This window comes from Rhyacophila brunnea, unplaced genomic scaffold, assembly GCF_057557595.1.
Source record: "Rhyacophila brunnea isolate RB1 unplaced genomic scaffold, BYU_Rbru_1.0 scaffold_1, whole genome shotgun sequence".
NCBI classification, from domain to species: Eukaryota; Metazoa; Arthropoda; class Insecta; order Trichoptera; family Rhyacophilidae; genus Rhyacophila; species Rhyacophila brunnea.
The window spans coordinates 62,084,125-62,156,213 of record NW_028232751.1 but is presented as its reverse complement, the minus strand read 5'-3'; the positions used below and the strand labels follow the sequence as shown (position 1 = coordinate 62,156,213).

Below are 72,089 nucleotides of genomic sequence, written 5' to 3'. Positions count from 1 at the left end.
TCTGCTTCGCGAGGAACTCTAAAATTCAATGAGAGATAATAATGACAATAAAAACGCTAAATCCATTGACATAATACTAATATTCTCCCTTGATTATTTCACTTTTTAATTTGCAGCGATTCAATTATAAAAATATATACTTCCCAATACATTTATCGATTTCACGACAAAAAATATTTTAAATTAAACAAACGTTTTCACAAAATATGTTTAATTACATATAATAAATTAAAAATAATATTACCAGTCCGTTCCTGCAAGCAAGTTCCTAAAGTAAGGTGCAAACAATACTACCGTGTTTGAAAAATCTGAACGAATATATATCTTACCAACTGTCATTACAATACGGACCAATTTTATAAATCACCGTTTCTTGTGCGTTGAGCCCTTATAGGAACGGAGAAATCATCGCAGCGATGCGTAAAAAAGTTCGACCATTTCTGTCCAATTGTTCTGTCATTTAATTGCATCGAATAAACATTCATCAATATCTTAAAACGGCATTTTATCACTAATAAATAATACTTACACATGAAAAGTTATCCCATCTTTCTTGGAGTGTTAAGTAGAATTTTTTTTACAATTTTTAACTAGGAACATTGGCATTTTGTAACACAATAATAACGGCGGAGTCAAAACGTGTCGGGCGCAAACGGCAACTAGTCCGATATTTTCTATGGGCAGACCCAGCGGTGTCGCCAGACCGCTTGCAAGCGGAATGTTCATTTGAGCGAAGGATACCGATATTAAAATATGAATTTCCTCATCCGGCAGACCCGACACAAAGTGAGTGTCATCTTATTTTCCAGATGATTCGTCCATATTAATGTCATTGGCTGAAGGCATAGAACCGGTTAACACATATTTTTCAATATATAATACACTTATAGTCATTATATATTTCAGTCAGTGTAAAAGATATTTTTAACCTGAATATTTTTTTTTTTGATATGGACACATGAGATATGACTATATTATGGCAAATGATTTTTTTATGAAAAATAACTAGGTAATAAAATAAATTTATAAAATAATTGTTTTTACGATATACATTACATGGCAGCTGGTATTAAAAATAAAAAGAATTACGAAAATAATATACGCTTTAAACTAATGGCACATTATAACACCACTCACATTTGGTTTTTGTAAGAAAATAAAAAAAAAGTTTTACATTTAAATGTTTTATGTTTTGTAAGCAATACTTACATAGCTTTGTTAAATCACTTAAGCTTCTTAATACTACATAGTTGCGTACTATCATGATAATATATATTAATTATACTTTTAAATTAAATAAAATTCAATATAAAATTAACAATAAACAAATATTTATATAATATGTATTTAGTACTAAAAAGTTAAGTGTACATATGGATTATAATAATATATTTTAAAATATTATATTACGATTTAAAACGTTCTTCATATAAAACTAATATTCTTAAGATAATATTATTTTAATTTTATGTAGGTATCCGAGAAGTTTCTACTTTTCCAAAGAAAGAATGCAGGCATATATTACAATATTGTGTTTCTTTAATTAAACGTCATAATAACTCGGCAAATGCAATTGTATACCTACATGCATTACGTCTTATAAGTAGTACTGGAATTTCAAATTATTATTCGAATAAAACTTGTGATGGTGGAATTGGATTGACATGACATGACAATAGCATGTGTGTATGAACGTAGGTACATTTCGGTTGGCAGAATTATTGTGCCTGTATTTAAATATTTTTATAATTATCTACATACTTATGTTGCTATATTATTATTATTAGCAATAATAAAATTGCAAGTCTCAAATATAAAAAATTCGAACATTTATTATATAAGTATAATTAAAATAAATAATCATCGCTGACCACCCCTGAAAGGTGATACAATATTAAAACAAAATGTTTCATTTCATTTTTTGATAACCTTTGGAGAAACGCTTCATCTTAAGTCATGTCGAAAGTAATTATAAATTACTAACAGAGCCAGCTGGCGGTCGCCAGTTTGTCTCGCTAGGTCTTGCAGACGGCTTGGCTGTGTTGGATATTAATATAATTGTGAAGTATGCATAGACGGCGCCATAGTTTTCCCTTCGGGATGGATTTACATTTACCTCAGAACGTTTGACATTTCGCTGATTTGTCAGTTTTACGATTTGCAAGTCGTCACTGCCAATCTAAATTTTGGGTCATGTGCGAAGTCTATTCAGGATGGCCTTCACAATATCGTCTGACACCACTTCAGATTGATAGCCCTAGCAGAACAGCTGGCAATCGCCGATTGCTACCACTGACATTTTAATAGAATATAATATGTTTATATATTGCACTTTTTCATTCATACTTATTTGTTTTCATTGAACTAAGAATACATATTACACATGTTGTTGGTTAGTTTTGTATAATTCATTAAACCCTGCCTAAACCAAATAATAGTAGTTAAAAATATTATTCTCTCTATTAAATATCTAAAATGATGTATGATTTAATGGCATAATTTTAAATATTTTATAGACAGATGCACATTATGGCTTGGGTTCCCAGGGTTTAATTGAATTTTAAAAACTAACCAACATCTGTAAATTGTAGTCTTAGTTCAGTGTAAACAAATACGTATAACCATGGCCCCCACAAGGGGGGGGGGGGGGGCTGATGGAGCTCTAGCCTGGGGGCCCGGTGTGGCGACCAGCTAAATGAGATGAACAGAAAAAGAGACTTTATAAAATATATTGACCTTAATTTAGTCATGCAACTAAAATTAATTATTTTATTAGGCACAACACAATTATTCCTTCCATCATACCGACTTATTTCGGCTCTTGTGATTTACAATATTTATCGCTGTCTATAAGCAGTACGCTGTACGCACTCTTGATTTTTAAAGCTCAAATTGCAAAAAACAATAAAAATACGTAGCGACAAAAAGCGATTACTTTGCCTGTGGTATTTATGAATTTATGATATTAGGTTTTGGGTGTTTGTTTTGATAATTAAGAGCATTTGAGTTAATGCATGCCGGACAGTGTTGCCAACCGTACTATAATTTTCGTCTGCGTACTATTTACGATATGAAACAGGTAAAGTACGCCCAAAATACTATAATTTTGAGAAATCGGAAAAAAAATTGCCAATAGAAGCAAAACAACGCCAAACTAATCCATGAGAAGAAAGAAAAAATAATCCACATGTCTAAAAAAAGGTGACGTTAATTACTTAAAACAGCGATTTCCAAACTGGGAGGAGCAGAGTGTTGCAAAGAGAGGCGCGAAAAGTTTAACACAATTAATGTACCACAGGTTTGCAGTTTGCAAATGCATAGTTCATAAAACGGCCGCTAGATATAAACTACACAAAAAAACAGTCCTATAAAAGGTTGTTTGCAAACCTTTCTGCAAATATGGAGACTAATTTTATAATCCCTCACTTCTATACTAATGTGAAGCGCAATGGCTATCTCGTAAAAAATGAAATAAAAGGGTCAAATTAATCATTATGTTGAAATTTGAGGCAAATTTGTTTAGGAACAATAATTTTGTTGTTAAACTTGTCTATTTGGTTGAAATTAAAAAAAAAAATGAGTGAGTAAATCAATCCAAGGACCACTAATGCATTCACTGATTTAAAACGACAAAGTGAAGGCATTCATAACAAAATGGAGCTTCGGAAATCAAATGACAAAAAAAAAAGTTCGTCATGTCTCCACTTTTAAATGATTTCTACGCCAGATATATTGAAGCAAACAAAAATCTATATACTGAGTTCTTGGTTAGTTTGCTAATGTACTTTTCACATTATTTTATTAAAAGTAAATAAAGTCGCCTATGGCGCTGCTTTGTTTCGGAACTATTAAATATTTTAAATATGTGGTTGAAAAATCCTGACCGGGGGGTCTGCTTCAGGATGTGGGGTCCATGATAGAATCCATTTGTCAATGAATAAGATGAATTTGGATTGACTACTATTGAAATTGATTGTGCAAATAAACAAGCGCATTCGTCAAAAAATAATGTAATATTATTAGTAAAACCTTGTTTATTTTTTTTTCATTTTTGTATTTGCAAGTAGGTACATTGTTGACTATTTAAAATGTGTCTGTATTATTTAATGAAATAAGGGGGGGGGGGGCGCCTAGATTGATTTTTTTAAAAGGGAAGCGGAGTAACATAAAGTTTGGAAACCACTGACTTAACATTTTAATTTTGTCTAAAAAACGAGACGTTAATAAATTACCCTTCATGGATATTTTGTCTAAAAAAAACAAAAACAAGACGTTAATTACCCCACGTTTAATTTTTTGAAAATGCAGAAAATTATTGGTCACTTAACGCGTACTATATTTTTTGCCGAAATACTATAATTTTGAAGTCACTGTACTATAACTCCACTTTCAAAATATGGCAACACTGCTGTGCAACAAAGTGAAGTTCATTCGTTGTACTGTTGTAGTGCGAGTGCATTCCCCCTGCCCTGCCTCATAGTGCAATAGTGAATAGTCATGTGTAGCGGTCAGCGGAGCAGGTTGCTTGTGTATGTGACGTGTTAAGTTGATCTATCCTGCACAGTCTACTACAATAGGTATATATAATTCGTGTGATATTTGACATTGTGTTATGTGTACTTAATGTTGGCAATCTTTAAACAATTCGGCTTCTAATTAATTGAACATACACAATTTTGAAAACACTTCTGAGAAAATATATTATAACCAACAGAAAAAATCTTTTTGAAAAAAATAAGACCCCGCAGGAATCCAAGCTGCATCTCTCGGGTTTCGCGCCCACGCATATAGACCACTATGCTAATGACGCACACTTAATTTTCCGCCCCTGTGGGGGGCGCTCCCATAAGGAGTAGTGCCTCCCAACCGCTCGGTCTGATCCTGGTAGTCAATGCGCCACCGGTTAGATAATTACGACCCTCGACAAAGCAGAACAATTTTAATACATGTAGAAGTCCCGCAGTTTGCTCTGGCAAGTCCCACCACTTCTCAGAGTGAACTGTGGAAGAGATAAGTCGGTCGCAGACCATGTAAATATAAGGTAATAGGATTAAATTTAGATTAAATACATGTTTAGTTAAAGGGTTAATTAAGTTAGATTAAATGTAAGATATGATTTGATTTGTAATTGTAATGTGTAATGTAAATTGTAATATAATAGGTAAATTTAATATAGATATGCAATGGGTTAGTCAAATAATAAAGCGAGATGTATAGATGGGCGTTAGTGGTATATAGTAATTAAGGAATTAATGTAATTAAAGTAATATTAATATTAATCATATTATGTACATCGATATCGCTATATGTTTGGTTGATAGACTGACATCCGTCAACCTTATATAAATGTGTAGCATATGGCGGTATCGGTGATCGGTGTGAATTGGTAAGAAATACGACCACCCCTAACGGATAAAAAGGCCAAGATCAGTCTGTTTTGTGGGTTCCGGGAGTCGCCTCTGCAACGCTTTGTTGCCCCGGGACCCTCTCGATCTCGTCTGCATAACTAATTAGAAATAATTAAGTTTATGTTAAATAATTAGTTAATAATAATTAAGTTGATTTTAAATTAATTAATTAATAATAAATGGATTAATTTTAATAATTAAACCGACAACAAACCATCAAATTCAAGTGAATGTATTAATAAATACAAAAAATCGCAAAACATACAATAAATACCATTTGAAAAAACGCTATTTCAGAGTATCAGACTGTCTTTGAGCTTAGCGATAGGTAGGGGGGGCACCAAAGATCCTGGTCTGGGGTCACCCTTCAGGGTGTGGGGTTCATGTTTTGGTGTATAAATTGTTTTACGTGTGGTGCGCCGCGGAATTCTGGGAAGACCTTTGGTGCGCCGTGGGTGAGAAAAGGTTGCAGAGCACTGCTATAAACCACAGGTTCTCAAACTTATTTTGACCACCACCCACATTGAGATTTAAAAAAATCTAGTGCCCCCTAGATGTATCTATAGTCTAAGAGTGCCCCTCAACATATATTTTTCAACTTACCTTTTTACATTACCATCTGTTGCGTATCTTAAAAACAGTTATTGCAAATATAATTTTTAAACATGCATTATTATATGGATAGGATAGATAGGGTGTGACTCATATCCTATTTCTGAGATCAAAAAATGTTTCAATGAGAGGAAATAAAACTCATACTTAATCATATTTAGAAGTATTTTTAAAAAGAAGGCTTTGAATATAAAACTTATCTAACGTGAAGGATGAATCTTCGGATAGGGATGGGATCGCCGCGACGACCGAAAATTTTTGTATGAAAAACCATGGACTACGTACCTACATGAAATATAAAGCTGCATCCACATTATTACATGCGTAAGCAACACTAATTTATCGCATCTCAAGTGGTGTCGTTTAGATTCCGTCGGATTTTTATACATAAAATTTTTCTGCCGTCGCCTCTCTAGATTTCCTTAACGCCCCCTAATTTTCATTAAACCTTCTACTGCTCCCCTGAAAGCCTCCAGCGCCCAAAAGGGGGCGTTATCTCCCACTTTGAGAAAGACTGCTTTTGACAGAATAATCTTACCACACAATACACATATACAAGCCTTTGCTGACGATACAGAAAAAGACACCGAGGAACTGGAATCAAAAACTAACAGTGTGCTCCAAAAAGTAAACTCGTACGGAGAAGATGCAAAACTAACTTTCTCAGATATGAAGCGCTTACTTTCAAAAGCGGCTAAAACGGTTTATGCAATTTTGAGATAAATTGAAATAACTTAATAAATGTTATTTCAATTTATAAGACGAATATAATGTTTATCAATAAAAGGAAAATACGGCCACCACAAATGGAGAGGTGTCGGCGCGTGATCGTCCAGGATGGAGGAAGTTTTTGAAGGAGGCCAAAACCCGCCAAAGGTTGAGTGATGATACTTACCCTGCAACTAAGATTCCTCGACAGCCAAATCTTCTGGAACATGACTCTCAGTCATGAGACCTGACGAAGAAGAAAAATTCACCAACATTTTTTGTAGTCTTTTGTTCCAGACTCTAGGAAACTGTGTGTGCATGCCTGCCAGTATTCGATATTTTGTTATTTAGTATCGTGAGGTTTATGAAAGGCTCTAAGAGCCCTTTTTAATATCGGGCAATCGTTAATGACATGCCACCCTAATTAAGAAGTGTTCACACATGGAGAGCAGTCATCATCTCAGTTTGAATCTTTTTAAATAGGCTCTCAAGGCTGGTTCAGACTGGTCGAGTAATTTAGTCGAGTGGCTAGTGATTCAGTTACCACTAAATTATTTACTAACTGAAAAGTGTCCGAACACAAAACATCAGTGAGTGACGTGTCAAAATGAACAAAGCAAAAATAAATAATGAATTCAACGAATAACTCACAAAGTATTCTTATTATTGAAATTGGTATAATTAAAAAAAAAAATAGTTAATAACTTCATATATTAGAAGAATGGGAGGAAGAAATTCTACGACAATTAATGAACTTGACTAAAGATAACGTGTTCAGGCTTGTCTCATATTCGCTACTCGACCGAAAAAATGGATCGACTCGACTAAATGATTTTACTAAATTTAGTTTAGTTACTAAATTACTTGACCAGTTTGAACCGGCCTTCAGTGCTCTGTGGATTCTTGTCATGTAATGATGTATTTGTGTAGATTTTGGTGAATATTGTATACTTAGTAATTAAAATAAATCACAATAATATTATGTGATACTGATTTCCCATAATTTAATAATCATGATGACCGGTCTCGTTTATGTTAAATTGTATGGTTTGAATATTGTGTTTTATTTCAATTACTACAATGTTTTTTCATCAAGAAATCAGGCGTCTAATAACAAAAACTGATAAATCACACGTCATATCGATTAAAACCTAACAAAACATGTGCAAACTCACATTATGAAAAAAATATTTAAAAACGATTTATAGAAACCAATTATTTAAAATGATATAAATAATCTTGTCATGTATTTATTGCAGAAAGACCTTCATCAGTTAATAGAAATGGACATACTGTCCTAGTTTGAAAATAAAAGAAAAAACTAATGTTAAAACCAATCAGTTACACTTGACGCAAAAAAACATCATTTTCGTCCTCCTTCTTTTGCCGACGTTTTGGGCTCGTTGCAGAGCCTATTCTCAATAGAGGAAGAACACACAGCGGAGACCCAAAAATTCATTACGATAACAAAGAATCGTGAATATCTGTTATTGAATTATCGGTTTTTATAATCAGACGCCACAATTGACAGTCGATATTTAAAGAATATGTATATCAAAAGGGAAATGGAATGTGAAATAAAAAGGCAGAAAATAATTGCAAAAGTTTATTAAATTTTTTAATACAACAACAATATCAATGTCTACTAAAACGAGACATTCGATCACAGCAAATAAGTTTCATACTATATATTTATCTACTATCCACAGTCAAGATTTTATCACATATTAAATGGCAAGGTAATTCAAAATTGACTATAAAACTATATTAATATCACGTGAATAGTAAGTACCCAGTAGTAAATTGTAAGTTTTTAAATATTATATCTTAAATTATGACAAGAATAGTATTGCTAATCAAAAAACTCCTAAAATTACAAATTCAAGTGTTTGATAACTTTTTAAACATTAACAATATAATAATAACTAAGTAGTCTTGTAAATTCTTTAAAGTCTTCATTCTCGTCTTACATATTAGCGTAGTACGGTATGGTATTGGCAGGTTCAGGACAATTTAGTCCGAGTCGGAGGAGATAATTATTACCTCCGCCCGATTATACTTTACCCACCCACGGGTTTCATATACCTGAAAAAAAAAAGAAATAGAAACATTAGACTTTTTGCTTTAAAACTCTAAAGAATGTATACAACAGCACAACGCACAATTAATTATTGATTCCTAATTATTGATGACTAATCTCGACAACAGATGACATTAGGAGTATGGTAGTTTAAATCATTAATATCTCAAAATTAAGAATAAGGATAATGCTATTTTTCCAGAGAAGGGTTCAATTATTACTCGTGTGCCACTATATTTGACAAGATAATCAGAAATGTCGGCAGAAACATCTCCGCAAGACAATGCTGATCGAAGATTTATACTCGTAAATTGGCTAGGTATCAAATATTTTTGTTAGTCATTACAACCATGCACTCAATGATTATCAAAAACAATTAAAATAATAACTTACTCCCGTGAACTCCGGCGCTAGCCGAACCCGTCTTCTCCTAGGCCTCCTCGGCTCGCCATTTGGCACTAGCCGCGGCCGTCCCCTTCTCTGTAACAAAGAAAAGCATGTTGTAAGTGATATTATCAAATAATTAAGAGTCAGTTTTTTAGTATTGACCGACACACACCTGCCTGTAAACAAATGCACACTGTTTAAATGCTGTTTTAATTAAATTGAGCAAAATACTGTCCAGATTATATTTAAGTCGATAGCAATGCTTACAGTGTTTCTGCGAGTGCACTCGTATAGAGGTAAAAGTATACAGACAATTGTACAATTTATTTACACGAATGTGTACATCGGCCTGTGCTAGAGTTATTAAAAAATGTGGCAATATATAATAGAAAAGTATTGCAAACTACACATACGATAATAATATGGCGATGGGGCTTTAATAATTAAATAATGTTATTCAGAGACAAAACCACATTCTAAAATCTAATCAAAATATAGATATTAAATACCCGGCTATCGTGTGATAGATAATTTTTATCGATACCATTTTCATTCAGATTTAACTTTCAAGACGGCAGCTCAATATTTTATTTTGAATAAAAATAACGTTAGGAAAGTCAACAAAAACAAATTTGAATCCGCCTAATACAACGATAAATATTTCAAAGTATTACGCAACCCGAATGCAATATAAATTATCATACAAACAAAATAAATTATGTGTTACGTCGGCGTGTCACACGCCAAAAATACACTCTGATCTGTTTTCCCAAACACGCCTAAAGAAGTATAACTTCAAAAAAACTACTTAAATATATTTAATTTTAAAAAATTGCTTACCCTCGCCACCAATGGCTGCGGCTCTTCGGGTTGTATTTGGACATTATTATACCGCGGGGGGGGCAATACTTCCCCTTGAGCCATCTCTGGCAATGCCGGTTGGTGTCGCCTCATCAGCGCCACCACCTCGCTGGCCCCTAATCCTTCCCAAAAACGGATTATATCTGCCACAGGGCTCTGAAAATAAAGAAAAATACATTTTTAGCTGTGAAAAAATTATAGTACTACAATAATACGGTTTAAGTTTGAATGATATTATACAGAAACAAAATCACAAGCACCGTCACAAAATATAGATATTAAATCGTGCCAAAAATGGAGCAGAAAATGTTTAATAAACAACAATCCTAATGTTGTTAAAAAACCTACTTAAATATATTAGAAAACATATACAAAATAGCTGTGTACCGATGGCGACTCTGGGAGGTGCTGGTCTGCGAGGGGCTCGTCTGCGAGGGGCTCGTCTGCGTGGGGCTGGTCATTCACCAACACAGCCGGCACCACCACGTCTCTGGACGGCGCTCTTCCCCGTCCTTGCACTTCATCGGCAATGCTCTGAAAATAAGGAAAAATACAAATTTAGTTATGCGTGGTATTTTTTACTTAACGGGAGACCAATTTCAAATATGAATTTCATATTTCAAATATTTACGCTAACTAAGTTACGGAACACTGTTATGCTACAGAAGATGACATTCTAAATAATTTTACTAATTTACTTCGAAATGTCTTTTACAATCTTAGAAAAATACAAAATCGTCAAAAAAATACTTGTGTATTAATGTAAGAATCAAAATAAATGTATGCAATTAATTATTAGAAAAGTTTTTTCGCTTACCCGTTCCAATTCAGGGAAATCTCTGCTTCTCGGCATTGTTTAATGATTTAGATCTTAAAGCGCACCGCACAATGACAAATATCGATCGACCTCAACGATATCAATTGTCAGACTGAATTCTGACAGTTCTTTGTTTTCTTTTTTCAAACAATAGATAAAAGATAGAGTATTGTGGTAATAAACAAAAATATTTGCGAGACTCTGAATATCTATGATCTATGAATGATTATTAATAAATTATAATTTACCCACTATTATCACTAGTCAAACTCTCTATTTAAAATATGTTTTCTTCTTCCGATAGATTTTTTTTTACCTCCTACCTAAAAATATTGTAAACTTTCAGAAAACCATAGACTAATATAGTTTTGGAAAATTATATCCACCGCTTGGTAGGTAAGAGTGAACGCAAATGAAAGTGAACTATTGTGTTACGCCGCCTTAGAACTAATACAAGGGGGGAGGGGGGGGGGGGGGGGGGAAACTGCATTTTTGATTTAACTTAAATAAAATAATAATTACTATTTATATTAGTTTTCATATTTAAAAAAAAATCGCTAAAAGTAAGTATGGCGATATTACATATTATTACACATCAAATTAATAGGCATTTCCATGTAGGTATCAAGTCATAGCTAACTTTGTGAATCAATGACCGCGACAATAATCTTTGTATATCTGTTCTCACTTAGTTAGTTAATAGCCTAATTATTACATAATTATAAGTTGATAATATAATAATCAGTACATCATGATTGATAAAAAGAGAATTATTCGATTGTAAGTTTTCGACCGAAGCACATCGCTCTGTGCTGTGATTCACATTATTGTAACAATTGTACATCTGTACTTATGCAATTGAAATAAACTCACACCCTTCATAATCACGACAACGACTTCTCATCTCTCCTCGTCACAACTCCATCGGCCCTCACATCGACGACCCCCTACAGAGGTGAACCCGACGTTCCACGCAACCGCAAATTCAACATATTCAAGACAATGCCGAGAGGATATGACGACACCCACAGCCCCGCCGCAACCAGTAACAGCGAACTTATGGAAGAACTGATTGAGACCAGGATGCGGAAACTCGCATTGTCATTGCAGGAGCAAATGACAATGATCCGAGATGAGACGGGCAAAGAACCACGGCCGGCGATTCCACAGCCGCTCACGAAGCCGTACAAGTGGACGTTTATCCAGCCGCAACAGAGAAGATACCCAAGGCAAATGCTGGTACCACCATATGTTCGGAGCAGCCGCACAGAAGTGCAGACAACCCTGCAGCCATCAAGAGGGAAACGCTCCGGGCAACCACTGATAGCGGCCAGTGAATACAGCCCAATGCCAAGCCGCCTATTTGTCACCTACCGCAACACGAAAATACAGTTTCTAGTCGACACAGGCGCCGATCTCTGTGTGTACCCACGTTCTAAGGTTCCGGGACGTCTAACAAAAACAACATACGAGCTGTCAGCGGCGAACGGTACGGTAATCGCTACATACGAGAACCTTCCGTTGACATTAAACTTGGGCCTACGACGAGACTTCACATGGAGGTTCGTCATTGCCGTTGTTAATAAGCCCATAATTGGAATTGATTTTTTAATCCATTTTGGATTGTCAGTCGACGCCAAGAATAGACGTCTGTTGGACCAAACCACTCATCTCACCACTTCCGGAAACCGCAGTACGGGAGAGGTCCTGTCGATCAAAACCGTTTCAGGCAGGTCTGCGTATCATGACCTGTTGCAACAGTTTCCAGATATCACACGTCCCGATGGCACAGTCAAAACGCCGCATCACACAACGAAACATCATATCAATACAACACTGGGACCACCAGTGGCTGCGCGCCCAAGGCGACTCGCTCCGGACAAACTACAGATTGCGAAGAGGGAGTTTCAAGATATGATGAGACTTGGGATCGCTCGATCATCAGGTAGCAGTTGGGCATCGCCGTTACACCTGGTCGCCAAATCGAATGAACAATGGCGTCCGTGTGGTGACTACCGAGGTCTGAATGCCAGATCCATACCAGATCGATATCCGGTACGTCACATCCAAGATTTTGCCCAAGCTCTCCGCGGGAGGAAGGTATTCTCCACCATCGACCTGGACCTGGACCTACGAGTTCTTAAAATTTGTCGATAGATGGACAGCATACCAGTCTAGAGAACCGAGGTTTTGATATGATTTAAAATTTTGTCGAACAAACTTCATTTTTCCATAATATCGAATTTACGAGGTCTTAATCATAATTGGAAATAGACTTAATTCAGTTATCTATTAATTTAATTCAATGAAGAAGAGTAGCATGACTTGATTTCTAAATCTAATGACAATTAATGCAGGTTCGATCCTGCTGGGTGTCTTACTTTTTTCAAAAAGATTTTTTCTATTGGTTATAATATATTTTCTCAGAAGTGTTTTCAAAATTATGTATGTTCAATAATTAGAATGTTACATTCTTAAATCTAGTGAATTATTTGTTGAATAAAATAAATAGTTAATTAAACATTAAATTTTGTTTTATGTACACATACCTCAGTGTAACAACTAATTTTTCTTCAGAACACAATCTCGCATTCGAGTATCAGTTCCCATGATTGATACTCGAACAGTATCCATCAGCTCGTTAAACGACTGCACTGAGATTCTTGCATAGCTAACAAAGATTTCAAGTGTTTTTTTTAAATTATTAATGTAACTTTGAAATACACCTTTTGAGTGCCGTTCGAGAAGCGGGGGGTGAATCCAATAATGTCTCTTTTTTTTCCTTTGGGTTTGAGAGGTAAATAATAACTGCATCTTCTACATCCATCTCGAGGCAGCGACCAGTGCGAACTGGCTGTAAGAATTTCCTGCTCCTTATTATGGTTGCCTAGTGCGCGGCCAGCCTTACGATACTAGACGTACCTAGTTATTTCTAAAATATTAATTCGATGCTACAATTGATGAATGTACAATAATGACAATGACATACGCCCTTAACCATTTTTGTATCATAAATTATTTTTATTATACCTACTGTAAAAGAAACTATGACTAAAATAAATTGTGAAATTATTCTGTTTCCGAGTAATACACGACTGCTGCCAGTTTACACGTTTCATAAATTTCAAAGTTTTCCAAAGTTAGGTTTTTTTAAATATATATAATCACAGCTCAAAATGGACCAGGACGCACCGAAGCCTGGAGCAGGTTACACAATTATTAATATATTTTTTAGTAAATTGTCGAGTGCTCTGGTTCGTAAAATTTTCTAATTCGAGCGCTGATTATAATAATACACGTTATGTGTTTTTACATGAATAATCTGGTTTGTGTCATTTCACTGTTGAATAAACGTGTCATGCGCTTGCAGTAATGAAATGATAGTTCAAAATTAGTTTGAAAGTTATTACTTAGTTCTGCGTAATGTACGTCCTCGTGCAGCTTTATTTTGTTTTTTAATTTTCCTTGCCCCGAAAACAATGGCGAGATGAATTTATGTACTTCAATTCCAACACATGTTGTCAAAGTCTTTTTTAAATGAGAGTGGGGAAAACGGAGAGGGGCTTAACCATATTCGAAAAAAAGAACACAGTTATATTGCTTCTTCAAACTATCGATCTCAATATAACAAAAACTTGCCTACTGATACCTATATAAATTGTGATACTATTTTACTGAACTAAACAAAGGTTATTTCAGTTAAATTATTCTCAATCATAATAATACTTATAACGTTAATAAACTATTTATTTAATTCAACGAATATTAACACAATTTGATAAGCATGTCATTTAAAAACTACTAATTAATTTCATCGTAGTTAAGTAGGAGGCCCGCAGCTTAATTGGTAAAGCACATTGGCGTGAATCTAGTGCTTATAGGTTCAAGTCCCATTGGGCGTCGAATTTTTTCTAAAAAACACTTCACTTATAACATTGTTATATTTTCCAGAGGTCATCCACTGTTCGGCGATTAGAGAAGAAAAATAATATTCTTCAAAAGCAAATGGATGTAGTGGACATGGAGAGAGTTTCGGCCTCGATATATATTGCTTCCGTTAATGGTGATGTTACAGATGCGATGAGATGCCTTGACAGAGAGCACCACTTTATTGAAACATATTTGACAATACATAAGCAATTGGGTAAGGTCATCAGAATCCCCGGAGTGGACATTGTGACATATGGGTTCATCTGCTTGAATGAAGATGGAAAATTGTCATATGAAATGTTCGATAAATGTCTTCAACAATTTGCTGACCTGTCTATAATGGATTATTATTTTTACGTAGGTATGAGAATTATTCTATCGCCTACTGATAGTCTCATGATGAAGAAAATTGAAAACCTTGTTCGTTATTCAAATACCTCACATTCACTTAATATTGAGTTTTGGGAATGTTTAAAGCAAATTGAAAATATTGATGTAATTAATTCTTAAAAGTGTTGACAACCAACCATTTGCAAATTTATATCCTCGTGTTAATTTAAGGAATTTATTCACCCGATTCAGACCGGCCGTGGTACAAGGCATTAACTATTTTTTTTAGTCTATATTATTATGTAGCGGTCAATGGTCTCGGCCCTTGTCTGCATTATTTCTGGAATATAAGAATTAGCAAGTCATTTAATTATTGCATAATCATCACAGATAGTCAGTATATTCTACACACTTGACATTCTTAGATGGCGTTCTACTGCCTCGGGCTAGGTCATCATAACGCTCGAAGTTGCAATAATTCAGAGGCTAGCAGATTTTCCAATTACAAACTATATCAACAATGTTTATAAATAGCGAGTCATAGTTGATGAGATAGTCGTAGTCTTAACCTTAAGCTCGCTCAGTACAGTAGTCTTAGTATCAATCTTAATCTCAGTTCAATCTCAGTCTCCGCATAACATCTCATCCACCAAGCCTTGGACCTCGGACTGGTAACGTAACATTGAATAATCATTTCACTAATGGCTACGATACTGAATAAATCGTCATTTAAAAAAAAATGATTTTGAATACCTACTGAATTAATCGTTTCTCCTACCTATCGATCGATTCCTTATTTATATTTTTTGTTGTCATCGCATGTTTTTCACCCCCTTTTCCTTGACGCTTTGTCTCGTTGCAGATAATGTAAAAGTATCATTTCCACAATTAATATTAAAGGAGGTCTTATAAAACCTTCCAGTAAATATTTTTCTTGCTTGCCAAATGTTCTCCATTATTTTACGAACCACCAACAACTAATAATGTGAACGTATAATGTATTCTATAACTTTTTTTTGTCAGTGGGATTCGAATGATAGCAATGCTTTTTACATTTGTTTTGTTCATCTGGCATGTCATAATGGGATTGAAAAATAATGATTTTGAAATTGAAGCTGCGCAGAAGACCAGTGCACATTTCAGATTCTAAAACTATAATAATTATAAAAGATTATATTAATCAATTAAGGTCATTTTTCTAGAGCTCTATTATATTTACATAAGTATATTTGGTTGCCAATCAATCAACCTGTTTATAATTAATTTAATTTTATATAATATCTATTGGCTTGCTCTCAATTTCTAACACCCTGTTTTTATTTCATTCATTATTCATTCAATTCATTTGTTCATTTTTATGCATTACCAAAAATTTACACATATTGGAAGTACCTATAGTGTTAATACATATTAGACTCCTGCAAATATATCCCATTAAAATGTATTTTTTTAAAATACATACCTATTCCTCTTTTGTAAAATAACTAATTTTTAGAATTGGGCTCTCACCTTCTAAATTCTAGAAGCTTGTACATTTTTGTATTCTTTCTCTGCAAGGTATTTTGTGATTTCATTTCCACGAAAAACTTTTCTCAAAAAATTGTATTATCCTCTTTTCATTCATTCCCTTAACATCTACCTATCTTACGAGACGTCACTGCTCTATGGCATCACCAGAGAAAATATCTCAGGACTGGCAATCTTAAATTAATTATATCGTGATTTAATTTCCCACCTACCTAACTTATTTGAGGGTTGGTAACAAAATACAACCCCATAGATCCACACATATTTATCATATTATCGTTGCTGTAGGATTAGTTTGTCGAATAGACCAAATAATATAAAATGTTCAGGAGATAAAAAACAAATTGCATCATCCTATATTTAAATACATGGAGTTATTTAAATTGTTGTTTTTACAGCATATGAATGCTATTTTCATTACAAAACAATTTAAAGAAAAGGATGATTCTGGTCCATTTAGATACAAAAAATCATTCTGCATTAAAAGGTCGATTTCGACAAACCAATCCTATAGCGACGTTATGTAAAATCTGTCTAACCTTTACATATCTACTTATTTGAATAATTCATACTTATTAATAAAATCAGCAATCATAAATATATAAATAAATGTCTAATCTATATCAAGCATAGTAGCCTATCTTTGTCAATAGTGTCAAGTAGTATTGTACATAAATAAAAAAGCCTTTTTATTTCTTACAAACAAAAGTAAATGACTATATCTAATGAATATATATATATAACCTATGAATATATATCTATCTGTTATCTACTTATTTTCTAGTTTATATACTATTAATTATTATTTTTTATATTTTTGTATATAATACTATTAGATAATGTTTATAAATTAAACAATGGCATTGTACATAAGTATTCCAAATGAAATTTGACTATAATATTGAAAGTCCAAGGTATGCTAAATGTGAATACGTGAGAATGTCATTCCATCCCTACAAGTGTTTTTAGTCTAACTGATCTTGCTTGAACAACTAATAAGTTTTAATAATGTTTCATTTTACACATTTTGCAGTAAAAAAATCAACAATAATTATTGATAATTGAATATTTTGAAAACTCGGCTTCAGTGGATTGTATTGTAAAGATACCGCACTTCTACTATTTTGTTTTAATATGGCAATAAATGCAGATAATTTTTCCATAGCCTACGTCCTCCACTCATCATCGGTTTGTGATAATTTTACAGTCCATTACTTCTATCCTTTATAATTAGTAATTTATAAATAATTGTTTTCCTAGTGCATATTTTCATTTTGACTGACATGTTCAGATCTAGTTCTTATCTCAACATTGGCTTTAACTTAACGTTCTTAAATAATCACAAATTTCGAATCCTAGAATATACCTACATATTGTTTTTCAATTTGTGTTTGCAGTCAGAGTATGGACCTAATAGGTTGAGCAAGTAGCTAACATCCATTTCTTGTAAAAACAGAAATCTGTCAATACAAACCTCTACATTGTGGAGGTCCATATTATGATCTTATTAAGATCGCACATGGTATAAAAAACTGATAGTAGTAGAATGATAGAGTAGAAAAACAACAATATTTTTTTCAATAAATTTATTTTAAAATCGTTACTATACCTACTTAATTTCAAAAATTACAAGTTATAATGTAATGTAATTATAATGTACAATGGTAACTAATTATCTATACGAAAAAACAAAGTTATTATACAGAATAGATCGTAAGTAGATTATATAATGATTAAAATTCATTTGTGTAATATGTTAAGTTTGACAGGGATTTTAGAAGTACAAAAATTTTAAGTCTTCCCGATTGAGATATAATAAAATTAAGTGTTATACATAGTAGTCAATGAAACATCTCGAAAAACCATATGCAAGTGACTGATAGTTCTTAAGAAAATATTATATAAATTTTACTGTCACCAACTGCCATTGACAGAAATATGCAGAAACAAACGATTGTTGGAAATGTTATTGATGACATAATATGAAGCGCGCATTTTGAAATAGCCATACGCCTGCGATTCATTTTTTAATGACATTTTTGTGTCTCAAGCATGGCATCAGTAAGCAGTTGTAACGTTCCATTATGTTTTATTCATTGTATTGTATTTTAAAATAAGAAGAATATGCCCATTTTTATTAGCCAATAAACCAAAATACAATTGGTCATATTGGCATTTATCTATAGGTATTATTTTTGCATTTGGCGGGTTCTGGAAGTTATGGATACAATAATTATAATATTGTCTTAGATTGCATAGAGAGACATGAGGATAATATCCTACATATTATTATAATGTACTTATTTTTTGATAGATTTTGACCATATTATTTTGGTATACGTATCTATTTTTGGATGTTGTCACTTCATTATATGATAATCACGGTATAGACAGGGTTATCTTTTCTGAAATATTTTATTGCAACTGACAGGATGTTACAATATATGTATTGAGATTGCAACTTTACAGCATGGATTTACAAAAGGAAATGATAATATTTTGTAATAAGTACATAAAAGTCAAAATATGTTTGGATGTTGATATTTATTTTTTGTTCCTTCCAATTTTGAAACATATTTAAGATACTGTTTGAAAGTTTGATGCATGATTTTAATTAAATTTAACGCTCTTTTGTATTGCTTTTACTGTTGTCAGATTATTATTTTCATTTGACATAATAATATTATAGTCCCTATACAGTATACTACCGGTTAAGAAACTATGGTCTAGTGCAAAACCGCATACTTCAGCTGGTATGTATATATATTTTTAATAACATCCTTTCAAAAAAGTTTTGCCACGGAATATCTTTTACAAATGGGAATTATGCAAAAAAAAAAGAAAATAAAATTATCAAAATTTTTAATCCTCAAAGATAGTTACTTAATAATTTTTGCCAAAATGTTTTCTCCACCACTTTTGCATAACACTATAATTTATTATTTATATTGAATTGGTACCTGGGCACTGTTTTTATTAAATTTCTTTGGTTTAGTTACATAGAAAAAAAATTGTAATAGAATAAATATTTTAGAACTGTACTGTCAATGTAACTAAGCGAATATATATATAAATCCATGCTTATAATTCATGTTAACATGCTGTATATTTTTTAATAGGTAAACCAACATTTTGAATTATGTAGGTACTTATTATTTGTAAATACAGTACTTTGAATTGTGCTGTATCTTGCGTGCGTTGCTATTGCTGAGTCGATTGATTGAGATTTTACTTTATTTTTTAATAAAACAGTGTATCCTAAGCGTATGTTCTTGCTTAAATATCATTATGAAGAATGTGTTATCAAATAATATACAAATAAATCATTTTTTTTATACATATGGTGCATTTTAATTTTTCATTCACCAAAAATGAATAAGTGTGACGCTTGACTGATTCCATTACATAAAACGTCTTGTTTTTCCTATATTACTTTCCTAATCATCTCTCTGCTAATCAATTTATCCAACTTTAAATTTTCCTTGACAATCTCCAAATGCTTCTTACCACCCACTTTTAACATGCTTTTCAGTGCAAATGGTTTATGTACGCTGATTGAATGATGTTTTTAACTTAATATTTTCTAAGCCTCACGATATTACTACGGCAGTATCTTACAGACCGCAGATTTTTAACGATACACGTTGAATGTTACTGTAGAGCTTCGCTCTTACTACTATCGTTATAATACCGATAATTTGTGGCTTAGTATTTCATTATTATTGAAACAGATGTCATTGTGTGTTTATTCTTTTTAGATTATGCTAATCAATCGACAGTGGCTAGTAATTTGAGTTTAAAGTCGGGCGAGATAACTGGCGAAATTTGTAAGTATGGCCTCATAGAGCGAGGTAACACGCTGAAGGCATAGAACACATATTTTTCAATATAATACACTTATAGTCATTATATATTTCAGTCATTCCTGAGATTCAGTGTAAAAGATATTTTTTACCTGAAAATTTTCTTTTCTTTGATTTTTTTTTGATATAGACACGAGATATGACTATATTATGGCAAATGATTATTTTATGAAAAATAACTCGGTAATAAAATCAGTTTATAAAATAATTGTTTATACGATATACATTACATGGCAGTTGGTATTAAAAATAAAAAGACTTATAAAATAATATACGCTTTAAACTAATGGCACATTATAACACCACTCGCATTTGGTTTTTGTAAGAAAATAAAAAAAAAAGTTTTACATTTAAACATAGTACTTACATAGCTTTGTTAAATCACTTAAGCTTCCTAATACTACATAGTTGCGTACTAGCATGATAATAATATATATTAATTATACTTTTAAATTAAATAAAATTCAATATAAAATTAACAATAAACAAATATTTATATAATATGTATTTAGTACTAAAAAGTAAAGTGTACATATGGATTATAATAATATATTTTAAAATATTATATTACGATTTAAAACGTTCTTCATATAAAACTAATATTCTTAAGATAATATTATTTTAATTTTATGTAGGTATCCGAGAAGTTTCTACTTTTCCAAAGAAAGAATGCAGGCATATATTACAATATTGTGTTTCTTTAATTAAACGTCATAATAACTCGGCAAATGCAATTGTATACCTACATGCATTACGTCTTATAAGTAGTACTGGAATTTCAAATTATTATTCGAATAAAACTTGTGATGGCGGAATTGGATTGACATGACATGACAATAGCATGTGTGTATGAACGTAGGTACATTTCGGTTGGCAGAATTATTGTGCCTATATTTAAATATTTTTATAATTATCTACATACTTATGTTGCTATATTATTATTATTAGCAATAATAAAATTGCAAGTCTTAAATATAAAAAATTCGAACATTTATTATATAAGTATAATTAAAATAAATAATCATCGCTGACCACCCCTGAAAGGTGATGCAATATTAAAAAAAATGTTTCATTTCATTTTTTGATAACCTTTGGAGAAACGCTTCATCTTAAGTCATGTCGAAAGTAATTATAAATTATTCACATTTTAAACTATAAGTAAAAAAATCAATTATTGTAAAAAAATAAATCGTAATTTAATTCTATTACAATCAGGTGTTCTAAAACATTTAAGCAATGTGAAAACATCTTTTTGTAGCATGGCATTAATTTGAGACTAGTAAATGGATAATATAGAAAATGCATTATTGATAAGTGTTATCAGAGAGCATGAAAAAAGAAAGTATTATAAGCTATTATAGAGCTAGGTACCAACATTATGATGAAACGGGGCAGTTTAATTTAAACATAATCAGGTAAATCTTATTTGTCACTCATCGTAAATTCTAGTCCAAGATAACAATGATACATTGAGGGGTACTCAGTGTTATGAAAATTATAAAAGGGGTACACAGATGTCGAAAGGTTGGGAAACACTGAAAGTAGCTTAAAACGTAAGTGTGAACCAGATATCACTTCAATATTCATATAGACTGCGGTCTCATAATTTATAATACATGGTAAAATCTTATGGCAACAGAATATTTATCAAATTATTGGAAGCCGGGATATAACCCGATAAAGAATATAATATTTTGGTCAACGTACAAAAACAAAATCTTCCAATAGGTACCTATATATTATTTTCTTAATTGATAAAATATATATGTATATAATAATATAAAGTAGGTGTATTGAAGAGATTACTTTGTCGTCGGTGTCTGTAAGTGTACGGCCTGAGTGGACAGCGTTTGGCGGGGCGTGAGCGGAGTGTGCAACTCAAAATGTATAAACATATAACCAAAAAAAGACACTAACATTTCACTCACGGTTATACTTTAGACTTAAAGTTGCGCACGCCGCTCACGCCCTGCTAAATGCTGTCCACTCTGGCGGTACACTAAGGGATCCAGTTATATGCTTATTTTATCAGTACTGCATGAATAATAGAACAATAACAATATTGGGAATAGAGTACATTCAGGGTCGGATTGGTGGACAATTTTTTTAAAGACATTAATATTAAATTTAGTTTGATAAGTTGTCTCCTAAGATTTGGTACTCATACAACTGGCCCGGGATAGGGAGATGTACTACAAGCTGATTACCAACGTTCGTTAGAAGACGGTACCAAAAGAAGAAGAAGAAAATAGGTAATGATTATTAAAATATTTTAAAATAAAAAGTATCAGTAAATTTAAATTGCATCTATCGTATTATGTTGGTAGATGCTCTTACGAAACTACAGTAGCACTGCAATTCGCCTTTAGGTAAAAATTTTGGAGGTCAAGCAGTAGCGTTAAGTCTGTCTACGCGCCATTAAGACAGCTAGTCGGTGCAACTCAACGCGACGGACAGTGGAAGAACATAACTACATGCAGTCCGTATAGATTGTGTACAGTCTGTGTATAACAACCGAGTAAGCAATGTAAAGCTGGAGTACCGCTGCAGAATTTATATAACCTGGTAAAGTAGGCACGGGATAAGGATGGGATCACTGTCTGTCAAAAACGTCTAGTGGTTAGCGCACCATGGGCCATTGCACCGAATTTCACCGGCTGGCTGGCTGGAGGTGCAGGCTGATTTCCACTTGACAGTTAAGGCTATCTGTTATATTATAAGTATCAAAATAGACTTGACATAGACTCATTTTAGGTATTTTAAAATATTAACAGTATTATAATACGCTGTGAAACCATTCATCAAAATCTTTTGACTTACAGTCGCATATTACAATATAATATATTATAGTTTTTGTGATAAAAATAATGATTATATATCATATTAATGTTAATATTAGTATTAAGGACAATTCATATTAAAACTTTGACGAAAATGTAATTTTGTACATGATTTGTGCATTAAAAAGAACCCTTATAATATTGGAGATATGTGCATTTTTCATCTTACGTCTTATAATTATTACACTTTTATTATTAATTATTTTATAAATTTAATTAAAACATAATATTATTCAGCGTACTAAATGATAATGGCTAATACTTAAACATTAAAAAAGATGTTTAATTTATTATGTTTATTTATTTACACAAGATTAATGAATTTTTCGATTTGACAATTTTGTGACTAAAACTCCCTTCCTGATGAAAGTTATCACTAGCTTACAGAGGGGCGGTAGAATGAATTGAACTATGCAGAAAGGGGCCACTCAAAGTTTTCCGTTTTCCCAAAAAGGTTTGATACCAGATTACTTAAATAGTAAAAAAAAAAAAAGAAGTATTTTGATCACAATTTCTGTGCCAAAACCGAGCATTGGTAGTTAGGAATTCGGTCAATGCGCTAGATCTAACCGCATATTATATTGAGTGTTATAAAAACAATAAATTTGACTCAAATGCAGGATTCTTACATGTGACATTTTGATTATAGTATATCGATGGTCTAATGTCAATACCCCGTATCTGACCTATATGATGTAAATGACTTTTTGATGTACTAAAAACAAAAATACTGCCCATCAACTGCGAAATTCCCATAACTGTAGTTATTTTAACAAAAATGATACTGCCATTTTACTAATTTCCCGTATCTGAACAGTGCAGAAATAAACCTGTAATAGCCCGTATTTTGCCTCTAAGCTGTCAAGCGTGTTGCATGACGTGTGTTGAATTCAGCTTCAAAATGTCACTTTGGAATTGCTTAAAATGTAAAACAGTAAGTAATATAACAAATTTGGATGTTTATCTTTATATATAATATGTTACATTTTATTGGATGTTATCATTATATTAGGCGTTATGTGCTTTGCTTTACCACTTTTTACGTTGCGGGTTATTGGCATGCTATGAAGTTATAACATGTGTGAACTATTAAGAGTCAGATACGGGACATTAAATATTTAGTTTATTTAGCTTCCTGCTCAATTTGTAAAAGTTCACTTATGGGATATTGATATTAGGCCATCGATATGCGTTGGAAAGCTCAACTGCATACCTGAACAAATTTGACATAATTATCTTTTAAAAACTACAAAATTACCACTCACTTTGTTTGTGTATTAAATATAGATAGATTAGATTGTCTTACTCAATGAGGTTTGAAATCTTCTGCTATGCTCATAGAGCAATCATCATTAAAAATGACAATCGTGCAGAGTCTACGTTCAGTTTGGGCTCACCTGCGCCTTAGCAATAAAAACCTCATCGGCTGCAAACTATTCTATCTATCTAAACTATCAGTTGACATCGCATTGGCTGCATTCTACCTAATACCAATAAGCGGACCATAGATCAACCCTGAATGTTCTACAAAATGTAGAAAAAATGTACGAATGAATAAACTAAGAGTATATATCCTATTTGGTAAATCAATGGTCTTACTGAATTATAAAAATAATTACAAGATAAAAAGAACTTTTTGTATACTTACCACGTTTTAAAATTTTCTGTTGAATCATATAAACTTGACAATTCTATATATTAATAAATACTTTTTTTTGTACTTGATGGAAATACTTAATATAGAATACTGAAATGTCATTTTGACATTTCATATTGATTTCCATAGTAACGCACGTATATATTATTAATTTAGTTGCTAGGACTGGACACACAAGAAAAAATGTGTACTGGACAAACAAGAATAAGAGCTAATAAAAACGTGGTAATAATCAAATCATAACGTTGAAAAAAATATGCAAAAACTTGTTCTGTCATGCTTATGTGGGATGGATCCTTTTCGCATAATACCATCCAATTATACCAATTATTAGGTCATAACTATTCTTTTTCTGGGATATATATTAATATTATGTCAATTTCCACTTTTAAATAATTATATAAATATTATATTAAATTTATTATGTTTCTGGAACAATGATAATATAATAGTTATCCACAGTAGAAAGTGTATGAATATCAGATTGTGTAATTAAATAAGTATATAGAGTGTGTAGTGTAATGTTTGATATTGAGAAATATATAGGTAGAAATACAATTATCAGAAGACACCTTTTTTAGACATACACAAATACACTAAGTACCACAATACACATTTGCTTATATAAATATATTATTTTCATTCTTATCATTGTTTCAAGTTGCTTATAATAATGTCCAATTAAATATTCCTCACTATCACATACTATTCTTAGATCGCTTCGAAATTGTAATATTTGGACTGCGTTATGTATTATAGATCATGGAATGTGTTGGGTGGCTTGTTTTAAAATTATGTAAGCACTCTAAAGACTTTTAGTTAGTTACTAGAGGGAGTCTTTTGAACTTTTTGTGTTACTTATGACATTTTTTAATTTTTTAATTATTGGTAGTCATAGAAAAATTTAAATTCTGTATGGTGACTATAAAGAAATATTTGACATCTTTCACTGCATATGTTAGCACAATAATAATTGATACGGTCTGTATTTACGTTCATATTATCTTCATATGCAGTTATACCTAGCTATATTTTTGTATTATAACGGGAATGATTTGGTTCTGGCACGGTGTGTATTGTAATAATAATAAATAAAACAATTTTATCAATTCATTTTCATAATAAATACAAGTTTCAGTGTTTAGTGTGGCAAAATTGGTGCATTAGCTGATTGAGTAAATATTATTTTGTATTGAAATGTTTGCAACCGAAGTTTGCTTTAAATACATCTCTGTAGTGAAATGAATTTAATCAATAGCGTTTTAAAGCTTTATTTTCATGATTTTGGGTTCCGTCTATAGAGAGAAGGATTGTTTAACATTTTTTGAGTTACCTCACAAACAAAAATGTGAGAGGTACAACATTCTTATCTGTATTGATTTTTCTTAAAAATTAATATTAAATTGACAGTTTGTCTTATTTCATTTCATGAATATGTCTCTGATCTGATAATATATAACATGTACATTTCGAGTCCTTTATTTCTACATGGTGTTTATTAAACAATTAACAAGATAAATCATATTGTAGATTACGAGATGAGATTTTTAGATAATTCCATAGAATTGTGAATAAATGAACATTAAATGACTTTATCTCTTCTCTGATGTAATTTATTTAAGCAATTTAAGCAAAACTTACATCAAATTATTTGTAATGAGACCTGAAGCAACTGTCAAACAAGTTCAATTACTAAATTTAATAACCGTAAAGCTACTATCAGTATGATTCTCATGATGGATTAAAAATAAACGCCAGTTCTGTTAATAAATATAGGTACTTAATTAAAGCTGGCCAAGACTAGGGCTTTCAGACTAACCTACAGGAAAAATTGGAGACCAGATCCTTAAAGACAGGGTGTAATATTACAATCCTGACTATCCAGTGTGCCTGAGAGCCTTACCAGGCCGCTACACCTAATGATTTTGATAGCTATTAGCTACAGACATTAATTTATTATTGGATTGTATTTGTATATCGCCAGTTTATCTCAAAAACCTCATGAAATCAACAAGTAAACTGTAAAAACTGTCTAATTTTAGTTTTTAATAGAATTTTGAAATTTTAGTAATTAATAAAATTGAAAATGATAACGATTCCTGCCATTTATGTTTGTAAATTTTTCCGTTGTATGAATACAAATTACGAGGATATTGTGGATAGATTTTTGAAATGATTATTTGTTATATTATGGGTACAATAATCTTACACAGAATTAGATACTCGATAATATTACGGCAGTCAATGAAATAATTTTTTTTACCGAAAGTGATTTACAAGTTTTACGAGATAGACCGACACAATATGAAGGCGTTTGACATTATTGTTTTACGGGGATTAATACCATTCCGAGGATTGTTGGCAACATCAGTGCATTAAAGTGCGGCTACACCGGCAACAAGTCGCGCGACAACTCGTTAAATTTTACGATAATTACCATAATTGCTTAAGAAATTTTACGATAATTATCATGCTTATCGTAAAATTTAACGAGTTGTCGCGCGACTTGTTTTCAGTGTGGACCCGCTTTTATGGAAAAAATATACCAAACTATGGTCGGGTAATTATCAATTTACCCTTGTCGAAATCATTAGGTATAGCAGCCCCTTAGCCGAGATAGAACCCTACAAAATCAGAGAAGTAGCTTATACTATGCAGCTAGTAGCAGCAGGGCGGCGCATGTGGAAACAGGTCACTCTCATCAGAGAGAGGGCGCGGCGGTCGCCCGTCGCACGGGTCATTTCCCCGCCTTGGGCAGGTGTCGCTTCATGTGCAGCGCGAGGTGGTCGCTGCGGGCAAAGGACCGCTCGCACACCGCGCATTTGAAGGGTTTAGCGCCTGTGTGCTTGCGGTAATGCCGAGTCAGCTCATCCGACCGAGCAAATCGCCACTCGCACTCCGGCCACTGACATGTGTACGGCTTTTCACCTGTAATCAATGCAAACAATCTTTTTTTTCTATTCATGATTTCATCGGAATTTTTAATCTCTTACCATCCCCTGTGTCCAATCCTAAGGACTACATTGATCATAATATACAAAACCTTTTCACAGGTCCTTGTATTTCAAAACAATACAAATAAAATTCTTGGGACTAAGTAACATTTTTTTATGGTGCAGATGAGGTGACCGCTTCGTCATAAAGTTCTAGAATCTTATAAAGATACATATTATTCAAAAATCAACCAGAAAAAAATCCTGAAAGCAACTATCCATATATTTTTAATAAAGTTAATTTTCCATCCAAAATTGTCACAAGACGGCCTCCAATCCTGCCATAGTCTTTGGTCTCCACATAGGTATGTAAATCCTTTTTTGTGTGAAATTGCAACATTGATTTGTACCCAAAATCCGATATTGGTCTGTTGGTTGACTTTTTCATAGTCTTATTTTTGTTTAGGAACAGATTCAAAGAATTTCGACATATTTTCATTGAAGTACCTATTCTCTATTGTGATATATTTTGTGTACACTCTCATGTTAGAATTTAGTGAATAATTAATATGTGCTCAAACTCTGTCTCTAAAAATTATATTCAACTGTTCTTATAGACTACTAATAATTTAATAGCTTTGTAAAGAAACGAATGAATATATTAATACTACTGCCATCTGGTGACGATCGTAGTAAACTATAAAGTAATATTTCATATAGCTTACCATAATTGCCGTCAGATGGCTTTTTAGTTATTGTACCGCAACAGCGCCAACATATATAATTTTTGTACCACTAGATGGCAGAATGTTCATTAGTAATAATAAAATAATAATCCGTTAGATTGTGATTATGGTATACAATATATGGGGCAAATATGTAGGTATACAAATTCAATAACTAATAAAATATTTGGAATTTGATAACAACACACATTTCACAAACATAATCAAAATTAAAATGAATCTATTCCAAAATAAATAGTTTATGAGCATTTCTATTATTATACATATCGCTATTTGCGCATTACACATATGTATTCATGTATTCTTTATGAGAGCAAACATACAGCAAAAAATAACAGCATTATAATAATAGGTGTAATAACTGCTAATTTGTAACTATGGTAAATAACACGTTTTATTCATACACACGCATGCTAATAACATTGTTACAATAACACAAATTAAAATTGTTGAAACTTATTTATGAATGTTTTTTTATATAAGCAATACATCATGAGTTTCCTCTAAAATGGGACGGAGACTTTGAATACAACAATACTATTATACAATTTAATAATCACAAAAGCAAAATTAAAGCGCAATTATAAATAACAGCTGATTATTTACTGCAGTATTGCAAAGAAACATAACCATAATGATATATTATTGTATTATAAATTATTAATAGAATGTATTACCATATATCGTAAATAAATTAAAGCTCTCACTTTTAATGTTATAAGAACTTTTAAGATATCAGTAAGTATTCTTTTGTAATGAACTATTTTTTTTTTCAGTATGGGTAAAAATCGCCTTCTTGCATTTTTATTATTGAAAATGAAAACAAAAAAATATTGATCTGAAAAAATTCAGATCAATTCTTAATTAGTCTTGAAGCAGATGTTGATAATAAAATTAATAAAATATTATTATGATTTTGTAAAACGTAGATATAAATAGGTGAATTATTGTTGTATTGTTATGGACATCTGATGGCAGAATTACGTAACGGATACCTTACCCAAAAAATGTTTCAGTAGGTCCATAATACACTATTGTATAAACACTGATTAATAAGAAATATATAGTACTTAACTTATTTTTTGAAGCAGCTAGATGTTTCATATTTTAAGCACCCTAGTATACACTTTAAAGCAAACGCTCAAGAAATGGAAATTATAGTAATCTTAATATATTATGACAATTATGTACAGGGCTTGAAATGGACCAGAGCGCACGGAAGCGCGCCGTTCCTGTTCGTGAAATCGGTAAAATTATTGCTCTGTCACGTGGAAAAAATAATTTGACCTTCTGAGCCAGATAGGCCATAATATAATACAAAATCTAACACACTTATGTTTATGAAATACACATAAAATTTGTTAACTATGCAAATATCTTCAGAAAACTGTTGAGCGCTCCGGTTCGTAAACTTTTCCATTTCGTGCGCTGATTTTGTAACAATAATAAATATATATAGATGTGATTATCAATAAAATATAGTGATTTTTTATCTAACCTGTATGTATTCTTTGATGGGCTTTGAGATGTGAACTTTTTGTGTAGACTTTGCTGCACCCTGGAGTGAAAGAAACAATTTGTTTAGGTTAGTTAAAAGTACATTCTAAATATAAGATACTAAATTAGGGTGGTATTATAATATTGAATTTGTATTGGTAATTGAAAGAAAGTTTAAAAAACTTTGAATCAAAAAAACCTTCTTCTATACTCTAGTGAAAATTCTAAAGCCACGCATAAACATAACCACAGTCATCTTTGTGTGCTACACGGTGTAGACTACATTTCTCACCGTTTGTATGGGTCGTTCTTGCACACTGTGTTGATACCATGGATACGTGCAAATTTCAGCGTTGGTAGTTTGGTGTGTTTGTTTATAGCCGTTACTACCGACCACTCTGTGCACATCAAATTTCAGCGTTGGTAGTTTGGTGTGTTTGTTTATAGCCGTTACTACCGACCACTCTGTGCACATCAAATTTCAGCGTTGGTAGTTTGGTGTGTTTGTTTATAGCCGTTACTACCGACCACTCTGTGCACATCATCGTATCAATGTAGAACGGCGAATAGATAGACTAAAATATTTACATGCAACTTGGGGTAGCCATCAGTTTTTATTACCAGTGGTTGTGTATTCGCTAGACTTAAGTGAATCTAAAGTTTTTGTAAGCAATATAAATACCTAAAAAGTCGCAATGGTGCACTCTTCTCTTCTCCAGCTCTGGATTGTTCCGTCGGTTGAATTTGACGAGGTGTTGCGGGGCTGGGGGGCGAAGAAGCGGGGGCGGGGGAGCAGCAGGAGGGCCCAGACCGCCCCGGGGTGCAGGATACGGGGGCGGGGGTGTTCTACGAGGTCCACCCTAAGTCATATATACAAAACCATACATACAATCTACAGTTGAAATAACATTGAACACAGTATAATAATTTATGATTGAAAGAACGTAGGTATAGCAATTTTGGAGTGTTTTTATCTATCCCAATGATAGGACTAAATTCCTATACTACACGTAAAATGAATAGATATTTTTAATTAACCATTTCTTTATTCAACGAATAATTCACAAGATTTAAGAATGTAACCATTCTAATTATTGAATATAGTCCGTGGGTATTCTGCGAAAAAGCACTAAGTCAAAATTTTGCTGTTTTGACTTAATGATGAGGTAATCTTATTAAGAGTACGCTCTATAGTCTACAAAAACACACACAGTCATATATCTATATAACTGGCGAAGATAATTTATGTTATAAGTCAAAAAGACATACATCTATTCAGAGAAAAGGCACTAAAAGGACTTAGTGCATTTGCTTCTCTCATTTTCAGGCTATATTCACAAAATTCTGCGTGCGAAACTGCACTCAGTCATACTCAAAGCAATATCGCAGAAAGGAATTTGCCTTTTATATATATAAAAAAAGCTAAGACCGTCCAAACTTTCAAACTCGATTATCTCAAAACTAGTATTTTTGACTTAATGCTTATTCGCAGAATACCCACGAATTACATAATTCTGAAAACACTGATGAGAAAATATAGACATATACCTATAGTGTACACAAAGTATCAACAGTAGACATAGTTTTGCAGGAAGAAGTCATCACATATTATCTATAATTTGCAGTGTTACATGCTATTAGGAAAACATTGTATCAATAGTTGAGTTTTATGAGTTGGATAGTTTATGCATAACTCCATGCCATTGACATTGTGCGCAAAGAAGAAAAATAGTATATTATATGAATAAATCTGGTACACAGCTGATGATGGATGTCTGACCAGTACATATTCATCTTTAGATACAATCTGAAAATACTTTTTAAATATTTATAGAAAAAGACTTATAAATCGGTAAACATTAATATTATGCATATTTAGTATCAGTATGGTTGCCACATTCTTTCTAAATAAAAGAAAGAACCATTAAATGATTTAAAAAATTCTTCATTGATAATGCAATTCGCAGTGCTAACTATACTAAGATATTATTAGGTATTATAAAAAGACAAATACATAATACAGGACTGGTTTTATCCTAATGAACATTTTCAATTTACAAGTTGTCGACAATTGTTTATCAATCGTCTGGATAATTATGATCAGTGACGTCCCGTGGGGGTAGGCAGATTGAGCGTCGCTTGGGGGCGGCAGTTACTCGAAGGGCGGCAAATCGAGGAGAATCATTTGGTATATATGGAAATAGCTACCTAAACCTAGACGACACGAGCACAGATGATAAAAAATATTGTATAAACAATGGGGCGGCATTATGGCGCTGCCCAGGGGCGGCATTTTGTCTAGGGACGTCACTGATTATGATATATTATACCTAATCCTGAAAATTCACTGTTTTTCCTTCACAATCAAGTATATGAGGAGTTCTATTATGAGGGGTGTGAATCCGAAACCCCCCATCTTGTGTATGCACCTAGGTCAAAGAGATCAACGAACATCTGCAGTGATCACCCATATTACAATGTACCTAGGTAGGTACACCTAATTTTTAAAAACATAAGATAATATGTATTTTTATCATAACACTTAGTAGAAAGATACAGACACGTCCCGGGATTGGTCCCGGGATTGGAATTTTTTTCCATTGTTAATATAAAATTTTTATATTTACAAATAACATTGATAAAATCGGTCAAAGATAAATCTAGTTTAATTTATACTATTTATGACATTTATTGTTAATATTGTATACATTCAATCTTGGAAATACACAAGTTTAATGGAGTAAATAATATTGTAATATAAATAATAATGTGAATTTAATATGAGATTGCTGTTTCTGATAGTAAAGACACAATGAATGGATTAGCGAGATTTAAAATAGTAAGCAAATAATCATGGCGTACTTATGGCCTTTCCGCATCATAAATCTAATTAGTCAGCCAAATATGAAACTGCCGTAAAACGTATGATATCATGGTAGAATTACTTTGTTAAAAGTGCATTGTTTTTTTCCAATCTTTTTTATTTTTAATAATTCATGTGAAAAAATAAAATGAATCGGCAACCTACACATGGGTATAAATCAAACTTCATTCAAATTCAGTAGTTATTTTTTTCTTCAGTAGTTATTTTTTATTAAAAGTATTTTTTCTGTTTTATTTTCGCTTTTATTTTATTTTCCATAAAAATTGATAAAAAAAACAATCCCGAAATCCCGGGATTATGTTTATCAATCCCGGGATTCATAGGTATCGAAAATAGCTCGGGATCCCGGGATCCTGGGATTCGGGATCCCGGGATTGGAATCCCTATCTGTGTCTCATATAGCACATGATAATTGTAATTTAATTATTGTATTGGACCAAAACTCGTCTTTGTCATAGAGCGGTTATAATCGATTTAGAAGTGCCCATGATGAATTAATAAAAAATCAAATTTTATTGGCGTGTTATTATGATTATATTCATTTCGGTATCAAGGGTATTTTATCGATATAGATACCTTCAGCAATAATATGTAAGTACTAAAGTAAAAAATAGCCTATTTAATAGTTTCTGAAACGTGATATTGGCTTTTGTGATGAAACATAATAATTATTATTGTCTTCAATTATTATAAACCGCTAATAGATAAATTGACATGGGATATGCGACAAATATTATCCTAAGTGTCTAAATATTGTAAATTTACAACATACCATTGTTTGAATTATTTACCAACTCAACATTCACAAAATTTATTTATTTATTGATATATAATTTTACTCACAAATAATACTTACATAAATATAGCCTCAAATCGTAATGAATAATCATAATAATAAATTGTGTTGCATCGGCGTCACACGCCAAAAATACACTCTGATATGTCTTCCCAAACGCGCCAAAAGAAGTATCACTTCAAAAAGGCGCTATTTTACTTTATATTCCTATTAAATTATTACTAATTAATTCTCACGCTCACGCTTTCTAACGCCCACGGTGGCCGCACGTCTTAAGCGTTGGACCATCACGCCGTGGGTCTCAGGTTCGAATCCTGGGTCTGGCAAGTACACATATTGTTTTTCAATTTGTCCGTGAGTCAGGGTATGGACCTAATAGGTTGAGCAAGTGGCTGACATCCATTTCTTGTAAAAAAAAACAAAATCTGTTAATACAAACCTCTACTCTGTGGAGGTCCATATGATCCTATTATGATCAGACATGGTCGAAAAAATAAATTAATTCTCAACATAGGAAAAAAAAAATTCTGCGTGGTCAACGATATTCCGCTTCTGCGCCCGGTTACATATTGTAAGCTGTACGTAAAATATTTCACCGTGGCACAGTTCGCCGTGAGCTTTCTTATAGGAACGAGATGATCGTTTACTATACGGTCTCCAATTTTATTAGATTCAATATGAACGTTAATTAAATTTTATTTTCATAGCTGATTCTGGCAAAATTCATGAAAGTGTGAAAACGTAACCTAACTAATCCAGTATATCGGCTATTTTCAAAATTTGTTTGCTACTGGCTTCCTGTAAAGTGTAAACCGACAAGAAACGTGTTTTATTTAGACATAAATTTTATGTCAGTACTATACGACCTAAAGAGGTTGAACGTTCTTTAATATACGACCATATATTTCCGAAACAACATTTAACAGTGAAGTGTGGATAGTGTGATACGGCGAACTGCATGCGTACAAGTTTCCGGACACTGGGTGGTTGCTCTGCTTGCCCTCCCCTTGCTACGCTACTGATCGTACCTAAGTCACATAGGTACTATAATATAATCCATCCATGTACGTCAGTCATTGTAGAGACGCCCACTCTTTAATACAAATATGTATGCCTTACGATGAAATAATATGTTCGCTAAAATACATATCTGAGATTGGGTACTACACTAACCTAAGCTAATCATTGATCTTAGTGAACAAATAATACGGATGCCTTCAGGGTTGTCACGCATATGCATGGATTATTTTTTATGTTATAAGTTATGTTTATGAGTTACTTAGTTATGAGTTACTTAGTTATGAGTTATGACTATAGCACAGGGTGCATACTTATTTAAGAGGTAATAATGTCAAATGAATGACTTTGTGTTTACAAAAGATATGTATGTTTAGACTGATTCCTAAGAATACTCATTCCGTCGAAACTCATAAATTTATACCAACCTACACCTATCAGTGGCGAAGGGTGGAGGTAGGCTGTTAAGATCCAGCAAAGATAGTGCACATTAAACTTTGTTAGTCATACATATTTGTTTTTATTGAACTAAGACAACAATAATTTGGCTTAAGCATCGGCCTATAGTGTCGTGGGTTCCAAGTTCGAATCCTGGGTCTGACAAATACACATATTGTTTTTCAATTTGTGTTTGAGTCAGAGTATGGACCTAATAGGTTGAGCAAGTGGCTGACGTCCATTTCTCATAAAAACATAATCTGTTAATACAAATCTGCGGAGGCCCATATTTTATGATCTTATTAGGATCGGACATGGTCGGAAAAAAGACTACAATTGAGTGGTTCACAAGCATAGTGAACCAAGTCCATTCTGGTTATTTTTGAGTAAGCTTAGTTCAAACATAATATTTGAGTATTTCTTATTCTGTAAGGGTATGATTTCCATTACATAGTAACTTAAATGTACTCAAAATAACATTTCAGAATTGCAATCATATCGTACAGAATTTAACCTGCCTAAACCAAACCTTAATAGTTTTCGTATATTTTGAGCGGTCGGACAAAATTTTGTACACTTTTTTATGCATACTACCTAATTATTATGTGCATATATTATTATATGTATGACCATGGCACAATTTTAGATATTTTAGATATAGATAAAAAATATTTTTTATCTATATTATCTATTATGGTTTGGTTTCGCAGGGTTTAATTGAATTTTAAAAACTAACCAAAACCATCTGTAAATTGTAGTTTTAGTTAAATTATACAGAGTGTATACGGCGGAGCTACGGGATGTTGGTTTGACCTGGAACGAAGCAAGAAGACTGGCGAGCGACAGGGATTCTTGGAGGTGCCGCGTGGTGTCCATATGCTCCAGTTAAGGGGCGGATATGGCCAAAGAAGAAGAAGAAGAAAACAAATACGTATGACTGACACAGTTTAGTGTGCACTATTTATGGTGGATCTTACCAGCCTACTTCCACCCTTCGCCACTGCTACGTATGCTACATAAATCGATTTTCGAGAAATATTGGAGAACACGTTATTCTATACTTAAATTTGGTGAATTTTGTCTTTTTTTATCGAAATATCTATTATACAAATAATATTATGTTATACCTAATTCAAATTCAAGTCTCATGAATATGGCTACTCTACGACTATTATTTTGTCAGTTGTTGTCTACCTCAGCCCACCTACCTTGAAAAGGAACCCTTCGCCAACGTGTTGTTCGCGAGACAAAATCGGTCAGAGGTGAAAGCGACGCAGAAGTCAATCGCACCGATTAACTGCATACTTTACGACAGTTCTACGCAAACTTTTCTTACCCACGGCATACCAAAGGTCTTCCCAGAATTCCGCGGCACACGTAAAACAATTTATACACCAAAACATGGACCCCACATCCTGAAGGGGGACCCCAGTGTCAGGATCTTTGGCGGGCTCCCCTACCTATTGCTAAGACGTTTTTAAAATGGTGTATGAGATAAAATTAATGGTATTGATCGTATGTTCAGCGATTTTTTGTATTTATTAATACATCCACTTGAATTATGGTTAGTTGTCGGGTTAAGAATAATTATTTGTCGAGTATTGACATAATAATAAGAAATTATATTCTACAATCGCATGTTTTAAAATGTTAATACTAGCGTAGTAAAATAGCGCCGTTTGCAATTTGTGTTTATCTCACTTAATCGACCTGCCACGCCGCCCCACCCCTTAGCCTGGGCCCCCAGGCTAGAGCCCTGTCAGCTCCCCCTTTGTGGGGGCCATGCACCAAAATAACAATAATTTATGTTTTTTTATTTGATAAATAATTAAATATACTAACAACATAACACACGACGACGAACTAAATATACATATGTCCATGTATTTGTATTATCAATATAATAACTAATTAATGTGATAAGTGAGCTTGTCCCAATGAACGTAAAAGTTTTATATATTTTGACTTGATATTTGAAAGAGCAATCCAAAGTTCTCGGTCAAGACCCTTCAAACAAGACTGCTATTTTTAAGTATAACTTGAGTTGAAAAACTTAGCTTATCTAAGTCCTAAATAATATTATGTCGTAGAAAATGAGAGCCGAACTGCGTAGCCTTGTCGGAAATCCGAGGATATTTAACCAAAATCCAGAAAATAGCCAATGGAACACCGGCGAAGTTCAGTTGTACTGTGCCGTCGTTTCTCATTTCAACCAATTCCTCTCGAATTTATAGGAAAGGCGCTTCTATAGAATTTTCGGCATTGGTTGCAAAAGGGTTTCGAATCCAGTCGTATTTATTGTATGAAAGTAATGATGACATTTCTTTTGCAGCACAGTAAAATGTTTTTGAGACGGATTCAAAATTAATTGTTTGTTTTCAATGGTGGCCTGGCAGGTCCTTTGGTACATTTGTAGAGATCCTTGTCTTAAATCCTTCTAATTTATCAGAGCACGTCAATATATTTTCAATCTGACCTTGCATTGTTTTATTAAGTTCATGCAGGTGCTCAAATATATTGCCAGCCATGTACGCAAATTTGGCTATTAAGTAAGTATTGTATAATATACAAAATTATTTGTTTTTTTTTGTAATGCACCGTGGTACACCTGAAATCGTCTCGCGGCACACCGGTTGCGGAACGCTGCTTTACGACATACGAAACGAGTCGCATGCGAAACGTGGCACGTGAGAACGTCCAATACTAACATTATGGAAAATGCCATGTGCGGGGTGTGTGGTTACCACTGTTTACAGCCTTAAGTGATAATATATGCAGTAGGAAAGTTGTAAATGTTGCGGTGCAGCGGTAGGATGCAACATATACACAAAAACAATACTTATAATTGAGATCGGTTATAGGTACTGAGAAGTTCTGGACGAGAGTAGTCAGCAAATCTGAACAGATTTTCCTTAGTCTCAAAAAATTCTTGCAATATAACCGTAGCCCCCAAAAAGGGGACTGACGGGACTCAATCCTAGGGGCCCGGCGTGGCGGGTCGACCATCTAAGTGAAATTACACATCGCAAATTTACTCCAACAGTAAAAAAAGTCGCCTGTGGAACTATATTACTTCAGGGCTATAAAATATTGGTTCTAGTCGGTTATGTGGAATACAGCGGCAAACACATTTTGAAAATACCCTATACCTACCTATACTGGATTATTTGTTAGTTTGGGTTAGTTTAGTTTAGTTTAGGTTAGGTTAGGTTTGGTTAGGTTAACCTAACAAATAATCCAGTATATCGGCTATTTTCAAAATGTGCCGCTGTATTCCACATAACCGACTTGTACCAAAATATTTTAAATATGTGGTTGTGGATTGCAATTTTATGTGATATGCTGATTGATATACTTATATGATATTTCCCGTGTAGAGTTTGGGAAAGAGCATCATACTGCCCTTAACCTCAGCGATAGGTAGGTGGGCCGGTTAAAGATCCAGGCAAGGGGCCTACTTCAGGATGTGGGGGCCATGCATAAATCTATTCTAAGCTGTATTTTATTACTCAATGGCGGTTTATCGCACAGGCAAATTTATCGCATGTGGGTCTCTACGATAAACGTCACCACTGCAGCGAACCATTCTCGCAGGTACTTCAGCTAGTAGAGCGCATTTTGCGTCACCTGTAAAGCGCAAGGCAGTTAATCGGTTAATTATTTTTATTGTTGTAAAGTAGATAGGTACAGCAAGAATACAGTGCCAACCCTAGAATTTTCAATTGCGCAATAGAACAAAATTGCATTCCGCTACTAGACGCCATAATGTAGGTACAGTGGTACAAACAAATGCATTGTTTGTTACTTATATTGTTATTATTATCATTATAATAGATACTTATTTACAAGGAATAAATTATTTAAAATACTGGACATAATATAATGTTTTATCGTAAAAGTCGGTATGTACAGTGGCGCCCGCTACAAAAATGGCAAAAGGCGTTGAATTTTTTAAACGGATGTTTAGAAATCCTAAAGTCACATATTATTAACTCATACAAACAATGTCACACGATCGCAAAATGTAGACAAATAATTTAAAATGTTAATTGTAGGTAAATGTGCATATTCGTATATTATTTAAAAATAAATTAAGGTATCGTATGTAGAATTCAGCGCTCGAAATATCAAATTTTACGAACCGGATCGTTCCATAATTTACCGATAATATTAATGTTTGTTTTTCATGTTAAGTAGGTAGAATAAGTTATTCATTTTTTTACTTTGAAATAGTCATTAAACTTCTGACATCCATTTCTGCTAAAGATCAAAGCAAGCAAAGTGAAAAAGTGAAAAAAAAAACAAATTTCTACTATTTCTATTTATTATTTTCCGTTCTTCTTTTAGCTGCTACCAATAAGCAGTGCGGGACGTCAATGCTGTGTTATAAATTATATATATATATATATATATCTAATTTATGATCATGTACTTTTATTCTTCCTTAGTTTTATATTGTATTAAGCACTTGACAATAATTGTAAATATCTATTAGATAGTATTCATATTTTCTTTTTTACAAATTTGCAAAGGGAGAAGCCATTTTGAAGTTATACTTCTTTTGGCGCGTTTGGGAAAACAGATAAAAGTGTATTTTTGGCGTGTGACGGAAGTTACGCGCGCCGATGCAACACAATTTATTATTATGATTTTTCATTAAGATTTGAGGCTATATTTATGTAAGTATTATTTATGAGTAAAATTACATATCAATAAATAAATAAATTTTGTGAATGTTGAGTTGGCAAATAATTCAAACAATGGTACATATGTTGTAAATTTACAATATTTAGACACTTCATACACAAAAATACACATTTTTACAGTTTAGGATAATATTTGTCGCATATCCCATGTCACTTTATTTATTAGCGGTTTATAATAATTGAAGACAATAATAATTATTATGTATCATCACAAAAGCCAATATCACGTTTCATTTAAACCAATAATAGGCTATGTATGCTTCTGATTTGTAATAAATTATTATTGTTAACGAAAATAGTTGTACAGTCATCTGTATTCTTCTAATATTATTTATTCGCATACATTTCTATATCGATGAAATACCCTTGAGACCGAAATGAATATAATCACAATAACACGCCAATAAAATTGTTTTTTTATTAATTCATCATGGGCACTTCTGAATCGATTATAACCGCTGTATGGCAAAGATGAGTTTTGGTCCAATACAATAATTAAATTACGTATATCATGTGCTATATGAGACATAGATGAATCGCGTAGGTTTTCATCAACCTAATTCACTGTAATATTAATATACTCAGGTAGCGGCTTAATTTGTTTTGTTACGCCAAAGAAGTATAACTTTTAACGCGCGTACATAAGTACACACAGATTTTTTTTAAATAAGCAAGATATAGCAAAGAACAGAAACACCCCATACAAAACAAAGTCTGTTTAAAAGTAAACAGAAATTTGATAGGTGACTTCGCCCCTAAAAGCGGTAGTAAAATAAAATAACACTAAAGTTTATTACTATTTTTGTAGAGGTATTATTACATATTATAATTAAATGATATGCTATTTATTTACCATCTGTCCGATAACTTTACTATTATGGTTAGAAAAAAAGACATACATATTTAAAGTGAATGAATAAAAATTATTTCTTATTATTGAACCGGTGCGATTTTTTTTTAAATTTTCTATGAGACAGAATGCTACGTGATACAGTCATTATCTTCAATAAAAACTAGAGGTGAAAATCAAAAACCCCTCTCAAAAATGTGAGACAATTTTTTTCAGAAAAAAAAACAAAATAAGTCTTCAGAAAAATATATCAATAAGACAAGAATCAATCAAACTCACGAAATTTTTCGTGTGTCAACCAGTTGCGAAGTACCAGTAGGCTGTTACGATTCGCCATAAATAGTGTAGGTACATTATACTTTGTTAGTCATATACATTTCTTTTTATTGAACTTAGACTTCAATTATTTACGGACGGTGTTGGTTAGTTTTTAAAAATCAATTAAACCCTGCCTAAGCTAAACCACAATAGTTTTGGTTTACATTGGATTGGGCGATACGACATAATTGTGGACACTTTTTCATTTATACTTATTTGTTTTCGTTGGATTAAGAGAATACATATTACATAAATTGTTGGTTATTTTTTTTAAATTCCCTGCCTAACCAAACTATAATAGATAAAAAATAGTATTCTAAGTATAAAATATCCAAAGTTATATATGATTTTATTTCATAATTTTAGATATTTTATAGATGGACGAGTAGTTTTTGACTATTGTCCATTAGCTTGGTTTTCGTAGCATGTAATTGAATTTAAAAACTAAACAACACCAACTGTAAATAATTGTAGTCGTATTTCAATGAAAACACATACGTATGACTGACAAAGTTTAGTGTGCACTATTTATGATGGATCTGAAGAGCTTACCTCAACCCTTCGCCACTGGTGTCGACAATAACTAACTTTTTAATATTTTTTTTATGTTAGCTGAATTATTATTAATACCTAATATGTAGGTAATCATTGTAAGTAATTGAAATGTTAGGCAGCGATTATCAACGTCTATATTATATATTAATTGCGAACCTACCTTAATAAACACTCTTCTTATTGCGGCTGTATCATAGTAAATTTAAGAAAACCTATTGAAATTGTTTAACTAGTCAAAGTAAATAAGTAGGTTAATTGAATTCTAATTGTTATAATATAACGCATTGCGCAATAGGTATGTCAGTTTGAATATACATATAAGTATAGTAAATGTATCAAAATAAAGTGAAAATTGCATATAATGTTCATTTTTATTTTATTATTTCTTTAAAAAAAACTAGGCGGTAAATATGCGCAATAAATGAGAAAAAATACAATTTATAAATTTTATCCACATACTTATATATTTAGCTTTAAAAATGGCAGGTAGATAGATACACAGGCATAACTGAAAGTTTTGCAATATACCACTGATTTAGGTGTTTTTATTTACAAAAAACCATATTTTAAAAATAATATTATATTAGCACAAAAAATCTTTGAGTTTGTTTTAGATACACTTTATGAAGTTATTTTCGCGCAGAAATTGGTATGATTTAAAAATATCGCTCATGCAAGATTGATTATGGGACACATTAGAATGATATTTATTAAAAATAAACGTACTCAATAAACTTATTTAAATAGTATTTATAATTATTTAAAAGATTGACGTTAACGGCCCACACGCGCCACGTAGGTCAAAATGAAGTTTTATGGTATTTTCAGAGCATAAGCCTGGACATTCCTTAAACGTTGTAGATAATCTATTTATATAGGCGGCTCTCGTGGTGCAGTGGGTAAGGCGCTGGCCTTCCACCCGAGAGTTCTGGGTTCGATTCCCGGTCATGACAAAAACATTTATGTGTTTTTCTCAAAGCATGGGTGTTTGTGATTGTTCAAGATTACTAACAACCACCTTGTACGAAAAAGCAAGGATATGGTTATTAATAATTCTAAAAAAAAAAAAAAAAATCTATTTATATAATTTTAACATAGTATTCTTTGAAGCCTCTCAATCAAATATTTTGGAATATAGTCATATTTCAGTACATCCATGTGCAGTGGTGTTAAGATTTTTTAGATTTATTAATTTATTTAAGAATTAGGCATTTTATTATTCAAAAAATGGGTATAATTAACACATTTGAAGATAATTCTAAAGATACTGATTATAAGCTGTCTTTGACCATGTCGTTTGAAATGTGATAAAACATCCTACGAATAATGATTGTTTTATAATAATTATTGACCTAAGAATAAGGTAGTATTTTTTTGAAATACGCCATTTCTTTTGCTGGAATGAAATGAGTATTTATTCCGTAAATTTCAAAAGATAAAAAAGATCGAAAATTTTGCACTAATTCGGATACCCACTAGTTGTTTTCAAACACCGATGATAAAACTTAATAAACCTAGTAAACAAATTTCACGAATCAATCAACATCCCATTAAACAATAGAAAGCTGAAATTTGGCATCTATAGTAATAGTAAGTTTTACTCGTATATCAACAATATTTAGTTTAACATAATTTCTGATTTCGGGTTACTGCCTACACAACAGATTCGCTATCTCCCTAATTTTGTTAATATTTCAAAATGTATGACAAGCAACACAAATGAAGTTCGTTATCTTGTTACGGTACAGTTGTAAGAAGGTACGAATCTCGAGTGTGGAGAAATATGTGAAAATTTTAAATCAAAATTGAATAGTATGTTATTTTCAATATTTACATCTGCATCATAATTTATATTGTATTAAAGTAAACGAGCATACAATATTGTGAATATTTGAGGTCCTCAATTTGAAAACTTACTGAGTTTGCCCCCATATATACCAACATTATCGTCAAAATCAATGATGTGACTGGCGTTTGCATCTTATTAATCCGCTTTGTGTTCATTCCTAATTATTGGCGTATTAGGTTTTGATTGTTTTATTTTTGATTTGGCTTTATATATTTTTTTAAATATAATATATTATTATATTAAATACAGAGTCGCTATTCGTATTTCAGAGTCTAATGAATAAAGTGTAAATTTGTATAGATATACTATAATATATGAAAAAATACATTTTTGTAGATTATTTACATTCAAGGAGAAATATTTTGTGCTCATTATGGCAATATTTATTTTTTAATGAAAACTAATGGAATATTGATGGTAATATATTTAAATATTATATACCAACTTAAAATTCAAAAAACAATCGTAAGAATTTTGTACAATAACTAATTCTTTTTGCCAAATATTAATATTAGTTTGCCCCTGTGTTTATTTTTTATTATTTTGACTATATATTTACAAAATACATCATCCTCTTGCAAGTCTGAAAATTTTTACAACAACAATAACCTTACTGATTTACATAGTGTTGTAATATTTACTTTTAGTTTGTTGTAGGTACATTTTTTAAGGTGATAATTCAGAAATTATGTTGTCCAATGTCATTTGTCGCATAACATGATTTCAAAACGATAGTAGTGAAAATGACGACATATTTCAGGGCTACGAACCGTTATTTTTTCTCGTTTCGGTTTTTGTTAAAAAACAATGGTTTTTCCGATCAGTACTCTGTTTTCGGTTCAGCTACGAGTAATAATTTTTAAATGTTTTCATTTGTATTCATATTTTATTTTCCACCATAATTTAAAACATATTATTTGTATGATAGGCCGCGCCACGCTTCGAAGCCATACATTTTTTTAATTAAAATTTAAGTATTAAAAATTATGAGAATTATGTTGAGATGCCTCTAACGATCCTGAATGATTTCTCTGCGCCTTGAATGTGACACACACATTTGAAATGAAAAACAGCAGCATATTTTTTCGTATATATATGTACTTGCGCCGAAACCGAAACCGGTTTTCGTTCCGACAAAAATAACGGTTATTCCGGTTATCGGTTTTCCGTTCAGTTCCGGTTCGAAGCCCTGGCATATTTTGATACTGTCTTATTATTTTTTCAAATATGTATTTATATAGATATTGCAGACCCACCATGCCCAAGTTCACTAGAAAGTGGCACTTAAGCACCTATTTAACCACTAGCTTAATAGGAAGACTGGAATCCCACTCATGATTGTCGGTATCAATGCATGCAGTAGATATACATTAAATTGGTCTTCGCCAAATTCAGATGGAGCCCCACGTTACTCGAGTTGGCAGTGAGCTTAATTAGGTATATCTAATTTTATCATCAATATTTCATTAATATTCAAAAATTATACATATTTTTTATCGAATTTTCATGTATTTTTTCTTTATATCACCTATATACTAATTTAGAACAATTTAAGTAAATTTTTATATTTAACATGGTTTGTGCGCTGAATTTTTATTTTGTATAATATGGTTTCATCTCAATAATTTCTAGAATATATTGTTAAGAAAAAGCATTTTAATTACGACCATAAAATAATGTTCATATAAAGTGTAGAAATATTAGGTTTTAATTTAATATACACAAAATACCAGTAGCAGCGTTTTTTAGATACCTATAAGATCAAAAAGTTTTTACGTTTACATACGCAATACGTTATTTTTTTTAATTTAGTAAAATTAGCAAGATCACTCTACAAATCCTAAAACTATAAAAATGTGCCAGATTTCAGGTCTCTACTTTGTTTATGGTACGAGGGTGGGTCAATAAGTCCTTAGAAAAGCCGACAAGTGGCGCGACTAGTACTGTAAGCGGTTTGTTTTCATGCAGCGGCACTACCGATTCAGTATGCTGCGAAGTTTCAATCAGATTGGTCGGGTTGTTGTGTGTTTTTCGTACATTTAAAAAAAAAATTTGCTTGTGGAAAATGGAAAAATGGAAAATGGAGAAAATTGAGTTTAGAGCTGTTATTAAACATTTTAATATAAAAGGGTTAACAGCAAAGGAAATAAAAAATGAGTTGGATTTAGTTCACGGCATATCTGCTCCTTCACTTGCAACTATTTATAACTGGTTAAATGAATTTAAACGTGGTCGTACATCAACAAAGGATGAACCACGCTCAGGACGTCCTGTAGAGGTGACTACACCAGATATGATCAATAAAATCCACGATATGGTGTTAAGTGACCGAAGATTAAAGTTGAGTGAGATAATTGAGGTTACAGGGATCTCAAAAGGTAGCGTCATTTCTATTTTACATGACAAATTGGGCATGAAAAATATTTCTGCAAGATGGGTGCCGCGTTTGCTCACAGTCGACAATAAACGCAATAGGGTGGTGGCCTCTAAAGCCCTGTTGTCGCTCATGCAACGCAATCCGGATGAATTTTTTCGTCGCTTTGTGACTGTAGATGAAACATGGATACACCACTATACTCCCGAGACGAAAGAACAGTCAAAGCAGTGGATTGCGAAGACAAACCATGTCCAAAGAAGGCGAAAACCGTAAAATCAGCTGGTAAGGTTATGGCTGCTGTATTTTGGGATGCACGTGAAATTATTTTCGTTGACTATTTGGAAAAAGGAAAAACAATAACAGGGGATTATTATGCATCTTTATTGGACCAGCTAAAAAACGAAATTGAAGAAAAATGGCATCATTTAAACAGGAAAAAAATCCTCTTTCATCAGAACAATGCCCGTGTTCACACATGTTTACGATCAATGGCTAAAATTGAAGAATTGAAGTTCGAATTGGTCGACCACCCACCGTATTCGCCAGATTTAGCCCCCAGTGACTTTTTCCTTTTCCCAAACTTAAAAAAATGGCTAAGTGGACAAGGTTTTTTTTCAAATGAAGAAGTCATCGATCGGACAAATGCTTATTTTGAGGACCTTCCGAAAACTTATTTTTCTGACGGTTTAAAAAAAATTGAGAAACGTCTAACCAAGTGTATTGAGCTCCAAGGAGATTATGTTGAGAAATAAAAAAAAAATACAAAAATAAAAACTGTTTTAATGCTTTTTTCTAAGGAATTATTGACCCACCCTCGTACCAAAGACTTTTTTTACTGGCGTATTATAGATTGTCAATTATACATAAATTTCCTTGCTATTTATAACGATTAATATGTATATTTCTATACTGTTTATAAAATTGTCTTATTTAGTGTAAAAATATTGTATGTTAAACTTTTGTATGTTTTGAGAAAATCGAATTTTAAGATTTGAGATGTATGTGATATGGACATATTATTATGTATTTTAATCATACAATATCTTCTGAAATATCGCATTTGGACATACAATATTTTTACAGTATAAAGATACGATGCAGACGAACGTTTTGTGTATGTCAACTCAATTTCTACAAAAACTGGACATACAATATCTTTGCAATAAGACATCGATAGTTAAATGAGTACGCCATTGAGAACCCTTGACATATGTAACAATATTGCGATTGAACGACTGTTTTTAGATGTTCATGTTTAGGATTAACCGCAATTTCAGGTCAAGTTTAGTATGAAAATATTGGTTATTTTTCTAATAATTGCTATCAGTGGCGAAGGATAGAGGTAAGCTGTTATGATCCGACATAAATAATGCACAATAAACTTTGTCAGTTAAACGTATTTGTTTTCATTGAACTATGACCACAATGAGTAGTTAGTGTTTATTAGTTTTAAATTCAATTGACCCCTGCTTAACCCAAGGCATAGTAGATAATAGTCAAAAATATTTTATAGATATAAGAATATTTTTTCTCAATTATGGTTTGGCGTGGCAAGGTTTAGTGAATTTATAAAAACTACCCAACATCTTATGTAATATTATGTATTCTTAAACCAACGAAAACAAAGAAGAATGTCTGAAAAAGTGTACATATTTTTTTTCAGATCACCATAGCATACCTAAACTATTATGGTTTGGCTTAGGCATGGTTTAATTGACTTTTAAAAACAAACCAGCACCATCTGCAAATATTGTATTCTTAGTTCAATGAAAACAAATAAGTGTGACTGACAAAGTTTAGTGTGCACTATTTCTGTCGAATCTTAACATTGAAGTTAAGCGCCCTCCACCGAAACCCGCCCCGCACCACACTCGGTCTTAATCGAGCGTATCGCGGGACCCTACAATTGGTGATGTGAAGCATCTGAAACAATTGGACTGTGAGTGTCCTGGGAGAAGATGCCCAAGACTTGTTGTTACTACGCTCAAAGTGAGCTCTGACCGAGTTCAATGAGTTTATTTTAATGCCAGGAAGAGAAAAGCACATGGAAATTACGAAAAGAAAATGAATTTACGTTGTGTATACAGCAAAAAAAACGAAGCTAATCATACCGACAGCAAAAATTATGTGAAGAGATCTTCACGCCCTCAGTAAGACGCCGCAATTTTTTTAAAGCATGATAATTGGCCTTATTATACAGCGTACCTCCACCCTTCGCCACAGATTGCTGTGTAATGTTTGATGATTGTTTAAGACAATTGGTGACAGTACAGTTATAGGGTCTGCGATTCTGCACCTGTAATTACAACAGTTGCGTAATATTCAACATAGCTACTAGAATCTTATAATAATGCTTAATTTATTGACAATAATAGGAATCTCAATGTGTAAATCACCTGAAGTGAGTTCCCCGGTGAACCCGGGTCGGACGTGGGCGGCGTCAGCGGGGACATGTAGAGCAGCCGGGGGCCCTTCGCAGGCGGCGGCGGGTACCCGTGGGGCGGTGGTGCGAACTGCACCAGTGCGTGCGAGCAGGGTGATGCTGCGAACGGCGATTTCTCGTCCATCTGCAGCGAAGGCGCCACGATGGGGTCTTCCGCCTCCAGCTTGACATGGGAGCCGAGCGGTGCCAGCATGGACGCGTTCTCTGGGTCGATGTTGCGGATGGAAGAGGCGATGTCCTCCCAGAGGGCCGGGCGCAGGTAAGCATCGTCGCAGCGGCCGCCTCCTGACTCGAAGAAGTCCACGTCCATCGACGGGTGACCGCCGCTCTCCTGCTTGCATAGCAGGCTGTCCAAATCGCTCGTCTGAAACACAACGACACACACGTTCATATTTTTCTACACGTAGGTACATTATGTTATTTAAGTAAATTATTATGATTGTTATAAAACTGAAACCATATTATCTAGCCTGGTCTGACATAACCTCGCCCAGTGACAAATAAAAACAATATCAATATAATACAATATGTAAACAGTGATCAATGTGTTATAGACATTGATTTAATGAATCTAATATATAAAAATTAATATTTGTGTGTTTGTTTGTTCGTATTTAATGCGCAGCCATACCGTTCATCCGATTGCGATAAAACTTGGTAAACTTATTGCTTGCACTTGCGGGAAGAGTATAGGCTATACTAATATATAAAAATGAATGTCTGTATGTCTGTCTGTCTGTGTGTCTGTCCCGTATGCGTTCCTATACCATTCATCCGATTGCAATGAAATTTTGGAAAGTGGTTGTATGGACACCCATGAAGGTTTCTGAATTAGAAAAATCATCATCTTCTTCTTCTTCTTCATTCTATTTTCTTTTATTCGTATGGTTCCTATACCATTCATCCGATTGCAATGAAATTTTGGTAAGTGGTTGTATGCATATTCATGAATGTTTCTGAATTAGAAAAATCATCATTTTCTTCTTTTTCTTTATTCTATCTTCTTTTATTCGTATGGTTCCTATACCGTTCATCCGATTGCGATGAAACCTTCGCCAGTTATTGTGTTAACACCCGCAAAGGTTTCTAAAATAGTACAACCATCTTCTTCTTCTTCTTCTTCTTCTTCATTTTATCTTCTTTTATTCGTATGGTCCCTATACCATTCATCCGATTGCAATAAAACCTTCGTCAGTTGTTGTGGTAACACCCGTAATGGTTTTGAATTAGTACAACCATCTTCTTCTTCTTCTTTTTCTTCTATTCTATATTATTCTATTCGTATGCGTTCCTATTCCATTCATCCGATTGCAATAAAATTTTCGTCAATAATTGTGCCAACACCCGCGAAGGTTTCTGAATTAGTACAACCATCTTCTTCCTCTTCTTCTTCTTCATTCTATTTTCTTTTATTCGTATGGTCCCTATACCATTCATCCGATTGCAATAAAACCTTCGTCAGTTGTTGTGGTAAGACCCGCAATGGTTTTTGAATTAGTACAACCATCTTCTTCTTCTTCTTTTTCTTCTATTCTATATTATTCTATTCGTATGCGTTCCTATTCCATTCATCCGATTTCAATAAAATTTTCGTCAATAATTGTGCCAACACCCGCGAAGGTTTCTGAATTAGTACAACCATCTTCTTCCTCTTCTTCTTCTTCTTCATTCTATTTTCTTTTATTCGTATGGTCCCTATACCATTCATCCGATTGCAATAAAACCTTCGTCAGTTGTTGTGGTAAGACCCGCAATGGTTTTTGAATTAGTACAACCATCTTCTTCTTCTTCTTTTTCTTCTATTCTATATTATTCTATTCGTATGCGTTCCTATTCCATTCATCCGATTGCAATAAAATTTTCGTCAATAATTGTGCCAACACCCGCGAAGGTTTCTGAATTAGTACAACCATCTTCTTCCTCTTCTTCTTCTTCTTCATTCTATTTTATTTTATTCGTATGGTCCCTATACCATTCATCCGATTGCGATGAAACCTTCGTCAGTTATTGTGGTAACACCCGCAATGGTTTTTGAATTAGTACAAGTATCTTCTTCTTCTTCCTTGGTTCCTATACCATTCTTCCGATTGCAATGAAAATTTGGTAAGTGGTTGTATGCACATCCATAAAGGTTTCTGAATTAGAAAAATCATCATCTTCTTCTTCTTCTATATTCTATCTTCTTCTATTCGTATGCGTTCTTATACCATTCATCAAATTGCGATGAAAATTTGACCAGTTGTTGTGCGCAAGCCCGCGAAGGTTTCTGAATTAGTACAACCATCTTCTTCTATTCGTATGCGTTCCTATACCATTCATCCGATTGCAATGAAACTTTGGTGAGTTGTCGTGCGCACGCCTGCAAAGGTTTCTGAATTAGTACAACCATCTTCTTCTATTCCTATGCGTTCCTATACCATTCATCCGATTGCAATGAAACTTTGGTGAGTTGTCGTGCGCACGCCTGCAAAGGCTTCTGAATTAGTAAAACCATCATCTTCTTCTTCTATTAGAATTCGTACCTACACCATTCATCCGATTGCAATGAAACTTTGGCGAGTTGTCGTGCGCATGCCCACAAAGATTTCTGAATTAGAAAATCATCTTCTACTTCTATTCTTATGCGTTCCTATACCATTCATCCGATTGCAATGACATTTTGATCAAGTGTTGTGCCCTTGCCCGCAAAGGTTTCTCAATTAGTACAATCATCTTTTTCTTCTTCTATTTGTATGCGTTCTTATGCCATTCATCCGATTGTGATGAAATTTTGATCAGTTGTTGTGCGCACGCCCGCGAAGGTTTTTGAATTAGTACAACCATCTTCTTCTTCTTCTATTCGTATGCGTTCCTATACCATTAATCCGATTGCAATGAAACTTTGGTGAGTTGTCATGCGCATGCCCACAAAGATTTCTGATTTAGAAAATCATCTTCTTCTACTATTCGTATGCGCTCCTATACCATTCATCCGATTGCGATGAAACTTTTGTCAGTTGTTGTGCGCACACCTGCGAAGGTTTCTAAATTATTATTATATAAAATACAAAGTTTGTTGTTTGTTTTTTTCATCCAATTTTGATTTTTTTTTACTACATATTAATAACATTAATAACGTTTTCATATTTTGGATTCGATTTTAATTTAGTGTTCTTATGTTTGACCTTTACTCCTATTAGAATTATTTTCATATTGCCATATACACAGATATTTTAATATTAAAAAAATAATTACCCCTTATTATTTTTCAAATATCTAAGATAAATATAACCACGAAGCGACCCTGTGCGAAGCCGGGTACTTCAGCTAGTATAATATAAATTTTAGATAACTTGGTTATAGTCTTGAGAAACCTATGTAGCTATTCAACGAATAATTCACAAGATTTGAGAATGTAACATTCCATATATTGAAAACATATCATGCACAAGAAAAACACCCGACGGGACTTGAACCTGTATATTATTTATTTTATATTATATTAAGCAAAACATAATATAATAATAATATATTGAGAGTGATGATGAGAATCGGAAATCCTCGGAGCCTGGATGAGTGTGACCGATACGACAGCTAATTCAAATTATTAGGCCAGCATGGGGCACGAACGATGAGTACCTATATGTATATGCTATGCTACTTGGTCATTCACCAAACCATTGTTCAACTCACGAAGCTAATGGAAGCACCCACTAACGGTGGTGTCATTCAGTCGGTTTGCACCGGGTGTTGCGAACCAGTTGTTAATACATTTAGAAGCTGTTATTTGAAGGATTTCACTCCATTATATTATATTTCTGTCAGTGATGGAATGCAAGATATACGTGTTTCAATGTTCAACGGATAAGATCGCATACGCTTGTCAAATCTCCAAGTATTAAATGAGGTAGGTGACGCAGGTACCTAAGTAAAACGAAAGAACATCATAAAGGCGCGTAGTACCTACGCATCGTCTAAAAACTCTAACATCTAAATTAACACCGCATTAAAAACAACATCTCAATAATAAATTAAAGTCAACGTGTTACGAGAATACGGCTAAAGAAATGTGCATTATGCGCCATTATTTAAATGTAGATAGAAATATTTTTTAAATCATAGACAATAATTCAATTAAATTTATTTTTCAATTCAATTTATTTATTTTACACTGTTCTGGCAGAAGAAACTAATTCGAAAAAATGACATATTGAGTTAGTTATACCAAAATGTTCATTATTTCAAACTTTACCGTCTGGAAACCTTCTTAATAAATAAACAGTCTTTATTTTAAAGTCATCCTTTTTACGATTACTAAAATTAATAAACTCACATGATAGACCATTTCAAACATTTTAACAACTTCAAAGTCAAATTACTCAAAACTAGTATTCTCCAGTTAGTGTGTTCTGCCAGAACAGAGACATTATTGTGGACATTACAAATTTTAAGTTTAAGACGTTCACAACATGACATTTAGAAACAATGAAATATTATTAAAACAGATAAGAGATATATCAGTATTAAGTTATTCTACAGTAGAAATGTGTAAATACAAAAAAATATATAAAGTATATAGGTACAAGGAAGTACCTACACCGGATGAGTTAAGCAGTCCCTATTTTAAGAATTTATAAAACAACGTCCACCTATATACTCATCGTCACGTAGATGGAATATATCAACATCCGAAGCGATTTGGTTGAACAGAGTCATTACCCTCCCAATTGGCATCACCAATGGCAGGTTAGTTCTGCTCCTCGGGAGAACAAACAACTGATGCTCCCGATTTCTAAGTTAGTTATCAGGGACAATCAATATCAATTCAATACTACCAAGAATGGCAGAATTCTCATTCACACCACGTATAAGTCGAAAAAAATATAACTATAATACAATAATAAGTGCACAATGTATTTGTATGTGGCAATAATTAAGCTGATACTTTAGCAGAATATAATATAATAAGTAAATCCATCAACGCGAATTTTTAATATTATGCATCTTTATCACAATTAAGGTAAAGTTTAATTTTAATTTAATCTAATTTAGTTATCTGTTTAAGAAAGAATTAAATTTGCATATGTGGACCAACTGACATACCTAACGGGTGTGGAGTAAAAGGCAACCGATATAAAGCGTGGAAGAATATGTAACAAACTTAAACACGTGTCAAGAATACGCTTGTCCTTTGTTCTGACAACTGCTCTCGGTATATGCACTGACGCTCATTCAATATTGGTGTATTTGAAGGTTGAAACACACACTATTGCAAGTCTATAATGTGTGGTTCATTATCGTAGGACATTCACACATTCAAAACCCTCCGTTAATATGTAGTGTATTGGGGTACCTATAGCCTATCGGAATCCTATTTATTAATCTGTTCTGTGGTGTGGTGTGGAGTCTGGCAGACTCTCATATTAATATATTCAGTTGAAAATGTCTCTCTGAGGCGGACGAAACCGGTCCTAATCTATTGATTAAAAGTGGAATAAGTACAAGAAATGAAAATATAATTAATATTAAATTCTACAGGTTTTTTTAAAAAGGTTTGTCGATAGCTATTTCGGTTGTAACACCATTATCAAGACTATTCAGATAGGCCGTTTGCCTTTGCTTAAATACTATACGTGTATAGATAGAGACAGAATACATTTTCTTATTCGTTCCAACAATATTATGAATTTTTACATTATTATTAATTGTAGTATTATTAATACTTTGAAAACCCTAGGGGTAAGTAAATGCTTACTCAATTAATGGAATAAGTACTAAAAAAAATCGTTTTATTAAATTAAAACATCAATACAATGCAGTTCCACCATGAATTGACAGTTAACAAAATAAAAGAAATTAATATATTCTAATAATAATCATTGTATAGGCAGACTAAGTTTATGAGGGACCTTTAATTTATCGTATTGTATATCCAGTTTTATATTATCGATGGTTTAATGGACATGACGTGGTGTAATAATGGAATAATAATTTTATTGATTTCGCATAGATGTATAATATATATATAATATAATAATAATATACATATATGACTGGTTGTCTACCATAATAAACCACTTCTTTACGGAAGAAGACGTCCTCTTGAGATTTTTGGTGCACTGATACTAAAATTCTAAGCAAACCGATAAGTAGGTACATATCTCAAATTTCTTATAATAATTGGATTTGCATACTCGATAAGCAGGCGTATTGAACTAAATTAAACTGCGAGTCGGTTGATAGTAGATTGGTATGACAACCCTGTTACATTTATACGGCAATGTTACATTTGACATTATTGAACATTGATGATTTTCTTTTCATACATTGTATGCTTACAATCCGACAGCGGCGGGGAGTATTTAGGTTCGGTCTGTGAAGTCAGTGGGTTTTTTAATTTAATTGGTACTTTAACCAATGAACAAACGAGGGTATAGTAATAACAGAGTTTACTTAAAACTTTAAATGGAAGTGGTCACGTCACATAGCTCGAAGAACAGACACTCACTGGATACATTAAATAATGCAACACGCAAATACAACACTGTTTCCGAGAACTGAGATCCAATGTTGCTTGTGAAGACCGCGCACATCTACCCATCTACCGAAACGTATAGAGATTTGAATGCGGTGATCGGCGATACGGTATAGGAATGACCAATTCGTAGGTGTTTCTATGTGACTTCGACTCTTGGAGCCCGTAAAGGATTCAACTTGTCGATTGCAACAGCCAGATGTTTTTTCAAATGAGCAGTCGCATTCGATAAATCTGCGGAGCCCCATTTGGGAACGTGTGTATTCGACACGTTTTAGGCGAGACGAGAGCGGGCTAAGGTAGACCTAGAGCCCGCTGGACCGGCGGAGGAAGATACGTGACAACACAATGCACGGGACTGATATGAATGACATCAGCTTGGAGAGACCTTCACCCGGCAGTGAATTGATCTAGTCCGATGATAGTATTTGGGAACATAAGAGCAGATCTATTAGAACACGGATTTTTTTCAAGGATCGGTTCTATTAAGGCCATGCATTAGTTGAGGCGATGCGCGGATTGCGGGTCGCGGGTGCAAATGACGCCTGTCAAACGAAATATTATTTGTCAAATAAATCCAACATACGTCCATTTTATGTTATGTTTATTGTTCTATTAGTAACAATAATAATATATTCATTGACATGTTTTCTTTTTAAAGCAAATGGGTAACGTTTTTAGTCATCTTTACACGATTTTAGAATTAATTGGCCCGTCGCCATCACGCAGCAAAGTGACGTGTTCCTCGCTCGACGTTCTCTCAGTGAATGCGAGCGAGTCCAAAATTTCGTCGCGCCTACAGTTGAAAATTATTTGGCGTTTCACTGATGCGTCACCTTAACATATCAACCACATAAGCGTGGAATTCGACAGTTTTGACAGAAAATATGACGTAGTTAGAGCGACGCCGAGCAAGAGAAAACGATGCAAACGTCTTCATTTAAGAGTAATCGGAAATAATAACGGTAACAATAATTAAATTTACCCTAGTTAATTCGTGTACAGCGGAAGAAATCGTAATCTACGAAATTTCAAGGTTAAGTTGTTCCATTATAGTGGAATAATCAAAAAGTCTTTGATTCCATCAAAAATTAAATGTTTGGTTTCGTTCAAACAATTCAGTATAGTCTTCTATGTACGCAGTTATAGGTAGATATTTATTATAAACTTATCTATAATTTATTTTAATTTCAAAACTCAAAATGTCATGAAAATGACGTTACAAATTATATTGTATTATTTCACGATAGTTATCCATACTATTGGAACATTTATTATTATGGACGCTACAATTTAGTAGGTATTATAGATAGGGAAAATTATTAATAAACAATCTTCTCCACCAAAATTTGGAATGTAATTATATAACATTGATATAATTTATTTTTAAATGAATCTAGCTTGACCGAAAAATATTGAACTATAACAGAATTAAATAATATGTACTTATTGCTAATTTTTTTTTCAAAAACATCGAAACCTCTCAAATTATAAAGACTTCTATACCAAAATAATTTAAGAGATCAGTATTCATATTTTTCCCTAAAAAAAAACAAAATTACAAAGCTTCTAATAGTACCTAATAAAAATTAGCATTGCAAATTTTAATGAAAATAAAAATATAATTAAATGCCTTTGTTCATCATTATCACTAAAGCCTCAATTACATTGAGCTTCTTTACGAGCTGTTTATGACGAATTTAAAAGCGGGCGATTCAGCTACTGCGATTTGATGATTACACACAAAACTTTCCATTCGCTGAGAAGCCACAAGCCAGCGACTATTTTGACGGAACGTAGTTCGTTTTTTTACCGGGAGGTTGGTACTGCGCTCTACTGCGCAGACGCAGTAGGCCCACACGCCGGCGTGTAGCGTGTAAAGTTGACCGGCTTTCAACTTTTCTCGTGGAGTGTTTACAACCTGCTTATTAGCTTATTCGATGATTACACTGGGCGACTTTACAGGCAGATTGTAAATTCGCCAATAAACAGCTTGTAAAGAAGCTCAATGTAATTGAGGCTTAAAGGGATGGAGTGCTTTCGGACGTCTGAATAGTATCTTCAAGAGTGACCTACCATTATGTCTTAAGCGTAGGGTGTTCAACCAATGTGTGCTACCCGTGCTCACGTATGGCTGCGAGACGTGGACCCTCAACACGAGAGATGTCCAAAGGCTAAGAGTCGCACAGCGAGGCATGGAGAGGTGTATGTTGGGCATCACGCGAAAGGGCCGTAAGAGAAACGAATGGGTTAGAAAGCAGACAGGAGTACGCGATGTAATAGACGTTGCCAAATAGCTGAAATGGAGATGGGCGGGGCACATTGCTCGCCGAAAGATCGGCCGCCGGACAAATGCCGTCATCCAGTGGTACTCGAGGGGCACGAAACGGCCACAGGGTCGCCCTAAAAGCAGCTGGATCGACGAAATGGTAAAGTTCGGTGAAAATACGTGGCAGCGAACGACACAGGACCGTGAGAGTTGGAAAAAGCTTGGGGAGGCCTTCATCCAGCAGTGGATTGACCCCGGCTGATGATGATGATCACTAAGATATATATTATATCGGTGTTCTGTTTTTTTCTCGTATCATATTCTTATGTAGTTCATAAATAACTATAATATAAGGTCACGTGGCTTCACTGGAATTGTGCTTGCCCCGTCCGAGAAAAACATTATGTTCTGGTAATTTTCTTACAAATTCAAATGCTCCTCAAAACGTGGGTCACAAAAAACAAATTTTCGATACTCTTTTTTTTAAATGTAACAATTTTAGATAAACAAATTTTAAATATTGTAACAACATAATTTTTATATTTTTTAATCCCTGAGATTATCGCTCCGTCTCATGGAAAACTTAATTATCGCTTCCCGGTTCGTCAATTATTAAAAAGCAATTAGATTGTATTACTTTATAATATTATATACATTTAAAAAGTTTAATATGAAACTTGTTGGACTTACGGTGAAAAATAATATTCGTGACATGTTCTCCATTTTCGACTGCAGCGCTGACAATATTTATTTTAATGCTACAATTTTAAAGACTGTAATGCTGTGATTACATTATGATGTAGGTACGTCACGTATAGTCACATGCTGTCACAGTAAGCTGCCGCTACGGGAAAAAGGTGTGGTATGTCGTTTTTCTTGATGATTAAAATGTTATCAGACTGAAGCTCCCATCCCGTAGCACATTTTGAAACTTTAAATTGTTTAAACGCACATTGACAGTTAGACATTAGAAAAATCTGCCGAAATCACCAGAACAACAATGAGGTCACCTAACGCGTACCGCACTGCATCGATACCCGCATGATTCATTTACCCGCATTTTCGACTCATGTAAAAATCGCGTGTTTTTTGTTTTTTGCGGCTGGCCCTATATATTTTCTATAAGAATGTTGTCTATTATCTATAGTCTGTAGGTTTGGTTCTGTTCAAAATATAATTAATTGAAATTAGCATGAAATGAATAATAATTCAAAATACTATACTTATAGAGTTGGCCCTATCCATCATTGAATTTATAGAGGTAGTGATCGTTAAAAATATTCTGCAGAACGACGAGGCCATAGACTAAATTTGTAGCTGTGACAGCATTACGGTACGCGACGTGCATCATGATATATTTGAACCCTAATTCTATTTGACCATCTGAAATAGGTAGGTATATTATAACAAAAACATCCAACACGCTCCATAATTGAGCAATTATTGTATATAATATTATAAATTATCGAGCGCTTCGGTTCGTAATTTTTTTTCCATTTCGAGCGCTAGATCCGACAATCCTAACTGAAAGTCTAGAAATCTTTCTGAAAATTTAATAATAAAATTATTGTTGCAAATATTTTGAAAAGCTTGCGACGAAAGCAACCAGCCGAGCAGGGACCTTTCGCCGGGCGACATTAGCATACAATGAAACCACAAACGTGTGGGCAGAACACAATTGATTGTCATTCCTCTTCATGCGCGCGCTCACACATCTTCTATTGATTATTTATTTATATTTATTTTATTATCCTCAACAGAGCGTCTCCTTTGGCAAATGCCCATAACAACGCATAAACCCCTGTTCACAAACCAGCACACAAGGGGCGGGGGGTTTTAGGTCCGCCCCCCCTCTATGAACGGAAAAAATACTATTTATTTAAGCGAATGGAATATTACCTCATAAATGAGGATCGTGACCCGGATGATTTGGCTATCGAAATAATTGGCATTCTAGATATTAATCATTAATATCATGTAACCATCTAGGGCAGGGATGGCAAATAGGATTTGATCGGCGTGCCAAAATAAGTCGATTTTTTTTAATTCTTGGCGCGTGCCATTCCTTTTTATGTGTTTATTTTTATTGAATATAAAAAAATGGGTATATTGGTAATAACCAATGACATTAATATGGACGAAGCATCTATAAAATAAAATGACACTCACTTTGTGTCGGGTCTGCCGGATGGCGAAATTCATATTTTAATATCGGTATCCTACGCTCAAATGAACATTCTGCTTGCAAGCGGTCTGGCGACACCGCTGGGTCTGCCCATACAAAATTTCTGACTGTCAGGTTTCGACTCCACCGTTATTATTGTGTTACAAAATGCCAATGTGCCTAGTTAAAAATTGTAAAAAAATCTACTAAACACTCCAAGAAAGATGGGATATCACTTTGCATGTATTAGTATTATTTATTATTTATAAAATGCCATTTTAAGATATTGATGAATGTTTATTCAATGCAATTGATTCGCTGAGCTCACTTGCGTCTAATCTCCGAGAAGTCGTAAGTAACCGAGAATCTGTTTCTAACGCAATGAGTCATGACACTAATACGCCATTACAATAAAGGTTATATTACTATAAATTCTCGAAGCTTGTATCGCATAATGGAAACGGATACATCAATGGTCACGTGACATCTACCTATACATCTGTGAATGACTTTCATGCACAATTTCTCGTGCTCGCCGGGTATGAAGTGAGTCGTCCATTTAATATGTCATTGGTAATAACTATGTTGTTTATTGAATACATAAAAAAATGATACACATAAAATGAAAGAAAATAAGGAAATATAAAATCATTTAATAACACACTAATTTTCGTTTGAGGTTTCATGTTATTTGCGAGACCTTTTATTTCAGGCTGATATGTCATTGATTGAAAATTAAGGCTATACTTCAGTTGAGGCATGGTCTAAAAAGATCGTTGCTAGGCGACGCGCGAATTGTGCAAATGACGCGTGCCGAACGAAATATAATTTGTCATAAAAATTCAACATGTGTCCATTTAATTTTATATTACTTATATTAATAGTATATTCATTGACATGTTTTCTTTTTCAAGTACATACGTAAAGTTTTTTAGTCATCTTTACACGATTTAAGAATATTTTCATCCGACGCCATGACAAAACAAATCGACGTGCGCACACCTCGACTATCCGTCTCCGATTGGCGACGAGTGCGAAATTTTGTCGCACTTACTGTTGAAAATTATTTGCCGTTTCACTGAAGTTCGCTGTTAATACATGCTGCCGAATCTTCTTTTTTCAACCTATTTCTAGTCTTTGAATGTAGGTACATGATTCAATATAAAATATCAATAATTAATTGTCCAGTGTTACCACAATATATATATACATCAACCAGTGGGGAAGGGTGACTTTTTGTAAGAGGTAGGCTGTGGAGATCAGAGAAAAAGAAAACACTTGTCAGGTACGGGAAATAAGAAGATAATACGATATTACTACTGATGAATAGGTAGGTACCTAATCACTGATGATAACGACACACTAATACGATGAAATTTAAAAAACTCATTGACGACATAAAATTGAGCGAATAATTAAAATTACTTACTTCTTTTTCAAAACATTTATACACGTATTTATTTTTATTTTTAAAAACAATCCATATTTCGATTTCTAAAAATATTTCGAATAGCTCTGGTCTAGTCTATTTACATGACACAAGTCATAGATATGACATAAATAGGTATTTATTAGTTATTAATAATTATTAACATTCTCATTCCTTTTCATAAAGTATTGATATACCTATAGGTACCTATGTAAAGGTACAGAGCGATTGCGATGGGTACCTATTGCACGTAATTGCTTCATTGTAAAAATACAGTCACATACATAAATAGCCTATAATTTTAGAGACATAAAAAAATGAATGCATCGTGACTCGTGAAGTGATTAAATGTTACAATAATATGACAGATAAACCATTTCGTATTGCATCAATCAAAGTATGCTTTGTATAGGTAATGTCAAATAAAATTTGGTAGAGTAGTTATATTTTTAGTCTTGACATTTTTGTTTTCGTGAGGAAATGACTTAAATTACTTTATTGTCCCAGCTTTCAGTTAAGAGCATAAGTGAAACGGCAAATAATTTTCAACAGTAGGTGGAACGAAATTTCGCAGTCGTCGCCAATCGGAGATTGACAGTCGAGGTGTGAGCGCGTCAATTTGTTTTGTGATGGCGTCGGAGGAATATATTCTTAAATCGTGTAAAGATGACTAAAAAACTGTCCGCATGTACTTGAAAAAGAAAACATGTCAATGAATATACTATTATTATTACGAATATAATAATAAACATAACATTAATGAATTTTTATGACAAATTATATTGCATTCGGGTCGCGTCATTTGCACAATCCGCGCATCGCCTAGTCACGATCTTTTTAAACCATGCCTCAGCTGAAGTATAGCCTTAAATGCCTATGGTATATGCAGCGCTCGAAATGGATCGAAACGCACCGGAGTCACAGCTCCGGTTCGTGAAATCATCGAGACAACCACTTCGTCTCGTGGACTATTAAAGTAGGCAGTCCAGTTTGGGAATTATTATAAAATCATTGGTACATTAATTTACAAGTTTTAATAAAGTTTAATAATGCGTTTTATTGTACACACACCTATATTTATATACAAAATAATAAGATCTTAGGTTATATGCGATCTTAATAAAACATAAATTCTGATTAATGATTTGCCTTCCGACATCTCCAATGTCCGTGAATATTGTATACTATAAGTAATTGAACGATCGACAATAATAAGTATATAAATATAAAGCAGGATCACATCTCGTGGGGGTAGATAGACCATGTTTTTTTTTGTTAACACCGCCCCTCCCGTAGTCATAAAAAATCGGTGTGTGTACTTATGTACGCGCGTTAGAAGTTATACTTCTTTGGCGTAACAAAACAAAATAAGCCGTTACCTGAGTCTATTAATATTACAGTGGATTAGGTTGTGAAAACGTTCGCGATTCATCTGTGTCTCAAAAAGGACATGATAATTGTAATTTAATTATTGTATTGGACAAAAACTCATCTTTGCCATACAGCGGTTATAATCGATTCGGAAGTGCCCATGATGAATTAATGAAAAATCAAATTTTAACTTTTTTTTTGAATTATTTACCAACTTTCACAAAATTAATTTATTTATTGATTTATAATTTTAGTCATAAAATAATACTTACATAAATATAGCCTCGAATCTTGATACACAATATTTACAATGAAACATAAACATACCTACACTCCAATATAAATATAATAATATAAATTATTAACAGTGTAGGATGTTAGTCTCCAGAAATTTGTTTATAAACATATATATTTATTATGACACAATATTGGTTATGTTTACAACACGTGCTGTTTACTTTTGTTGTATTGAACGACTAACTAAATGACACTATGCGCATGGGCATGTACCACTGAGACCGAAATGAATATAATTATAATAATAAATTATGTGTGGCATCGGCACGCGCAACTTCCGTCACACGCCAAAAGAAGTATAACTTCAAAAAATCAACAATAATTTGTTAGAGATAGTTTTCGAAACGGTGGGGTCCTACAATTCTTCTGTATGCGCAACGGCTAATTCGGTATTCCACGCATACGGTAATCATAAGATGCTAAATCTAGCCAGCTAATTTTTAGCCTCCCTCTTTTCCATTCAAAGTCAGTTCATCGTCGTTCGTACGGTGCATGACCTAGTCAGCGTAGTCTCCCAATATCAGTTGCGCTGGAATCTTTGTACAGACCGTAGATTTTTTTCATGAGCATGTACTTACCAACAAGTTTCCGATGCGCAGTCCTTTCTTTCTTGATATACCAACATTAGTAAGTATAACCTAGGCAAAATTATGTTGAAACGGTTGAGACAATTTATTATTATTACAAACTATGTTAGGTTACCTACTGAGATAAATTTATGAAAAATCTAATAGACATAAATATTCTACATAGTGTATTGTTTAATAGTAATATATGAAAATGGTTATTAATATTTTCTTTGTGTTGTTAATTCATGACTCACAACGTCATGTTCAAGCGTCATTTTTGATTTACGAATCTGAAAAAAGTAGTTTTCCATGCCGTTCAATGTCAATTATTATGAATAGTCATAATTTATCGCAAAAAATACACTTTGCTCACTATAATTCCATAGGATCACTTAAACAATTTAAAATTGTAATATTATACATATAAAAAATATATATATATATATGACATTGTATCATAACATGAGTCACTCATGAATAAAATTAAAAGTCTAGTGAATACTTACGTTTATTCATAAGTATCTGTATAATATATTTTTTGCATAAATTATATTATGTCATTATCAATTATACAAATTTCTTGAGCTGTTACGATATCATAGCATTTAAATTGAGTGACTTTTGGTGAGTCATAATAAGAATAGAAATAATATTCTACGTAATTTAAAACATTTACATATTCTGATCGAAAGGCATGTAGTGTAAAATGTCCAACCAATATGTTTATAACCGATAGTTAAAAAAGTATTTGTTTAAAAAGGTAAGAAAAATACATTAGAAAACAAAATCTATTCATGCCATTAAATTGTTTGGCAACTATGCAATAATCAGAGCGTTGGAGCGGAGCTCGGAGTAGGAGCACGGAACAGTGGAGCAATGGGGTTTTACCCGGAGTACTGAAAATTTATAGTGCTCCATTGCTCTGGATGTTTTTCTTATTAAGTTTTCGTCCTAAAATCTAATGAAAATAAAATATTTGACACTTTGCAACACAGGAATTATTTGAAATACTAAAAACACTGCAGAATGATAAATAACCTCACTTTTTTGACAAAAGAGGCAGATAATGAAAGACGATTTGCTACCGAAAATTTTGTTAAATATAATTAATAAAGAAAATGACAACAATTAATCAACCTCAATTCAAAACTATTTTTTTTTAATATTTTAACATTTTGTATACATATACCTAATAGCTATATACGTTTAATCTTTTTACCTGGAGCGTACCTGGGGCAAGTTTTAGGTCCCGGAGCGGAGCTGGAGCGGAGCAACTCAAAAAAGGGTCCGATCCATCCATCTGGTTTTAATTGAAGTGTTTAGTTAAATAAATACAACAAAAAAGCCGGTAAAATCCAAAATTTTGAGGTCTTAGGGGAGGTTACCTAAGGGAGTCAAATGGTTGTAACATCGATTCCTGAACGAGTTTAGTATTGATGAATTATATTTTTTCTTATATCATTATCTGCGTTGGCAGCAGTTTTGAAAATAAAAAGAAAATAGCACATTTTTTGACGGTTTATTTTTGTTTATTACTGTTATAAACAGAGCGTTGGAGCGGACCCTTCTTGAGTTGCTCCGCTCCGCTCGGTGACCTAATAATTGCTCCGGCTCGGCTCCGGGTAAAATGTGTTAATAAGTATTATATGTAAACAAATGTTCAAAAAATTAAAAAATTAGTAGTTTTACAATAATCGTCATTTTCATTGTTAATTCTATTAGTAATGAAAATAGAAGTAAATAATATTATTTTAAAGTAAACAAAATTGTCGAATTTATTGCCGGCGTTATTTATCAATCGGCAGTGTCGCCATATTTCAAATAATTCCAGTGTTGCAAAGTGTTAAAATATACTCTTTTCGAAAATTTAATAATAATGAAAACATCCGGAGCAGTCGAGCACTACAAATTTTCGGTGCTCCGGCTCCGCTCCTGCTCCGGGTAAAATCCTATTGCTCCAGTGCTCCGAGTTCCGCTCCAACGCTCTGGTTATATTTTTTTTTTATATGGTTGTTAAAATGATGATAACTTACTGTAGGTATATAAAGCCTTTTTTATTTTAACAATACTACAAGGTTTTTTCTCACTGCGTTCTGGAAAATGAATCTCAGTGTGGAGGATCTCTGTAAATCGTAGGCGGAAATCGCAGACCAATGTAAGCCAATTTTTTCTCATCCACAGTCTCTGAGCTCGATTTCTGGTAAGCTCACAATACATTTATATGGTTGTCCCAAAACCAGTGAAATACTTTCGAGTAATTTAATCATTAGCCTTAGTAACATTTTCTCTTCGTCAATTTCATACATTTAGTAGAGCCAGTTAATTTAGCCCGTTTCTTGGCTGTATTTGAAACGGGTTCATTCTAGGCCACTGCCTTTTTTGTAGATATAATACCTGCTTTATGACGTACTTTAGGCAACGCAATTTAAGTTGCCGATATTGGCATCTTATAGATATATACAGAAATTCATTAATAAATAATTTATATTATTGTAGAGAATTTAATAAATATGGTTAATTTCTCTACTATTATAATTCGATATTAGTCTCTTATTAATACGAAGAAGACTTGATGCATGTTGTCACGATTTGCGTTTTATTTATTAGTGTAATGTAATGTATGATTTAATAAATGACTTGTAAATCACATTCGTTCAATCGGTTGTGACTGTATCGAAACTATACTATCATCAGTTGGAGTCTCGGTAACCACGCATTACGTTGAAATGAAGTCAGCGATGATCTATTCAATTTGACCACTCTGTAATTTAACCCTCTTGCTGACTATTTAAGAAATGTCTGGATGTTTGTATTCACTATAAAAATGAATACCAACGTTTCCAACCAACCGTTACCAACGTACCATTTTTCCCGTATGGGAGAAGCAGGTAGGAGTAGAGACGAGTTATTTTTTCCCCTAACATTTCTTTTAGCTGACATCTTGTGAGGTCTGAGAGGCCGACCTCGGTTTCCTGACTTATATTTCTACGGTTGGGTGTTGTGAGTACATTAATGCCCTTTCCCATATGTAATCTAGCTAAGCTATTGAGCTGTTGAATTTACATTTACCTTCGCTTTTCAAACAAGTTTTTCGATGGAAAACAGTTAAGAAAAACCCTCTTCGGAATTATGGGTCGTCCTTTCTATTTATACAAATGAAATCAATGCATTAGAAGAGTCATTGTCGCAATTAAACAAATCATAATATACATTGTTGATCTAGGTTATGCTTGAGGAAATGCTGATCATCGCTTCCGCCACTCTGATTTGTTTTAACAATAAAACATAAATATCGAAGTGTGTCACCCTTGTAATGCTGAGTAGTATGATTTGTACAATGTTATGAACGTCTCAAATTTGTAATTTATAAAGTTCACTATATCAAATATTATTTTGAATCTAATTTGAATTTTGAATGACCAACAATACAAAAAATACATATACATACAATTTTCTGGATCGACATGTAAGGGGTAAACCAGTGGGTACTTAATGCTATCATTATATAAGAACTTATGCCTTAGGGCACCTATACTCTCTACTCTACTCTTATGTATTGAATCATTCCGAGGATAATTTTAATGAATATTAGCACACTTTAAAAGAGAAAAAAATGTAATAAATTTCCGATTTAAACGCATTCCACTAACATGAAAAATGTAATAAATTTGAATACCGGCTGCCATTTTTCTTTGCTACAACCCGAAGACTATGATTAGATGTAAATATTAGTAGCGAAGAGTGCGTGTTGGGCGGAGGAACGCGATTATAACACACGAAACCACCTGGGACCTATGACGCTATAGGCGGATGCTTAAGACGCGCGGCCATCGTGGGAGAATTTTTAGGTTGTTTTAAATAAATATCATTTTTATAATATAATAATATGTTCATACAAATATTGGTTACGATTACAGAATCACCAATTTCAAAGTATTTATAGATTTCGTTAGTGTCTTACACTGTAATATCTTTACATATGGGTGGAATGAAAAAACAATTCGCGCTATTTGTAGGAATTAGTTTGTAGACATTTACAAGTAGGTATATATAAGAAAACTAGTACCATGCCGGTGGCATGGTACAATTATTGCATTTTCAATCAATCCGTGATTCGGTCTTGGTTTTATTGAAGAACTCAATACAATTTTGGTGGGTTATAAGAAAAAAAATTAAAACCTCAATAAAAAAAAAATTACCACTCATATCGCCTGGCAACATCGACATTATATATCTTTGTGACCCCTAGAACCTATTCCAATTGTCAGAATGCGTTCCGCATATTATGTGTACGAAAAGTCTATGGGAGGCTGGACTAACAGTGCAAAAACGAGGTTGTTGAAAATTTTTGTTTATGTATATAATTTATTATATAGGTATAGATTTCAATATTGCGAAAAAGAAAGTGTACCTACGTTGAGCGATGCTTTATGTTATTTTGTGCCGGTTTGGAAAAGTATAATTACGATTAGCATACTATTATGTACTACATGTAGATAGGTAAATTTATATTCTTTTTTTGAGGCTCTAGGATGTGTAGTAGGTATCACTACTATTATATAATTTACAATATGATTAATGTGATGACATGCTTGAAGACAAAATTGCATTGCATTCTAAAAAATTAATAAACCGATTTTTTTTACTGCAAATTCTTGATCGATTGCTGTTGTAGAATAATTATAGACGAAAACAATGAGTCATATAGGAAGGAAAATTGATAGATTTTTACTTTAACCCGAGAGGTAAACTGGGTTAATCGAAAATATAATTTTATTAAGTCGAATCAAAAAACCAAATTATTGTATTTAAAAGCCAAGCGATTTACACTTTAATGAGTTGATGTGATGATTGTTATGTCGACGTAAGTAAACCGGAACAAGATTATTGTATTAATAATAATATTGAGGTTGTGGAGTTAGATTATTTAGAATGTAATTAATCTTCAGTGTTTCAAAAGCGTGTCAGCATTATTCCGTGATGTAGTTACAACAATTTTTTTCGGCAGGGTAGTTAGTGAAAAATATAATTATGTCAAAAGCAATAAAATTATGTTTTCAAATGTTTAATTGCCAACGACATCCATTTGGCTTAGTTAACCGATGTACTTTGGCTAAAAAAAAGGACGTTATCAGAAAATATCTGGAAAAATAAAATATGTTCATGTTCAAGTCTACAGAAAAATCATGTATACCCCATGTTTACAGAAATTCATATTAGTTACGGTTATAGGTTCAATAATTTGTCAATATAAACGTGTAGCGCTGGTGTCTCACGTTGTTTTTTTTTTACCATGCCCGATCATAAGAAGATCATAATATAGGCCTATATAGAGTGGAGGTTTGTATTAACAGATTTTACGAGAAATTGATGTTGGCCACTTGCTCAACCTATTAGGTCCATATTTTTGACCCAAACACACATCGAAAAAACAATATCTGTATTTAACAGACCCAGAATTAGATCCTGGGACCCACGACATTATAAGCCGACACTTAAGCTGCTTGACTCAAGAAATATATATCCAATAGAAACATCTGTTTGAAAAAATAATATGACACTAAGCGGGATTCGCACCCGTGTGCCCTGACCAATAAGCTATGTGTGTCCTATATAATTATAACGAAATTATCTAGCGGTTCTTACAATTGATTGAAGCGTGGAGCGGAGGTTTGTATTAACAGATTTTTGTTTTTACGAGAAATGGATGTTGGCCACTTACTCAACCTATTAGGTCCATACTCTTGATTCAAACACACATTGTAAAACAATATGAAGACTATAATTAATGAGAAGCACTGGCGTGTCTATTGTATTTAAAATAATGGAACACGCTGATGCTCGCGCATTTATGAACAAATCATAAATGAAATCGCTTTACCAATGGTAGTTGGATATGAATCTGGCACGCAGGCCGCGGAAGACTATTCCACTAAAAAATCCAAGCATTACTTGAAATACCAACCAAAAATAAATATATTTATAGTATGTATTGTCACATAATAATAAACATTGTAAATGATTCATGAAAGACTTTGAAATGATACAATTATTAAATAAATTTTATTGTGAATAAACTGGTTACTAATTTCAGTAAATAAAATAGTGACCGGAGTCTTTGGTTGAAACTGTTTTTTGTGAAGAAGAATGCCGTTGGATGATAGGCGGAATGGCGTCGGGGCACGCGTCGGGGCGGCGCAGCGTCCGTCTGCGTCGAATGACGCCATTTTGAATACACAAATGTCCGCGGCAAAGCGATGTCGATAACTTCTATGAAACGAGTTAATCAGTGGCGCACTCAGGATTTAATATTGGGGGGAGCCCAAGGAGAAGAATGTAAATTAGTCCCATAGGCTCTTTTTCTTATTCACAGCCTAATTTCTCGTTTATCGGTCTTTTGTCTATTGCACTCGGTGTACCTACACCATGGTCCCCACATCCTGAAACGGGCCCTCAGGCTAGGATAGTTGGCGGGCCCCCTACCTACCGCTAAGATTAAAGGCAGTGTGAAACACCACATTAACGTTTTTCAAATTATGTTTTAGTTCAAATTAAGGGTACTTATACAGTGAATTATTGGCCATTTTTAATACATCTACTTTAATAATGGAGCTGTCGAGTATCGACACATAATAACCAAAAAATATATTGCACAATTATATAATTGAAAATGTTCATGCCCATTAAGTATTATAGCGCCTATGACTTTTTTTACTATTAAAGCTAATTTATGATGTGTGTTTATCTCACTTTCTGATCAACCCGACACGCCAGTCCCCCCACAGCCCGGGTCCACAGGCTAAAGCCCTGTCAGCTCTCCCCAGCCATGACCTACACCACTCCGGAATTCGGGTGGACACCGAGAATTTTTTGACAGTTCCATTAGGGATTGGATTTCTAAAAAAACCCGACATTAGTGTTTCGAAATTAAAATCTAAGAAATTTTTCTAAAAAGGGTGCTGGAAAATTACAAATCATTTTTCGCCGTATTTTTATTTGTCTAAGCTCAAAGGTATAGTTTATTGGCTTTCAATTTCAATGTTTAAAATCATTCTGATAATTTTCATGTTTGGGGGGTGCCAGGGCCCCTTACCCCCCCATGGGTGCGCCACTGGAGTTCATTATTATCAATCAGATGTTCATGTATTTGAATGTTTTAATTAATAATCATTGGCAGTCTATTGCATTACGAGGCATTGGGAAAACTGAAGGGACGAGATATGGCTTCACGGTGAAAATGTGTAATACCCTTTCATCCTTTGGTTGCAACATTACGACGGCTAGAGAGCTATCAAGGCCGACCAAGCGAGGATTTTAACTTGAGGATTCAGTACATACTATTAATAAACGATCACAGAATTATCGGCATATCCGGGCTATTATATATAGGTATTAAAAAGCACGTCATAATCGAGTCACCATGTTGATTATAACTTACCATTTCCTTGTTGATACGATATACTTACTACTTAGACTAGAGGTTGTGATTTCTCGACTTTTTTCATTCTTCGAGATTCGAGAATTTTTGAAATCAAGAATTTTTGTTATTTCAAGAATTCAAGATTTTTTGTGTTTGAATTCTCGAGATATCGACATTAATATGAAATTACACATTCTTGCCGATTATTTTAGGGTCAAATTTTTTTTCCATTCCTACAATTCGAACTTTTTTAAGCTTTTCCGGTAGAAAAAATAACCGATAAATTTCAGAATCAAAATAGACATTTTTTATTTTGTTTTTTATGAGGGATTTTTTTTAAATTCATTTTTAATCTCATTGATTTTTCTAGAAATAAGAATTCTTAAAATTTCGGAATTATTTTTTTCGAGGTTGGCATTTTCTGGTTATTTCTCGAGAATTTTCGAGACGAGATTTGGCGATCGAAAGGACGACACCATTTTTGGATATATTCCGTTGTCTATGATTAATTAAAAATCAAAGAAAATGTTATGACTATAAAAAGGTAAAATTCTCACTTTTAAAACTATGTTCCCATTAGTCAATAAGTCATATTTAATAGTAGGTATATAATCACAGTTCACATTTTACAAATATAATCGCTAAATTAACTAGAAGCATTGTCATTGGCCCTTAGAATAAGCAAGTCACAGAACTTTGACCGTTTATTAGGGTTGCCATCTACTATGTAATTAATATTCTAACATAAAACCTATAACTATAAACCCCGTTCTCCAGTGATGGGTTTAGGGACGTGGATGCCCGATGTATTGACTGATTTTGACGTTAAAAAATAAAATAAAAGTATTAAAAGTAGTAAAGTATTATTAGTGGTTTAATTTGTGTACAAGCACGTAGATAAGTAAATCTTTAAGCCTCCTTGAACATTAAATTTTATAAGTACGTATCAACTTAATTTGATAATGTTATGAAGTTTGAACTGTTTCGAAGCCCCCTTTCAAATTACGTGACGAAATCAATCGCGATCAGACGGTATTATAAGTTTTTTTTCGACCTTATCCGATTCTAATAAGATCATATATGGGCCTCCACAGAGTGGAGGTTTGTATTAACAGATTTTGTTTTTACGAGAAATGGATGCCAGCCACTTGCTCAACCTATTAGGTTTTTTTTTCTTTTTCTAGATGCCTTTATTCCTCGCATTTACTATTGAGGTTTCTTTAAGAACTTTGGCACGCAAACTACTCTACTTGATGCTAGTCAAATGAAAATTGTGCTGGCTGACAGAATACGCCTTATTGAAAACTATTCTTCTACCCGCATCGGGTATTGCTAATTTGAATTCGGCCAGGGCCTATGAAACCGCCTTGCAACAACCCTGAAAAATTCTTTGTAGCGCAAGGCGGTGGTGATTCTGATGAATATTTTCTCGTATTCATTGGGAACTGAGAACTGCGATTTGTAGCCAAGTTTTTCCCGTGTCAACCTATTAGATTAGGTCCATACTCGAACTCATACACGAATTGAAAAACAATATGTTTACCCAGGATTCGCACCTGGGACCCACGACACAATAGGCCGACATTTAAGCCGCGCGGCCATCGCGACTGATTATACCCGTATATGG

General features: G+C 33.3%; 2 protein-coding genes across 2 annotated transcripts; both read right to left on the bottom strand.

Annotated features, from left to right (window-relative positions):
• Nucleotides 1-8,323: 8,323 nt before the first annotated feature.
• LOC147080038 (uncharacterized) lies at nucleotides 8,324-11,002 on the bottom strand. The gene is made up of 5 exons (XM_085956958.1): nucleotides 10,874-11,002; nucleotides 10,444-10,590; nucleotides 10,036-10,212; nucleotides 9,202-9,288; nucleotides 8,324-8,813 (listed from the first exon to the last, which is right to left on the bottom strand). Exons 1-5 carry the CDS (start codon nucleotides 10,907-10,909, stop codon nucleotides 8,742-8,744), a joined length of 519 nt encoding a protein of 172 aa, XP_085813084.1. The 5' UTR covers nucleotides 10,910-11,002; the 3' UTR covers nucleotides 8,324-8,741.
• A 16,755-nt stretch (nucleotides 11,003-27,757) lies between these two features.
• On the bottom strand, nucleotides 27,758-69,269 carry LOC147080037 (uncharacterized). The gene is made up of 5 exons (XM_085946317.1): nucleotides 69,153-69,269; nucleotides 48,383-48,793; nucleotides 30,879-31,056; nucleotides 30,198-30,257; nucleotides 27,758-27,948 (listed from the first exon to the last, which is right to left on the bottom strand). The coding sequence occupies exons 1-5, from the start codon at nucleotides 69,267-69,269 to the stop codon at nucleotides 27,758-27,760; spliced, it is 957 nt and encodes a 318-aa protein (XP_085802443.1).
• Nucleotides 69,270-72,089: the final 2,820 nt, after the last annotated feature.

Coding starts and splice junctions, on each gene's coding strand:
- LOC147080038 (XM_085956958.1), bottom strand. CDS start 10,909: ATGCCGAGAAGCAGAGATTTCCCTGAATTGGAACGG. Junction 10,591..10,873: donor ATTTCCCTGAATTGGAACGG/GTAAGCGAAAAA, acceptor CCTTATTTTCAG/AGCATTGCCGATGAAGTGCA. Junction 10,213..10,443: donor ACCTCCCAGAGTCGCCATCG/GTACACAGCTAT, acceptor CTTTATTTTCAG/AGCCCTGTGGCAGATATAAT.
- LOC147080037 (XM_085946317.1), bottom strand. CDS start 69,269: ATGGCGTCATTCGACGCAGACGGACGCTGCGCCGCCCCGACGCGTGCC. Junction 48,794..69,152: donor AGTTTCAACCAAAGACTCCG/GTCACTATTTTA, acceptor GTTGTGTTTCAG/ACGAGCGATTTGGACAGCCT. Junction 31,057..48,382: donor CACCGGGGAACTCACTTCAG/GTGATTTACACA, acceptor TATATGACTTAG/GGTGGACCTCGTAGAACACC.